General features: G+C 57.6%; 1 protein-coding gene across 1 annotated transcript; it reads right to left on the bottom strand.

The window, feature by feature from the left end:
* Positions 1-33351: 33351 nt before the first annotated feature.
* EPHA2 (EPH receptor A2) lies at positions 33352-60706 on the bottom strand. Its single transcript, XM_060621135.3, has 17 exons — positions 60494-60706; positions 55883-55950; positions 53506-54175; positions 45419-45574; positions 44987-45319; positions 44089-44204; positions 43236-43389; positions 42641-42740; positions 42076-42131; positions 41749-41874; positions 41466-41651; positions 41206-41267; positions 40895-41104; positions 40538-40687; positions 39667-39860; positions 38904-39059; positions 33352-34312 (listed from the first exon to the last, which is right to left on the bottom strand). Exons 1-17 carry the CDS (start codon positions 60576-60578, stop codon positions 34207-34209), a joined length of 2928 nt encoding a protein of 975 aa, XP_060477118.2. The 5' UTR covers positions 60579-60706; the 3' UTR covers positions 33352-34206.
* Between the last annotated feature and the right edge of the window lie 1032 nt (positions 60707-61738).

Raw genomic sequence — 61738 nt, 5'->3', positions numbered from 1 at the left:
CTGTGCACAGTGCCAGGTGTGGGCCTGCCCCGGTGCGGAAAAGGAAAGAAGAGAGGAACCCTTCCTGTGTGGCCTGGGGCTGGGGGGCAAGGTGTCCTTTCTCTTCTTCTTGTCGTGGGGTGACTGGGCTTGGCTTGGAGGGATGGCTCTGACTCACCATGACGCAGGACGCTGGTCACAGCTCCTGATGTTCCCAGCCGGCAGCCTAGCAGCTCTGGGGGCGGGAGGGACGGGGGGGGGGGGGGGACCCCAGCCGAGAACGGGGCAGTTCGCAGGGGAGAGGACGCCTGGGGAGCCCACTGTGCCCCTTCAGCCTAAGACAGGGACAGGTGGATGAGGCTGGACAGTGGCCCCACGCAGAGTCCCCCGCTCACCGTCTCAGAGATATGGCCAGGGTGCGGTGGGGTGGCCCTGGCTATCCCAGCCTCTGGCATTCATGCTGCTCAGCTCCACACTGACTCAATCCTGTCCGTGTGCAGACTGGTGCTCAGAGAGGGGCACGGGCTTGCCCAAGGTCACACAGCAAACTGATAGAGAGTCGAACCGGGGTCGCCTGTCGGCCCAGCTTGGCACTCACTGCAAACAGGGCCTCGCAGGGGTGGGCCGCTCCCCCTTGTGCGCCCACATTCACCTTCCTAGTCCTTGGGATTTTGCTGAAGCTGACGATTCCCAGATTCCCAGACAGCTCTAAGATGTGTGGTTGTCCTTCCCCGGGGGCAAGCTGTCCTTTCCCAGAGCAGCCTACAGTCCATCTGCCCTGTGACCTTCTGTTACCCTCCCCCCAGTCCCCTCCTTGCTTCACCATCTGTGGGAGAGCAGGGAGAGAAAGAGGCCCTCATGAGTGAGGGGACCAGGGGAGAGAGTGCCCAGGCGGTGCCCTGAATCCCATTCTCCCATCAGGACTTTGGGGATCCATCCAGAGCCCCTGCTTCTATGGCCTGCCGCTGCTGTTCTTAGCAACAGACATTCACTAGCCAGCGCTGAGTGCCTGGCCCTGGGCTGGGCGCTGGAGCGTGGAGAGCAGAGGCTGCAGGGGCTGACCAGAGAAAGATCAATCAACCGGAGGCTTACAGCGATGAATCACACTCAGTCTAAGCCCAGGTGCTTCTGGGATCGGGGGTGGCATGGCGGGGGGGGGGGGTGGGGGGGGGCCGGGGGGAGCCATGTGCATAAAGAGCTTGGGTCAGTGTGGACAATGGTGTATCCCCATGCCAGCCGAGTGTTGTAAGAGCAGAACTGCTTCTGCCAAGGATCGTGGGGATGCCTTCAAGGTGTTGGTGACCCTGCCGTGGGAATTTGAAGGTTGAGCGGGACCTCGGCAGGCAAAGATAGGGGAGTGCTCTGTGTGCACAAAGGTATCGAGGCAGGGATACTGTGGGGCGTACAGGGGACTGGCTTTTCTGATGTCTCGGGGGGGGGGGGGCAGTGGGAGCGGACAAGACTTCCGGGTTGCCCATCTCCAGGCCTCGCACATCTCAGTACTGGTTTCTCAGGAAAGCAGTTGGAAGCCCAGCAGATCTGCGTTTGACGGGTATGCCCAGAACAGTGCCTAGTGGGTGCTTGGTAAGTATTCGTTAACTGAATGACAGAAAGTGAGACTTGTCCAAGGTCACACATCTAGAAACTGATTAGGGCCAGGACTGACTCAAGCAACCTTTCCTTCATCCAGCTGATGTTTACTGAGCACCTAGTATGTGCCCAGCCCTGCGTAGCACTGATTAAGCATAAATGAGACAGATGAGGTTCCTCTTCACTGGGGGAGGGAGAAGAGCTGGAGGGAGGGAGGCATTAATCCGGTAATGACCCAGGTAAGTGGAGAATCACAACCCTGAGAAGTGCTAGGAAAGAGCTGTTGACAGCGTGGAAGAGAGGGGCCTTATCCGGCTTTAGGCGCCTCAGGAGGCATCTGGGGGAAGAGATGGTGACCGAGTCCACAGCCGAAGGGGGAGTGGGACTCGGCCTGGCCGCCTGAGTGGCATGGGCAACAGTCTGAAGGGTCGGGAGGTGGGAGGAGGGACAGACTCCCAGGAGGACGAGAGGGCTGTGGTGGTGGCTGGGGCACAGAGCGGGAGGAGCGGGTTAAAGGAGCCGGTTTCCACAGGGTCTCACACGGAAATCTGCCCTTTATGCAAAGGGCAACAGGAAGCCCCATCCTGTTTCCTCCTCTGCACACCTAGCTTCCTTCCAGTCTCCCAGTCTCAGGTGCTGTTGAGACCTGGACCAGCCTCCCCAGTCCTGTTTCGCTGGAGGCCCAGCCCTGCCTGGGGCCTTTCCGGGAAGCCTGAGAAAGAAAGCAGCTCTCAGCTCCAGCCTCGGGCCTGGGGGCTTCTAGCTGGAGTGAGGTGACAGGTCCCAGCCCTCCCCCTGTAACCCTCTAGGCAACAAGCTGAACTGGATGAGATAGGGAGGGAGAGAGAGAGAGAGGACGGTGAGCCCCCCATCTGATTGGGGAGGCAAAGTCCTCAGGGAGCTCTAAGTCTGACGGAGGAGACACGGCCACTGTGCCAGGCACTAGGGACACTGGAGACGCTCCCAGCCTGGTGAGGAAACAGGTGCGCTAAATTTATCTCTAACGTGCCCGTCCCGGGCCTGGTCCGCAGTGGCTGCTTCATGACAGGATCCCTTTCTCAGGGTTCAGAAGTTGAGGTTCTGACTCCCTGGGCATTGGATCTCTGCAGGCAGGGAGGAGGCCCCCCTGTTCGGACCAAGAGAGACAGGCGAGACACCGGAGCTGGCTTTCCTGAGTTGTGAGTGTTATGCAGGAGGTGGCCACCAGGGGGCAGCCCAAGACAGCATCTTTATTGCCTTCATCATCTTCCCTTGGCCAACTGACCCAGAAAGTACCATGCTGGCGACTCAGATCCAGCCACAGTTCAAGGCTGTGCATCGTGCGACCTGCACGAGGGTGCCCAGCTGAGGGGGAGGGCACTAGAACCCTTCCCAATCTCTGGTCAGCAAGCCCTGAGCTCTGGCATGGGCTGTGCCTGCCTCCATATGGGGTGCCTTTTTCTTAACACAAAGGTGTCACCTATTTGTTAAGGAGCGCTGTCTCCACCCAGATCTGCACAAAGGCTCCTATAGGCTAGCAACGCTCCTGAGCTCGGACCTCACCTGGTCCTGACCCCCACTGTGCAGAGTGGCGACTGAGACCCAGGAAAGATGGAACCGAGGCTGGTTAGGAGCAGAGCCAGGACTGGAACCCCACAGCCAGTGGGACTCCAGCCTCCACCTGGAGGGTTCAGGTGCTGGGTGCTACCTCTGGAGACCAGGCTGAGCTCAGACTATGTGCATTCCCAGCACAGGCTTGGGACTGAGGGCTTCTAGCTGGAGTGGGGTGACAGGTCAGAGTCACCCCCCACCCTCCACCCCACTTCCCCCTAGGCAACAAGCTGGACTAGGTGGGATGAGGAGAGAGAAAGGCAAGCCTCCAGTCTGACGGAGGAGACACGGCCACTGTGCTGGGCATGGGGGAGACTGGGGCAAGACCAAACCCTGCCCTGGAGAAGCTTCCGGTCTGTGAGCAAGCAGGTGGTGTGTGTCCTTAGCACTTGGACAGACATCCCCCAGTTGTTCCACGGACAGGCTTTCTCGTGCTCATCACATCCTCCGTGGGGGAGAGTCCCGCTGACCCAAGTGGGGCCACTGGTGAGGACTTGAGGGCAGTTTCGGGTGCTTGGGTTAATAACGGTGACAACATAATCATGTGCCAGCTGCTGTGCCGAGACCCTTTCTGGTCCCGTCCTGTTAATCCTCCCAGTAACCCTAGGGGTGGGTCCAAGTCCTGGCCACACTGCAGCAGCCCTTAGACCCCTCACTTTCCCCTCTACCTTGACCTCTGGGGGGATTCTGAGCCTGGTAACTCCTGGGGACGGACCGCATCCCCTCCAACCCTGCTCCGTGATGTTTGCACAAGCTCTGCTCCCCCCTTGATCAGTCCACATCACACGTGTCCCTCGGTGTCACCACATGGGTCTTCCTGTTTCTCTCCCTCATTCATCCAATATTTATCAAACCTGTGCCTGCCCTGTGTTGTCTGCCCAAACAATGGGATACACTTGGGAGGAATCAGGCAAGTCTCAGCTGTCTTGGGGATTAGAGAAGTTGTCGGCACACTATAATCCTTGGGCCAAATCCAGCCCTTGGCCTGTTTTTGTAAATAAAGTTTTATTGAAACATACCCACGCTCACTTGTTTACCTACTGTCTATGGCTGCTTCACCTTACAACAGCCTGAAATGGGGGGCGCCTGGGTGGCTCAGTCGGTTGAGCATCCAACTTCAGTTCAGGTCATTATCTTGAGGTTCGTGAGTTCGAGCCCCACATTGGGCTCTGTGCTGACGGCTCAGAGCCTGGAGACTGCTTTAGATTCTGTCTCTCTCTGTCTCTGTCTCTCTCTCTCTTTCTGCCCCTCCCCCACTCATACTGTCTCTCTCTCCTTCAAAAATAAATAAACATTTAAAAAAATTAAAAAAAAAAAAAAACAAACCAACAACAGCCTGAAATGGTATGGCCCTCAAAGCAAGAACGATTTCCTATCTGGCCCTTTGCAGAAAAAGCTTGCCAATGTCTGACTTAAGAGTCTGGCAGCGAAGAGATATTAACAAGTCACTAAGATAAATACAGATATTGACGGATTGTGAGAAGAGCCAGGAGGGGTGTAACAGGGGGGCAGGAATTGAGACGTGGGGTTAGACTGGCCACCACTGCTTTTCACCTTCCACCTCTGATACCCCGACCAGGTCATCCAGGGAAGGACGTGCATGGGCATCATACACAACGTGCCAGCCCACCGGAAGGTCAAGTTTTGGAGAGGAGTGGCCTCCTGGATTGTGTTTATGCCAGACAGGGGTGAGGGTCCTGCTGATGTCTGCGGCTTGGATCACGGCCCTCATTCTCCCATTACCCAGCCTCGCCTGGCCTCACGCCTCACAGCTTCTGTGTTCTCCATCCCCCCCGGGGTTGGGGGGCGGACAGAACAGAGCAGGAAGTTCTGTTCCTTTTACAAATGGGACAACAGAGACTCCTCATGTTTAATGACGTGGCCACCCCTTGCTGAGCTGCAGAGATCTCGATGTCGCGGGAGAGCCCCAGACGGTATTTAGGACACCAGGTTCTTTCCCAGGACTCATGTGAGCAAGTCCGTTCCCCTCTGGGCCTCAGTCTGTTCACCTGTAACTGAGAGGGCTGGAGAAACAAACTTACAAGCTCTTTTCTGGATCTGCCAGCAGCACGCCGGGGCTCGCCCTCTCCAGGCCTCGGTTTGCTTCTGTAAAGTGGGGAGAGAAATGCTGCAGCTGGTCCCAAGCCAGGGAGATCACAGATGGGAAAGTGCTTTGAGCTCAGAGGAAGAAAGGAGCTTTTTAAACCCAGGGGGTTATTAGGGTGATGGGGATCAGTTGCGCGCTGATGTTTGGAAGGCCCCAGGGCAGTGTTTGTTCTGACCAGCAGAGAGCACTGTGGGGGAGGCTCTGGCCAGATTCTGAGCTGGAAAGCCTTTGTTCCTTCTAGAACAGGGACTCAGGCCCTACTGTGTGCCAAGCTTGCCGAGGTGAGTGTGGGGACATGGCCGTGACTGAAGGGGACCTGAGATGCTCCCAGTCTAGGTTTAGCGGGAGACCTGGAACAAACAATTCTTGACACCGAGATGGGAGCTATGGTAGGAGCCAGACAGGCTTGGTGACCCCCTTGCTGGCGGCTCAAGAGAAACTGGGAGGAGTGGTCCAGCCTGAAGCCAGGGTGGGAGGTCTGGGCTGGAAGTCAGAGGGGTGACAAGGGGAAGGGAAGTATGGGAGATGCCTGGGTTTGAACCCTGGCTCTGCCCCCTACAGAAAATTACTTCACCTCTCTGGGCCTCGTGTTCCTCGTGTAACAGCATCTACTCACTGCGCTGTGGTGAGGTTCAACCAGCTGGCTGATACCTCCGGAACACCTCTAAGGCAGGGCCTGACCCACGCAAGTTCCTTAAATGTTGCTGTTGTGACCTCAGGTTGATGCTTTGGATCTTGGCAGCTGAAGCCATGAGGGGCTTGTGTCCACTTTGGGGGAGGGTGATGAGGACAGGGCTGAGGATGGGGCCGCCTGGGGAAGAAGGAGGAGAGGACACACAGCCTGAGAGATTGGGGGGAGGGGTGCAGAGTTGGGGGAGGGTACAGTGAAGCAAGGGAGGGAGTTTGGAGGAGGAAAGAGCAGCCAAGCCCCTGTGCAGCCCCAAATTAAACTCCTTTGCTGAGTCCCCTCTCTGGCCCCCTCCTCAGCTGTGTGCCCTTGAGCACACCCCTGGGCCCTGATGAGCCTCAGACCCCTGCTCTGTAAAATGGGGGAATAACTCCTGCATGAAGGGGACTTTAAAGATTTTTCAAGCCCTGGCCGGGCTCTGGGAGGAGCGTAAATGCAGCCCGCACCCCCATCATCTCCTATTGTGCCCCACGAGGGCCCCATGAAGGGCTGCATCAGGCTCTGTCCCCAGTCACCCAGGCATTCTGCTTAGGAACCAGCCGAAGAGGAAAACCCCTAAAAACGAGCACAACGCCGCTGGTCTCCCTTGCCCAGCCCTGCCCAGCCCGGCCCTGCCCACTCCTGCTTTCCCAGCCCTAGAAGCGGGTGGGGAAGAAATCACACTTTGGGAAAGGTTGTTTTTTGTTTTTTTTTTTCCCCCAGTGGGTGGGGGCAGCAACCAGGTCACGATGTTGCTGACAGAGGGGCTCCCAGGACTCCACAAGGTGTCGGATGTTCCTGCTCCAGCAGGTAGGATAGAGGGCATCAGAATCCACTGGGAAGCTGGTTAAACATGTAGATTCTGGAGCTGCCACCCCCCACCCCCTCAGGCCCTGACTCCCTAGTCGGCTGAGGAGCTGGGGTTGGGGGGGCGTCTGAGGAGGCCCAGCGGTCGGGCTTTGAGACCTGCCAGGAGGGCCAAAGCCTGTCTGGGGAGGAGTCCGGGGTGGGCTGGGGAGGAGGTGGGCTTCTGGGCTCTTTGTGACAATGGGGGACACTTCCAGCGGGCTTGGGGGCCTCGAAGGTGGCAAGAAGGAAATAAGGGAGTCAGAAGTGCGGGAGAGGAAAAATAGCGACTGGCTCAGTCGGTGGAGCACGTGACTCTTGATCTCGGGGTTGTGAGTTCAAGCCCCATCTGGAGTGTAGAGACTTAAAAATAAAATCTTTAAAAACAAACAAACAAAAAAAAGAGGTGTGGGAGAGAAGGTGGGGCAAAGACACGCAGTGACGGCAAGCACATCCAGTTAAAAATAAAAATTCTTGGGGCGCCCGGGTGGCCCAGTGAGTTAAGCATTCGACTTTGGCTCAGGTCATGGGCTCACAGTTCATGAATTTGAACCCCGTGTGTTTGGCTCTGGGCTGACAGCTCAGAGCCTGGAGCCTGCTTCGGATTCTGTGTCTCCCTCTCTCTCTCCCCCTCCCCTGCTCATTCTCTCTCTCTCTCTCTCTCTCTCTCAAAAATAAATAAACATTAAAAAAATAATAAAAATTTTAGGATTTCCATCTCCCTGGGTGACGGTCCTTATGCACACTGTTGCTTTTGGTCCTCGACCAGCCTAGGAAGTGGGGATTATTCGAGGACCATTGTGCTGATGAGGAAACAGGCTCAGAGAGGCAAGGCTAGGATTCTACACCCCATGGACCAAAGGGGGGGGGGGTATGTGTCAGCTGGGACTTTGTCTAGGGCTGGTTCCTTTGGGGACCCTGAGCTTCAGAGTAGAGTCACTGTGATGCCTCCGTGGCCTGGGGACTCAGGCAGGATGAAAGTCATGGCTGCACGGGAGCAAAGTCACACCTTCTGATCCTGGAGGTCTGGGGGAGGGGGTCAGTCATCAAGAGTGTTTGCCAGGCCTCGGACACTGAAGTCGGGGCTGGGGGGGGGGGCGGACTGGGAGACAGGGCATCAGTGACAGTAGCCACTTGTTCCCACTAGGGGAACCACAGGGTCTTGCTGCAGGCACCCAGGCCCCGCTGTCTCCCTGATTCTCGCTTGGAAACCCATACGGTGCCCTAACCCATGACGGAGTCAGGCAGGGAGGCTAGGGCTGCTCATCTGTGTGTCCTGAGGAAGTGCCATCATGGGACTGTGGCCACTTCCCCTTTGCCCACCACTCAGAGGATCTCGTTCAGAGTCAGGCCCTGGAATGGAGAGCCCGGTCCAAACTTGGAGATGAAGAAGAGATTATCGAGGCTGGTGGTGGTACTGTGCCAGAGGTGGGGACAGGTGGGGAGGCGGGAGCCAAACTCTGTAGGACCTCAGGCTCCCAGCCTCCGAAACCCTCTGGTGGGCGGCTTGTTGGGTAATTCTTGGTCTCCAACTGGCTAGCTCCTTCCCAGGCCAGCCTGCAGGCCATTTCCAGCCCTCAGCCCTCTCCCCGCTGTCTCTTCTCCTCCTCCCATTGTCAGCCCCCTCCCCATATCTCCCTAAGCCTCCCCCCACTGTCAGCCAGGGCAGCAGGCCTGGAACACTTGGTGCAGGTGACGCTTTCGACCTTCTAACACTTCCTCTCCTTTCTCCGAGGGTGCCTGCTGGGGAGGAGGAGGAGGAGGAAGGAGACACAGGGGTTGGGGGGGTTGGTGCGGGGGGGCAGAGATGGGGAGAGCAGATCTCCGAGCAGGAGAGGGGAAGCAACTCTGGGAGGTTGGACAGAAAAGGAACATTCCACTGTGGACAAGTGAATTAACCCGGCCCTGACCCGGCCGGGCTTACAGGTGGCCGCGAGGATGCGGGGGTGCTGCACCTGGCTTGTACTTAGTGCCCAAGGAAAGTTCGCTGTTATCAGCATTGGAGATGATGGCCTCTCGTGACCTTGTCTCACCCCCTCACTTCTCACCAGGAACACCACGACTCAGAGAGGGTGTGGGTTCTGTCCCGGGTCACACAGCACTCAGAGCCAGCTGGGCTGGCGCCTCCCCAGGGTGGGTCCCTCAGGGGCGGGTTCCATTGTGCTCTCCCCAGCAGGAAACCGCTGTGCTCAGCAGCCTGGGCAGCGGGAGAGGAGGAACAAGTTTGGCTACGTGACTGGCAGGCCCCGGGGGCTGAGCCAGGCCCAGCACCAAGAAAACAACCTGCTGGGGGCCGCCTGGGCAGGGCCAGAGGTGGGGGGGCACTAGGATGGAGACCGCCCTGCCTGGGGAGGGAGGCTGTCCTGGGACGAGGCCTGTGCCCCAAACCCACCAGCAGGGAGGCAGCAGGATGCTGACCAGAGGCTGCCCAGGCGGGGAGCAGGCATGTGGGCAGCAGGTCCAAGGGGTACACAGAGCACGTGGGGGTGATCTGCACAGGCTGATTTGCACCCAGCTTACAGGAAACTGGGTGGCCATGCCGGAGGGGAGGAGGGCTCAGCCCTGGCCATGGGCAGCTGACTCCCAAGGGGCCCATGCCCACGGAAGCAAAGGTCCAGGAGAGAGGAGCTCCCCTCTGCCAGAAAGCCTGGCTGTAGGACTTGGAAAAGGCGGAGTCCTTCTCTGGGCCTCAGTTCCCCCAGGGGACTCATGGAACCATTGTCTCCCTCGATGCTAGAAGAGGCTCACGGCTGGCTGACTCAGGGCCCGAAGCCAGTGGTGAGGAGAAGGCCCCACGGGCCCAGGTGGCCCCTGGCATGGCCGGTCACCACGGGGAGAGCACTGAACGCCAGACCCAGCAGTCAGGATTTGTCCGGAAGCAGAGTGGGGCCGCTGAAGGATTCAGCACAGGGGAGGGGAGTGATCAGCTAAGGCTGCTGGGAGGGACCAGACTGGAGGCCAGGAGGACAGAGAGGAGGCCCCAGCTTGGGCAGCAGCAGGGGCCTGGAAAGGGAGTGGGGAGCCAGGTTTAATGCAGGTCAAGTAGATGAAATTAGGAGTACAGGCACAAGTGGGCCGCCTGGGGTCATTCCCAGCTCCTCCTTCCAGCCTGACGAGCTACCGACATATCCACGGTGTGTTAAACTCCTTGCATCTTCTTTGAACATAAAACAAAGCGAGCTTGGAACTGGCAAGGAAGCAGGTGTCACAGGGTGACCCTGGGAGCTGGGGGTGGCAGGTGGTGGGCGGAACCTCAAGCCAGAGGGGGGAGACCTGGGTCCTGGATGCCAATCAGTGTCATTAGAGCTGCTTCCGCAGCCCTGACCCATTGCTTAAGGGAAGGGAACTGGAAGAGAAGTCCCCTGTGTCTGGGATGAGCCGTGACCTTAAACTTGGCCACAGTCCGTGACTGCCTCACTCTGCTCTCTGAGAGAGGGGGTCCCTGCCCATGGCAGATCCATCCCAGCTTATCACCAGTCTCCTCGGACTCTCATCTGTAAAATGGGACTATACTGGTGCTTGCCTCAGAGGGCTGATGGGAGGGAAAAATTAAACCATGTGCAGGGAGGTGTGGCATGTACAAAGCACCTCACACATCTGGCTGCTGGTGTAGCAGGCTGTGGTCTCACCTGGGTCCTGAGAGGCAGATACAATCTACCCATCATGCAGAAGAGGAACACTGAGGCTCAGAGGGGTGATGGGAATTTGCCCACGATCACCCTGCAATTCTCACTGTACAGCTCCCAAGCCTGGCTTCTCTGTATGGAGATGGCTGGGGGTGTGTGAGGGGATGGGTGGGGGCGGTAGGCTGGGGGTAGGATCCTCATGCCCTTCACGTGGTATGAAGGAGTGAGGACCCGGCCCTCCCATCCCCGCCCCAGCCCTCTTCTCCACCTCCCCTGGCCTGTCTCCCCTCCCCTGCCAAAGGCAGGCCCTGAGACACATCAGTCCAGCAGCCTCATAAGCATCCCTTTCTGACTCCGCTATCCCTCCTTGGGGCTGCAGAGGCTCTCTTGGCTGTAACCGAATCCTTTCTACCTTAGCAACAGCCTCTTTCTTCCCCCACTGCCTTCTGGGCTGGCAAATGGCAGGCATTCTTACTGAGACGCACGGCAGCCCACTGATGTGGAAGAGAAGCCACGAACCCCTTCTCCAGGCATCATCTTTTCTGGCCCAGGGGCGCCCGAAGCTCTACCAGCCTCCCCCTCGAGAGGAGCTGCAACCCAGAGGAGTTGCTGCAGACCCAAGAGAGAAATCAGGCAGAGAGGGCAATCAGACATCTGGTTCTAAGCAAGGGTCCAGGATCATTCTCCCCCAGCTTCCTTTCTTGTGCCCAAATCCAGCAGGACCAGAGCATTGAATGCCGACCGGAGCCAGGCAGGAGCCAGGCGGCTTCTCCTGGCACACCTGGCCAGGTGAGAAGGCAGTGAAGCCAAGAGCCAGCTCATCGCTTGGGTGCAAACAGCAGCCAGTGGGGAGTTGGCAGGCATCTCCTCTGCCCTTTCCCCAGCCCCCTCCCCTTGTGCCCCGCCCAGGGGAAAGAGGGTGTCCTAACTTGTTGGAGGAGTTTCCATCCCACACCTGTGCCCATACCGGGTGGGTGTGTGGGGTTGATTGAAGGGGGCCCACAGAGGATCTTTGTCCTCCGGGCTGCCCCCCCACCAACTTCTCTTTCCTGGTGCTGGGAAGGCGCCAGGGTTCTTGGAATGCCGAGGCCCCCACCTCATCCAACCCATCCCAGATGCCTTTGCCACTCATTCCCAGGGCCCACGCCAGCAGAGCAGAGCAAGGGCAGTCTGGGAGCTGGATCGTGCCCTGAAGGAGGGCCCCCTTGGCTCCTGTTCCCACCAGCTGAGAGCTGTGTCCTTTAGGAGAAGGGTGCAGCTCCAAGGCTTCCAGAAGCCGGAAGAAAACAAATCTCCACCGAGCATGGAGACCCTATGCCCTGAAGTTCACAGATATCGTCTGGGAGGTGGATATTGCTGCCTTCACTTTAAAGATGGGAAAAGTAGGGGCCCCTGGGTGGCTCAGTCAGTTAAGCGTCCGACTCCTGATCTCCGCTAGGGTCATGATCCCAAGGTTCGTGGGTTTGAGCCCCATGTTGGGATCTGCGCTGACAGCACAGAGCCTGCTTGGGATTCTCTCAGTCCTTCTCTCTCTCGGCCCTTCCCCCACTCATGCTCTCTCTCTCTCTCTCTCTCTCTCAAAATAAATAAATACACTTAAGAAAAAGATGGGAAAAGTAAAGGGCACCTGTTGGCTCTGTTCCCGATCTCAGGGATCTAAGTTCAAGCCCCACTTTGGGCATAGAGATTACTTAAACAAATAAAACTTAAAAAAAAAAAAAAAAGTTAAGGATGGGGAAAGTAAGGCTGGTTGCATGAGAGTTTGGGCTCTACCTTATGTGCCCCTGTCTGCCCAATCCCCGTCACACAAGAGCTCAAGGTGTACTTGTGGAGCAGATGAATGGAACTCGCAGCAGGTAAGTGACCTGGTCAAGTTCACACAGCCAGAAAGTCCCTCAAGTGGGGATTAACCCAGGCTAGTCTGAATCCTAAACTTGGGTTGTTTTCAAGACCTTAGGCGCCAACGTGGGGGCATCACCCACGCACACGTGAATGTGCGCCCCATCCTGCTGTCAGATCCTGCTCACGCACATACATGCACCTCCACGCACAGCCCTGGGCCGAGAGCCCCCACCTGCCATACCACTCAGGCCCATGTAATGGGCCCTCCCCCCGACACCGCCAATGGGCACACAAACTTCCTTCTGCGCTGGCCTCTCACACCCTCCTGCCGCCACCCCCTCCTTCACGCCTGGAGAAGGCAGGACGGAGCATGCCTTCTTCCACCCCCACAGCCTTGGCACCCTCGCTGCCTCCCCAGGCCCCAGGAGCCACATTGGCATCGCTGCTCTGGAAAAGGCCGGGCAACTACAGAGCACCCCTGTTGGGAGGGCACCCCCAATAGACCCGCTTGGGGACCAGCTGGAGTCTTGGGCAGGGTGGGCAGGGGACTCGCTCTCCAAAGCAGGCTGTACATGGAACGGGCCCCTCCTGCTTCCCCACTAGTGAAGGCCCCCCAGGCAGGGGTGGCCAGGGAGGCAGGGACCCCGGGAAGTGCAGACGGCTTGTGCCAAACTGTCCTTTAGACTCCACGCAGTTTTTCATCGAACCCGACAGTAACCCTGGGAGATAGGCACTCATTTATCAGGTACCGGTACGATTCCCATTTTCTGGAGGGGTAAACCGAATCCCAGAGAATTAAGTGCACTTGCCCAAGGTCCCCAGTCCCCGGCACGCAACAGGTATTTGCTCAATATTTGTCTAGTGGATGAAGTTGCAAGAGGGGAAGTGACTTGTCCAAGAGCCTGAAAGAAGGTAGGATTTGAACCCGGGTCTGACTCTGGAGCCTCGTGGCTTCCTCTGTAGCTTTGGGACAGATCGACAAGGCGTGGCTGACATTGGCTCCTCACAGGCACCCCATGTGACGTGGCTAGCTCTCCAGGGCCCCATGCTGTTTCCCCTCATGTGGAGAAAGAAAAGCAGCCCCTGACAGCTGAGCCCTCCCTGTCAGGCTATGCTGTGCTCCTGGGAACAAGCGCAGTTTCACGGATCGCCAACATCAGACGAGGCTGCTCAACGACCTTGATGGATCAAGACAAAAGCAAAACCTCCGGGAGCCTGGGTGGCTCAGTTGGTTAAGCTTCTGATTCTTGGTTTCAGCTCAGGTCACCATCTCACCGATCTCACCGTTTGTGAGTTTGAGCCCTGCATCAGGCTCTGTGCTGAGCTCTCAGAGCCTGCTTGGGATTCCCTCTCTCTCTCTCTCTCTCTCTCAAAATAAATAAATAAACATAAAAAAAAAAAAAAAAGACAAAGGCAAGACCACTCCGTAATCATGTCTGAACACAGACAAAAGTAACCATGGCCCAAACCACGAAAATGACCAGATGTCCCTCTATCTGGCTAAATGAATGACAGCTGCCTCTTTGCCAAACACAGCTTTCGCTTCAATTCATTCCTCTTCCTTCTAGATTAAAACGATCAAGATACCCAGTCACAGCATTACCCCTGCTCCCTGCGAGCGGCCAATCCAGAGCGAGGATCCACCCCCCTGGAATCCTCCCCAGGAGCACCCACCTCCAGACCCCACCAGCTCCCTCTCACCAGCGCCTTCTGAGGGGTGTGTTCTCCCTCCTCCCGGAGAGCAGGAAGCCCAGCGTTGTTGGGGGCGTGGTTCTGGCGGTCTCTGGCCGGAAAGCATCCGCAGAGTCTTAGAACAACTGAGCAAGATGTGTTTGCTCAGCCCATTTTGTTGATGCCTCTGGAGCCACGGGCCAGGAAAACGTCAGCCTCTGATGAGGCCTGACCCCGGAGGGAGAGGAGCCTGTAAGCTCCCTCTGTCCCCAGGAGGCCGAGGTTCAGGCTCTCGGGGCTGGGGAATGGTGAACTCCTGCAGCACCTGTTGGCCCCATCCACCACAGCCCAGGTGTGGGCCTTGAAACCCCCTTCCACCACCACAACCACCAGAAATGGGCATCAGGCATCCGTGTGGGAGGAGCAGAGGAGGAAGTGAGCGCTGAGCCAGGAGTCAGAAGACCTGGGTTCAGGCCTTGCCTCCGCTTCTCATTAGTCACATGACCTGAGCCTCAATTTCTACATCTGGATGATAGGGTGCGGTGGGGTGGGGCTCAGTGGATTAAATAATGAGGGGGGAACCCCTCCCCAGCTAGGATCACTCACCCAACTCTGTGTTATAAACTTTTCAGTGGTCAGGACAGAAATCTAGTCTCCCCTCAACTCCTAGCTCCCTTGGGTCAATCAGCCTTCACCTCCCAGGCTTGATGTTGCGGTGACCCGGGGAGCAGGTGAGGGGCTGGGGTCCCATCTGTCCCCCGTCACTAGAATCCTGGCTGTGCAGAGGACAGTATTCGTTGGAACCATTCCTCAAAGCTTGGGGCTCAGGGCTCAGCGCCCCCACACCCTATCCGTCCTCTCTGTCAGGGACCCCGTCCAAGTCAAACAAGATGGTGCCCGAGGCGCCACAGGAAGGGCCCCAGGGCCTGTACAGAGGACGCTCTGGCAGAGGCCGTTGAGGAAGAGAGTCTCTGTGGCTTCGTTCAGCTCCACATCCTGCTTCTCCTGTGACAAGAGGATGTGGCCTCCCTCCATTCGGCCCGGGGCAGGAGGAGAGGAAGGGGGCCAAAGCTGAGGGATTGGAATGAGCCAAGGACTCGGACCTTTCCTGAAAGGAATTGTTCAGCACAGAAGGTCAAGGAAGTTTTGCTTTCCCTCAAGTGTAGCCCCGTCTTTGTCCAGGAAGCCGGATGGGGTGCCAGACCCACCTCCCAGCCTCACCCATTGGCCCCCTCCTCCCTCACGCCCTCTCCTGATTCCCCAGCACCTCTCGGTGAAGACATCTCTTCATCTCTGTGAAGACACATCTTCATTCTGCCTGGAATGCCCTTCCCTCCCCCCTCATTTGCTGGGTAATTGCTCCACATCCTTCAAGCCTCAGTTTAAATATTATTTCCTCCTGGAAGCCTCCCCTGGTTGGATCTCCTTGCAATGCACTCCATGGCTCCCTCTGCTTCCCCTTCCCAACCTTGATGTCCCTCAGTTGCAACCAGCTATCTATCACCCTCCTCAAGGGTAAGGGACAGCTTCTGTGTTGTTAGGGCAGAATCCCCAGTGCCTGGGATGGGCCTGGCATACTATGGGTGCCACATAAATGTTTGATGATGACTAAATGCAGCAACAGAGACGGAATCGCAGGACCAGGGACCTTGAGTTGCGAGAGCTTCTGATGGCAAAGCTCTGTGCAGGGCCTTGAGATTAAGAGAGCCTGAGATGAATAGAGAGAGGGTGTATTCTGGTCACAGCCTGGGCAAAGGGAAGGAGATGCCAGTGGGAAATTATGGCTTTTGTAGGGGCTTCCGTCTCCGGGAATGGGGGGATAGATATTTTGAACGAAACTTCCACTGAAAACAATTGAAGTCTCCAGAGCCAATTCAAAAAGATCATCTTCTTAAAACCATCAACCAATTAACTAGGTGGCAAAAAAATTCCCTAGTGAGAATCTAGGAGAAGGCAAAAATCCAGGGGGGAAAGCCCAGGGTAGAAGACCACATTTGCCTTGGGGGCATTTACCAATCTGGAAGAAATGGCCTTGAAACTGAGTTGTGGTTTTGGCAGCCTTATGGGAGGCCAGGGAGGAGACAGGACAAAAGGTGAGCCCAGCTTTTTGTCCAAGATGGGGAGCCTGATACCTGGCATCTTCTTTAAACTGAGACATCCTCAGAATAAGGGTGAACCAGGAGAAAACCAAGCCTTGGGGTGCCTGGGTATCTTAGTCGGTTGAGCATCAGACTCTTGGTTTCAGCTCAGGTCATGATCTCACGGTTCGTGGGCTAGAGCCCCACACTGGGCTCTGAGCTGACTGCGTGGAGCCTGCTTGGCATTCATTCTCTCTCTCTCTCTCTCTCTCTCTCTCTCTCTCTCTCTCTCTCTCTCCCCGGCTTACTCATGCACATGCATGCACACACACACACTCTCTCTCTCAAAGTAAATAAACTTTAAAAAACAAACAAATAAAAAACATGCCTTGAGTGAGCCCAAGCACCTGGGTGACTCTAATTTTGAACTTGAATTAAAGTGGCCTTGGATTAAAGTGTCTCCGGGTGCTTGGTAGAAGCAAACAAAAAACTCACCTGCAAGGAGGTAGCATCATCTTAGGCCTCAGGTTATTTTCACAAATCATTTTCAAACACTGAGCAGAAGATAGTCAAAGATAACCAGACACACAAGGAAATAAGACACAACGAGCAAAAATCAGCACAATCAAAAGACGACAGAGATAAGAAGCATGTAGCATGGGAGAGGTGTTAGCTATAATGGTAATCATATTGCTATATATAAATGTATCAAATCAACATGTCCTACACCTTAAACTTATACAATATTATCTGTCAATTATATTTCAATTAAAGAAGACAATAGAAATAGACCACAATGACTTTAGTTATTGGAATTATAAAGAAATTATGGCCTTAGAATCACAGGTTCAAAGATCCTGATGGACAAGCTCCTCTTAAAATTCATATGGAAATGAAAGGGACCAGGGTGCCTGGCTGACTCAGTCAGTAGAGCCTGTAACTCTTGATCTCAGGGTTATGAGTTTGAGCCCAAGGTGGGGTGTCGAGATTATTTAAAAAGATAAAATCTTGGGCACCTGGGTGGCTCAGTCATTAAGCATCTGACTTTGGCTCAGGTCATTATCGCACGGTTTTTGAGTTCAAGTTCCACATGGAGGGAGCTCGAGCCCCACCTCAGGTGAGCTCATGTCCCACTTCATATGAGCCCCACTTCCCTCTCTCTTTTTCTCTCTCTCTCCACCCCTCGCTCGCTTACACCCTCTCTCTCTCTATGGGATAGAATTGAGAGTCCAAAAACCCATACGTTATGGTCGATTGACTTTTTTAAGTTTGTTTATTTATTTATTTATTTATTTAGTAATCTCTATGCCCAACATTGGGCTCAAACTCATGACCCTGAGATCAAGAGTCACATCCTCTTCCAACTGAACCAGCAGCCAGGCACCCCTGGTCAATTGATTTTTTTGTTTTAAGTTTCTTTATTTAGAGAAGGAGAGGGTGGGGGAGGGGCAGGGAGATAGGGAGAGTGAGAGAATCCCAAGGAGGCTCTGTGCTACAAGCATAGAACTAGATGCAGGGCTCAATCTCACAAACCATGAGATCATGAGTTGAGCCAAAATCAAGAGTCAGACAGTTAAATGCCTGAGCCACCCAGGTGCCCCATCAATTGAGTTTCGACCAGGGTGCCAAGAAAATCCAATGGGGAAATAGTCTTTTCAAGAAATAATGCTGAGACAACTCGATTTTCACGTGCAAAAGAACGAAGCTGGACCCCTCTACTTCACGCCCTTTATACCACATGCATCATTAGCTCAAAATGGATCAGAGTCCTAACTCTAAGAGCTAAAATGATACAATTGTTAGACAAAAACAGGCATGCCCTTGGATTAGACGACTGTTTCTTAGATATGACATATAAGTAGAAGCCAAGAAAAAGGCAGAAAATTGGACTTCATCAAAAATAAAAACTTTTGTGCTTCCAAGGACCATCAAGAATTGAAAAGACACCCCATAGAACAGGGAAAATATTTGCGCCTCAAGTATCTCATAAGGGCCTAGTGTCTAGAATATATAAAGGATACTTAGAGCTCAATGATAAAGTGACAGATAACCCGATTTAAATACGGACAAAGGAATGGACATTTCGCCCAAGAAGATGTGTGAATGACCAATAAGCACACGTAAAGACACTTGACATCATCAGTTATGGGGAAAACGTAAATCAAAACCACAGTGAGATGCCTCTGCCCACCCACTAAGATGGTTACAATACAAAAGAAGACATTAGCCACTGTTGGCAAGGGTGTGGAGCAGTTGGCACCTCATACATTGCCAGTGGGAGTATAAAATTGTGCAGCAGGGGCACACGCTTGGCTCAGTCGGGAAAGCGTGTGACTCTTTTTCTTTTTAGAGTTTTAAAAAAATGTTTAATGTTTATTTTTGAGAGAGAGAGAGACAGAAACAGAGACAGAGCACCAGCAGGGAAGGGGCAGAGAGAGAGGAAGATACAGCATCCGAAGCAAGCTCCAGGCTCCGAGCCGTCCGCACAGAGCCCGACGCGGGGCTCAAACCCACCAACGGCGAGATTGTGACCTGAGCCAATTACACTGGGGGCACCTCCTGGCTCAGTTGATAGACCACGAGACTCTTAATCTCAGGGTTGTGAGTTCGAGCCCCGCATCGGGTGTACAGATTATAAATAAGTAAACTTAAAAAAAAAACCCCAACAACTCATACTTGAATGTTCACGAACAGCATTGTGCATAATTGCCAAAAAGTGGAAACAACCTAAATGTCCATGAACAAATGTGGTCCATCCACACAATGGAATATTATTCAGCCAGAAAAAAAAAAAAGAATGAAATACGGATAGGTCAGGAACGAACCTTGAAAACGTCGTGCTAAGTGAAAGAAGCCGGACACAACGTTGCATGTCGCGTTTATATGAAATGTCCAGAATGGGCAAAGCCGCAGAGACAGAAAGCAGATCGGAGGTTGCCGGGGGCAGGGTGTGGAGAATGGGGACTTGTAGGTATAGGCTTTCATCTAGGGATGATGAAAAGATTCTGGAATTAGTATTGAGTGTACTAAAAATGACTCGAGCGTATGTTTTCAAAAGGTGATCTCCTGGTATGTAAATTATATCTCAGTTGAAAAAGAAAAAGATCCTTAGAGATAATGTTAGCTGATAATAATGGCTAACACCTGTTGTGCCCTAGCTGCGTATCAGACTTGTTGTAAAGCACTTTGCAGGCATTAATTCACTTATTCCTGGAGGTGGGTACTGTTATTGCCCCACTTGGCAGTGGAAAACCGAGGCAGAGAGAGGTCACTTGCCCGGGGTCACAGTAAGCGGCAGTCAGGATTCAAACCCAGGTGGAATTCTTCACCGTATGGATTCTCCTTTGCTCATCCAAGCCAACCAGTCACTGTTCACACAGGGAGCTCAAGACCCAGAGAGGGATGACGACTCACTCGGATCACACAGCAACCCAATGGTGAAGCCAGGATGAGAATCCAGAGTCCCCGCCTGGGTCCGCTCAGGAGGCCTTCGGGATCAAGCCTTATCCGGGCTGGGGGTTGCTATTAGGGGTCTGTGTGTTCCAGGGGCCTCAGGAAATTCTTCATGGAGAATAAAGAAAAAGAACAGCTCCTATGATGGAACACGTATCACAAGTTGAGTGGCATGCTCAGTACTCTATGCCTCATCCCAGCGAAGCTTCCCAAAGCCCTGTAACCTCCCCGTGTTGTAAAACTGGGTCCAGCTCAGGCACTTGCCCAAGATCACACAGCGGGAAAAATACTGACTCGGCCGTATAGATTAGCATCCGCGTTCTAACCACTGCACTCCAATGGTTAGGAACGAAAGGCTAGTCGAATGAAGAAGAATTAAAGCCTTCCCTGGCAGATCCCAGGTCAAGACTGTCCCTTGATGGGCTCCACAGATGCTGGGAGAGGGGACAGGGCCAGGGAAGGATGTTTTGGGGAGACTGGGTCAGCTGTTGGGTTAATCGACAGGTACCAAGCCTGACAGAGAGAGGGCCCGGGGACATGGCCAGAGGGGCGGGCAGTAAGCTGGGACTGTGAGTGGCGTCCTAGCTGGGAATCCGGGCAGCAAACAGCTCCGGGCAGACTTCCAAGCAGGCATGGGCACCCAGAGCTTCCTGCTGCCCCTACCAACCGCCCCCTCCTGGTTGTCGTTCTTCATTTAGGGGAGGCCAGCTGGGCTGGGGGAGCCCCAGTGCGGGGCTGGGCACAGCCCTCAGATTCACCCCAATGCCGGTCCACCCTGCCCTGCCAGGGAGGCTCGAGGAAGGGGCGTGCCTCCTCCCCAGCACCCAGGAGTGCCTGGGAGAGTCAACAGTGACTCAGGGCAGTGGTTGTGGCCCCAGTGCATTGGCTGCAGCGGGGGATTCCCCATGACGAGGAGCCCCCACGTCTGGGTCCCCAAGTCTCTTCCCTGTCAGAATCTGCCAATGAGGACCTTATCTCCCTGCTGACTTGGAGAGGCTCCTCAGTTCTACAGATCTGGGGCGGGGGCGAGAGGCAAGAAGGCCAGGTTACAGAGTGGCGATCGTCTTTGTCAGGGAGAGGAGGAGATGGGGGTCTGGGTTCCTGACATGGAGTCACATCCACTCAACTCACATTTGCAGAGAGGCTGTAGTGTGGCCCCTTCAAGTCAGGGCATGAACTCTGCAGCCGACCTCCCTGGGTTCAAATCCCAGCTCATGCATTGACCAGCTGTGTCACTTTGGGCAAGTTACTTGACATCTCTGAGTCTCGGTCTCCCCATCTGTGAAATGGGCACAACAGTGGCGCCTACCTCATAGGATAATATATGCCAAGATAATATATAATATTAAGATAATATATGCAAAGTGTTCTAAACAAAGTGCTTAAAATAGCCCCTGGCTGTTCTAAGTGAAATTTTAACACCCAGTACTCAGCGTCTGGGTGCTGCTGAAAAGCCAAAGTTCCCAGCCTTTATGGAGCTCACGGCCAAGTGGAGGGTAGACAAACTATAATAAGGACTTGAATAAATAAACAAGACCGTCGTGATTTGGGGATAAGGGCTGGGAGGGAAATAAACAGAGGCTTCTGATAGAGAGTGTGGAAGGGGGTGGGGGTGTCAGGAAAAACTGCTCTAAGGAGGGGATATTTGAGCAGGTTCTGGAAGAATGAGAAGGCAACCTGTGTGCTGGTCTAGGGATGGGTGTTCTAGTCAAGGCCGAAAGGAACTGCAAAGGTCCTGAGGCAGGAACGCATTTGGCATGCTCAGGGGGAAAAGAGGGAAAATGAGTATGCTGGATGATTCTTTGTTGTAGGGCCTGTCTTGTGTGTTACAGGATGTTTAGCCGCATCTTTGGTCTCTACCCACCAGATACCAGCAGCACGCTCCTCCAACTGTGACGAGCAAAAACGTCTCCGGACATTGCCAGATGTCCTGTGGTGGAGGGCAAAATCCCCACAGTTGAGAATCGCCAGGTTAGGAAGCGCATGGTGGGAGGTGAGGCGAGCCAGGTTGCAGGGCCCATGGGGCCTTGGAAGCCACGTAGGAGAGTCGGGTGATGGGGCTGGGATGTGGCTGAGGAGAAGTGGGACCTGCCCCCCCGCCCCACCCACCCGGCTCCAGCCCTGCCCGGGTGTGGCCCGACCCAGCTCTGCACCAGCCTCCGTGCTGCTACTCCATCTGAAGTCACCGTCCTGGCCTCCCCCAGCCTCCCCTCCTTGCCCCCATGCTCTTGGGGCATACCCCCAGAGACCCCCTGGGCTCTCAAGCCTCTGAACTCCTGCTCCTTCAGGTAGACCCCACCCCTGGGATACATGCGTAAGAGGTCCTCAAAAAATTGCCGGGGCGCCTGGGTGGCTCAGTCGGTTGAGCGGCCGACTTCGGCTCAGGTCATGGTCTCACAGTTTGTGGGTTCGAGCCCCGTGTCGGGCTCTGTGCTGACAGCGCGGAGCCTGCTTCAGATTCGGTGTCTCCCTCGGGCACAAATAAATAAACCTCAAAAATAAGTAAACGTTAAAAAATATTGCTTGAGGGCTGGGTGACCTCAGATGCACTGACCGGGACAAAAAGCAGGCGTAAGGCATCCTCCCTCGGTCCCCCTCCCTCTGTCCTCACCTCAGGGGCAGCCCAGTGGGAAGCCCCTTTGCCTGAGCCCCCTTGCCCTCCAGGGCTGCTCCTCCCTGCCCCGCTCTCGGGCTCCCTCTTTGTCAAACTCAACATCTTCTCTCTGGGCAGCTCTTGGGCCTCTCCTTGTGCCCCCACGACCACCGGGGCGTCCCCCCTCATCCTGTCTGTCTGTCTGTCTGTCTGCCTCCCACCCCACCTCATCCTTCTGTCTCTGTCCTTTGCTGTCTCCTCTCTGCTTTGGTCTCTTTCCCTCCCTCAGACCCCCACCCCCACCCCGGCATGCTGCCTCCCCCCCAAGTCTGTCTCTCTCTCCTCCAGTGGCTCCAGTGGTTTGGACAAGCTCAGCTCCCTTCTGCCCAGATGACCTCACTTCCCCACCACATGCATGCACACATGCACTCCCTGTCACACAGAAGTACCCACAGACGCAAACTGCACACACCCCCAAACGCGTGCACACACACACACACACACACACACACACACACACGAGGCTCTCCCGCTGGATCTCACTCTGAAGGGCCCCAGCCCCGCCCAGCCCTGATCTACCTGGCCAGGCCCCTGGGGAAGGGCCAGGCCCAGCGCAGGCTTACAGAAGGCAGACTCTGCTCAGAACCCAAGCCTACATCCTCCCTGATCTCTGCACACCAGCCCCTCAGCGCCCTCCCGTCAACTGCCTCCCCTCTCCCCCTGGGACTCAGGGGACCGATTCATGGGTCAGCATCCCCTTCCCTTCTCCACCCTTCCCCACCCTTCCCTCTGCCTTCTGCAAAGGCGGCCAGCCCTGGTCTGGGAGCTGGAGACCTGGGTCCAGCTGGCTCAGCCACCGAGACCCTGGGTGACCTTGGGCTCTCGCCTCAGTTTCCTCCTCTGTAAAAGGGGATCTTGACGTCAGTCTTGAAGTGCTGGGAGGATCAAAAGGGCGACTTCAGCCCCGCGCCTGGCACGTAGCAGTTGGTCAGCAGTGACAGGCATGAGGACTCTCTGGATAGCCACCCGCCTGCCTGGCCTCTCAGACCCCCCGAGCCTGGGCCCTGGGCACCTCTGTAGTTAGCCCCCGACTGGCGGCCTGTCTCCAGGAGAACTTCCCGGCAGACTTGGGGGGTCGGAGGGAAGGGGGAGCCAGCCTCCTGCCCTCTAATTTAGATTCCTGGGTTTATGGCAGGAAGCGCAGGGAAGCTGACGCTGTAATTAAGGCGATTCCTGAGGCTGAGCGAGGAGGCAGGGAGAAGAGCCCACCGCAGGGTTGGCCCCCTACTTCTCTCTACCCTCTGCCAGGAGTCCCAACCTCAGGCCTGCAGCAGGCTCCTCTGCCTTACATCCCCTGCTCCTGTACCCCATTTTACAGCCCAGGAAACCAGAGATGGGCAGCAGGATACCCAGGGTCACACAGCACATAGGGACACATGCCTGACCCGCTCTTGGGGGCCTCTGCCTCTGCCGGCTGTGATCCAGCCTGGGGGTGCAGGGAGAGTCCAGACATGTGGCTTCTTTGTTCTGTCCACCTCTGGACCCCAGGCCCCATCTTTCCTGAGTCTCCCCCTCCCCCCACATTCCTGAGGTGTCTGGGCAGAGTCTGGCCAGGGCTGTGGCAGGAGGGGCAGATCCTGCTCAGGGGGTCAAGACCAGGGCAGCAGCCTGGGCCTGAACACCCACCTCCAGGATGGGCCTGCCCTAGCTGAGGCCTGGGGCTAGACTGGGGCTGCAATGGCTGGGAGGGGAGCTGGGGGCTCAGGCCCCTCTAACCATCCCTCCCACCCACGGGGCCTCAGAGCTGGAGCTCAGATCATTCTTCCACTCCTCACTGGGTAATGTTCGGCTCCTCCCCTCCAAGCCTCAGTGTTCTCATCCGTACAAAGGGTGCATCCTTTACCGGGGAGGCCAGTTCTGCTCCCTTGCCCTGGAATGAGATGCCACCAGCTCCCACGTGCGGTCTTCACCAGCCCCTAACTCTCACCCCCCCCAGACCCCCCCCCACACACACACACTAGTCCCAGCCCGATGGGGCTCTGTGGCCTCCACATCCTCCTTGGTAAAAAATGAGGGGTTTGAACAGAGTCAGGGGCTCCGACGCTGGGATTTCACATGCCAGTTCAAAAAATGGGGCAGGTGTGGGTGGGACTGTGACTTTTTGCTTTGCCAAGTTGAGATATTTAAAAAAAAAAAAAACATCATCAAGCACAAAGACACAGGAAGAGCCAAGGTGAGACAGGGCACTCACACTCTGGCCCTTTCTCTAGCCCCAGCCAGCCGTGGACATCCTTGCTCCACACTGCCTCAGATTCTGGACTGAGCTCAGGGCTCCAAACTGAGGGCTGGGCTCTTTGGGGGAGGCACGTGGGCATGGGTGTGTGAGTGTGTGTGCGTGTGCACGTGAGTGTGTGTGTGTGAGGTGGGTGTGGGTGACATTCCTGCCTCGTAAAGGGCCAGGCCTGCCTCACAGGCTCGGGGCAGGGCCAGTGCCCAGCCTGGGCCCCACAGAGTGAACCCTGGGGTCTGGTCTCCATATAGATGGAGGCGGGGGTGAGAGGGGTGCCGGGCATTCCTCAAGCTGGGGAGAAAGGGGGCTTTGTTGCCTGAAGCTGAGCCACCCCCAGCCTCCTCACGTGCCTGGGTACTCTGCCAAAGATGGAGAACCCACTCGGGTGGCAGTGGGGTGTGCTGAGCCCTCCTGAAGCCATTGCCTGTCCCCGCCTAGGCATCCCCTGTTGGCTGCACCCTACTCTCAGCCTAGGACCAGACAGGCCCTTCAAAGGGGATGGACGCCAGCCTGGAAGGAGACTTGGCTGAGGGCTGACACCCAAGGAGAGATGGGGTTGGGGGGGGGGGTTGTGTGCCAGCACTGCGATGCCCTGCCCCCACCCTCAGCTGGGCACTCACGCCATCACATCCGGTCCTCACCACAACTCTGTGAGAAGGGTCTGATTGGTCCCATTTTACAGAGGAGTAAACAGAGGCTCAGTGAGGGGAAGGCATGCGAGTTCATTGCAGAAGAGGAACTGCAAAGCAAGCCCTCTGACCTCTGAGCTGGAGCCTCAGGGAGTCCTCCTCCTTCTTCTCTCAGAGACACCTGGGACAAGGAAGCGGCCACCTAGCTGTCCCCACGCTGAGCCTCCCTCTCTGAGTGCCTGTCCGGAGTGGTCAGCTCTGTGGGGCCGGTCCCGGCCACCACCTTCCAGAGTTTCAGGGATCACATGACCTACAGCACAGGCCAGTGCGGCTCTCAGTAGGAATTTACTAAGCGCTCGCTGATAAGTGCTCAGTGATGCCACCGGGTGACCAGTCCTGTCCCTCTCTAGGCCTTGGCCCCCCCATCTATGCCCTGAAGCTATCTTTCAGGGACTCTTGCCTGTTCTGGCTCCAGCTGCCTCTGGCTCCTTCTCCCAGCCCAGGGCTCTAGGGGACCCCCACCTCGCAGGCTGACATCGGGGATGTAGGAGGATGTCCTGCCCCCAGCCTCCACATCACAGGCTCTGGTCCTACACCTGAGGGGGACACGGATAAGAGGCGCAGGGCCTGGCATGGGGACAATGACTGGTGGTGACAGCAGGGCCTCCAGCCTGACCTGCAGGCCCGGCTGGGGGAGGTGGCAGGCTCTGGAATGTACAGGCTCTTGCTATGCCCTCCCTTTGCAGCCTGTGACTCACTTCAGACCCGTTAAAACACAAAGCGCCTTCCTTTGTCCCCAGCCCATGCTTAATAGGATTGGGCGAGGGCGGGAGGGGGTATCTGGGGGGGGGGCACCTCGCCTTCCACGGCCACAATGGGGCCCCCCGTGACATCACGCTGCCCCCTGTGGTGATGTCAGAGGCCACCACAATGGACCTTCCCAGACAGATGGCTGGGGATGGGGTGGGGGTGGGGGGATGGGGCTGCGACACCTGCAAGTTCCGTGGCTCAGTCCCCGGAGCTGTTCTGAAGAACAGCCCTGAGGGCCAGGCAGGCAGGGGCTCTGGGCCCACAATGGCACACAAATAAATCCACTTTTCTTTTTATACGTCAACACTTAGATATTTTTTTTTTCCAAGGGGACAGCACGATTTTTTAAAAAAACACGACAGTTGAGGTTTTTCTTGCCCACCTCGCCTCCCCCAGTTCAAAACCATTGAGCTGCTCCCTGATGCCCACGCTTAGGATAAAAATAAAATCCTCAGCTGTGCCGCAAGGCCCTCTGCGTCCAGGCTCCTGCCGACCCCTGCAGCCTCGACCCTCCCTGTGGCCCAGGGCCCTGCCCTCAAAGCTGCGGCCACACTGGTCTGCCCTCAGCCTCTGAGCCGAACAACCCTTCATTCTCCCGGCTATCACCTCACCCTTCAAGCCAGCTCAGACAGTATCTCCTCCCGGAGACCTTCCCTGACCTGCCCTACACTGAGCAAGTTGCTCTTTCCTCTGGATCCCACAGTCCCCGTGCTTGTCAAACCGCAGAATTTATCTTCTGCGTTTTCTTGATGTTTCCCTGGGTCTTTCTCCCCAGCAGCCTGAGGAGTCTGTGAGAGCACCCCCTGGGCTCTCCTACTCCCCACCCTCTCCCTGGCACGCGCCAAGGACCACTCGTTGGTTCCTTCGTCAAATATGTGGGGGCATCCCACTGGGGATCCAGGGGCCACCAAACAGGCTCGTGAGACTGGCCGCTGGGCAGGAGGCGGGCGTCAATGACAGATATTTATCACATCACATGAGCCCACAGATGCAGAGTCAAAAGTGCAGGAAAGAAATGTGTAGGGGGTCCAGGGCACTTTTAAGAAGGGTGGGGGGGGGGTATCTTCTCTGAGGCCGGACGCATGAGCCGAAAGGCAAGAGAAAGCCAGCTTGTCAGGTCAAGGGTGTGGGGAGGAGCTCCGGTCAACAGACGGCACACTGCAGGCCCTGGAGAATGCCCAAGGTAGGCTCGTTCATGCCAAAACCCATCAGTGTAGGGCGGGCCTCTGGGGCAAGGTGCTGGGTTCAAATCCTGACTCTGCTACTTGCCAGTTTTGGGGCTTTGGGAAAGCCCTCCCTTCTCCACGTCTCATGGTAGGGCGACCAAATAAATTATCATCCAAATAGGGACAGAGCATGAAAAGGAATACTATTGCTAATTATATGGGACAACCGACCTAAATCGTCCTGGCCAAAGAGGGGGACACAATATCCCCCGCCCATGGGGTACTTAGTAGCAGACTTGATGGAGTTCTTTTTTTTTTTTTTTTTAATGTTTATTGATTTATTTTGAGAGAGAGAGAGAGAGAGCTAAAGCATGAGCAGGGGAGGGGCAGAGAGAGGGAGACAGAGGATCCAAAGCAGGCTCTGCACTGACAGCAGAGAGCCCCATGTAGGGCTCGAACTCATGAACCGCGAGGTCATGACCTGGGTTGATGTTGGATGCTTAACCGACTGAGCCACCCAGGCGCCCCTTGGTACGGAGGTCTTGAGGAAAGGAAGCTGAGCTGCCTAGAAGAGTCAGGGGTGGACAGACAGCTGGGGCGGACTTTCCCCAAATCAGTTAGCAGCAGGGGAGGAGGTTCTGGAAGTCTCTTAGAGGATGGGGAATCCCAGCTGGGTCTGGAAGAGTGAGTACAGGCAGAAATAGGGAAGGGGTGCGGGGGTGGGGAGAGCCGGGAAGGAGAAGCCAGGGCGGGTTTGAGGCGTCTGGCTGGCACAAGGGTGCCCTGTGAGGGCGCAGGGTCTGGGGGTGCTGGGCACGGGAGATGTGTCCTGGGGCTGCAGGGGTGTGGCTGTCTGTGCCCAGATGCTGAGGTTGGTCTAACTGGCCCCCGAGGCCTGGTCCTTGGAGGGGGGAAGGACCCCTCTGCCCAGCAGGAGACCTGGTCACGCAGCTCCCGGGTTCTGCCACACCAGTGTGGAAACTGCGTCCGTCCATCCGGCAGTGGAGGCCACTGGGGAATGTGATGAGGCTGCTGAAATGGGGCCAAGGCCCAGGGGGAGAGAGGGGGGCCCCCATCCCGGGCAGGGCGGGATGCGACCACAGCTTCCCAGAAACCGGGGTCTGGTTCTGCCGACAGGGACTGGCTGACAAGGCTTGGATTGAGACGCCAGACCCCGGGGGCTGGAGTGGGGCCTGAGGCCTGGGACTGCCTGGAAGAGGGCTGGGGTGGAGGCAGGAACCCCTCATCCCAGCCGGGACGGACTTCCGGCCTCCACGTTGCCCAATGAGCACACTGAGACCCAGAGACGCCACGGGACGTGCCCGGGGGCCCACGGCAAAACCAACAGTCGTCCAATAGTGTCCCTGACTCTGTTCTTCCTGTCCAAAGGTCTTCCGGCTGCCCTGCTTCCCAGGAACGCCTAAGACCCCCAAATGTCGATCAGCAGCAGGCAGTGGGACGAGAGGGCCCTGGTCTCATAACCCTGCTCTGTCACTCCTGCTGAGGGACCTCGGTCTGACACCATCACCGTGCCGAGCCTCTGTGTCCCCGTCTGTAAAGTGGGGATAAACCCGTGCCTTGCAGAGTTATCGTGAGCCTTCAATAAGACAGTGTGGGTCTCAGACTTGGCACGCTGAGTGGCACAGAGTAGGTGTTCAGAAACGCTGGTTCCAGCCGGCCAGTGGGAACTGTGGCTGTCTGTGCAACGCGTACCCCTCACCAACACAACCCTCCTCTTGGGATGTTGACAATCTGGCCCCAAATGGCTCCCCACTGGGTCCTAAGGCCCCCCATTCCCCTCGTTGATTTGTTGATGGGGCAAATATTTATTGAGGGCCTACTAGGTGCCCAACGCCGCTCTGGGGAGCAGGCGATCCAGGCATAAAGCACGGCGTGAGCGCACAGAGGGCCCGAGCTGAGAACGCAAGCACGTCAGACACACATCCTCAACCTCTTTTCCAGCAGCATCTGCCCTGCAGTGGGCCCTATTCTCGGCCCTGGGCCACAGCTGGAGGTGGGGGTGGGAAGGAAGGCGGAGAGCTTGCCCATTCCTCTAGGATTCGCTAATTAATTAGGAGATCTGAGGTGGGTGCCCGGTGATACTGTTTTAACTTGCCACCTGGACCGGTTACAGCTGAGAAAGAGGGCAACCCCCACCCAGCACCCTCGTAATTGCTGCCTTCGCCTTCTTCTGGGCTTGGTTGGGTGTATCAAAGGGCTACCAAGGCCCCTGCAGCTCAGAACCCGAGGAGCGCAGCGGCCTGAGGGCCCATTTCCCAGCTGAGACAACTGAGGTCGGACGTGAAGGTTCTGCTTGGGGTAGAAACGAGAGCAGGGCTGGCATCATAGGGCTGCTCGTGACATGACAGCCAGGGCCTAGGGGGGCGTTGGAGCCAGAACATGGTTGGTCCCGGTCAAATGGGGGAGACTCAGGCCCTACCCACAGAGTTCTGGAGTATGGAGGGCAGGGACGGGCTCTTCTGGGGACATTTTGCTCTACCTTGCCTGGTGCTCTCCCGCTTGACCTTTGTTTCAGCTTGGATGGCTCCTCCTCCTCCTCCAGGGAGCCTGCCTGAACCTTCCAGGATGGGTCGGGTGCCTCTTTCTTGCTCCTATTCACCCACCTCCTCCCCCTCTTAGCCCGGGTCCTGCTGTATGGCCGCCCCTGCCCGCATCTAACTGAGAACTCTCTTCTTTCTGAGGAAAGAGTGGGGCCTGATTCACCTCTGTGGCCCCATGCCCAGCCTCGCACAGAACAGGAACATATGGCACTGACATATTTGGAAACATGGGAAGGTTATGTGGCCTCAGTTTCTCCAGAACCAATGCTTCTCAGATCGTATCTAGGGAGGTGCCCAACGTGGCAGAGAGAGGGAGAATGTCCTGTCTTGGCAGTTGAGGGTGGCAAATGGAAATGCATGTTTTAAAGTTTATTTATTTTATTTTGAGACAGAGAGAGCATGAGCAGGAGAGGGGCAGAGAGAGAGAGAGAATCCCAAGCAGGCTCCACGCTGTCAGTGCAGAGCCCAACACAGGGCTAGAACTCACAAACTGGGAGATCATGACCTGAGCCAAAACCAAGAGTCAGATGCTTAACCAACTGAGCCACCCAGGTGCCCCAAACATCTTTTTAAAAGTAATCTCTAAAACCCAACGTGGGGCTTGAACTCACAACCCTGAGTTCAAGAGTGGCATGGTCTAGGGGTGCCTGGGGGGCTCAATCGGTTGAGCGTCCGACTTCGGCTCAGGTCATGATCTCACGGTTCATGAGTTCGAGCCCCACATTGGGCTCTGGACTGACAGCTCAGAGCCTGGAGCCTGCTTCAGATTCTGTGTCTCCCTCTCTCTCTGCTCCTTCCCTGTTCATGCTGTGTCTCTCTCTCTTTCTCTTAAAAATATATAAATATATTTTTAAAAAATAAAAAAAAAAAAAAAAGACTGGCATGCCTTACCAACTGAGCCATCCAAGCGGCCCCAGGAAAGCATTTTATTAGGGGCTCCGTTTCATGGGACCAATGCTGCCTGGGCTTGATTCCTTCCCCTGTCTTGCATGAGCCAGATGGCTCTGGCAGGTCATTTAATCTCCCTGTGCCTCGGTGTTCAAATCTGTAAAATGGGATAGCAGTGGTACCCACCTCAAGGGGTTGTTATAACTGTTAAACAATTAAACATGAGCAAAGCACTGAGAGCAGTGGCTGGTACCCACTGAATCCCTATACAAGTGTTTGCTGATACCTGACCTTAAATTCCAGCAACAAGTTCCTACTGCCCTGGGTCTGTGTTTTCACTGATGATGTCAACGTGGTTACAGTAGTGTTTGCTGGGTTTCTCCACTGTAAAATTCCTGTTTCTTCTTCTTCTTTTTTTAACCTTTTCTATGCTTCCTTTCTTTGGAACGGTTGCCCCTGGATTTGGAATTAACCACCTGCTGGCGGTGAGAACCAGCGTGAATTACGCGGAACTCTTCTATAAGGAAGATTTGTCTAGTCTTATTTATTTATTTAGTCAGTCATTCAATCATTATTTATACCAGCTTAGACCCATAGATATTTATTTTATTGGGTTTCAATTTAATTCTATGTTATTTGTTCTTTTTCGTTTTTTTTTTTTTTCCTTTTAACGTTTAGTCATTCTTGAGAGACGGAGAGACAGAGCATGAGTGGGGGAGGGGCAGAGAGACAGAGGGAGACACAGAATCCGAAGCCGGCTCCAGGCTCTGAGCTGTCAGCACAGAGCCCGACGCGGGGCTCGAACCCACGAACCGCGAGATCATGACCTGAGCCGAAGTCGGACGCTCAACGGACTGAGCCACCCAGGCGCCCCGTTTTTTGTTCTGTGCAACTTGGTCTAGGTTTGGCCATTGGGATCTCTTTCAGCCTGGCTCCTGGGTCTGACATCCCCTCATCTGTTTATTTTTTGAGCATTTCCTTACTCTCCCTCCCTCCAGAATGCTCCAGACTAATTCTTGTATTTTCCCTGTCTTAGCCCTGGAAGCAGCCATTTCTCTAAGGAGCTCTGGGTTCTTTTATTAGAGGGTGGTGTTTAGGAGCCAAGATCTGGGGGCTGGATGTGCTTATTGCTGTGGGGGTGTCACTGCTTCTAGGCCTTCTAGAGGGCAGAGCTGGGTTTATTTTAACTTTTTAAAAAATTAAATTTCCCCTCTGGCCAACCATGAGATCCATTAGAGGCTCCAGACAGCTGCCCACGGGCCTTTGAGCACAGATCCCAGTCTGCAGCTCAGAGGCCTGTGCCCTTGGAGGGCTTCATATCCATCGGGGCCCTGAGGGAGACAGCCCATGAGGCCATCTCTCTCCTGTGCTCAGCCACTTCCTGTGTCCACTTCTGCTCACCAGTGGGGCCACCGGGTGGCTGAGTTGCTTTGGGAATGGGACTCAGGCCTGGCCTCAGGCGCCATTGAGACCCAGCTCACTGTGGGATTGCAGGCTTGCTCCCTGCTGGACCCACAGTTCTCTCATTGGCAATGGCAGTAACCATAGCCCAATAACAGAGCCACAGTGGCCACCTGGTCAAGCCAGGTAAGGGTCAGGGCCCGGGAAAGGCTGACTCAGCCACCAAGCTGCCACACCCAGCGGCCTAGTGCTAACGGGAGGAAGGCCTGGTGAGACGAACCAGTGCCTTCTTTCCTTTCCCAACCCCAGCCCCACCCAATGCTGCATGGCTCCCTGATGCTTAGTGGGTCAGACCCGGACCCGGCTCCCCATGGAGGCCACTTTCCTGCAGTGGCAGGGGGTCAGGACAGAGCAGGCCAGTCTTGAGACCCCAAGGCAAGCCGAGCATCCTCAGAATTTTGCTGTCCCCCAGCTCCAAGCTGAGTCAGGAGGCTGGGGTTCTGGGCCTGCCTCTACGAGTGACTTCTGCTTAGGGCACAGTATTCATGCCTCACCCTGCTTAAAATCTTCAGTGGCTCCCCACTGCCCATACCTTAAAATCCCCACTCCTGGACCTGCCTTACAAGGCCCTGCTTCATACCCTAATAACATCGAAGTACTTGTGATTCCCCCTTGCACAACCACACGGTTTCACACCTCCAGTTTACTCTGCCTGCATTGTCCTCTCCTACTGCTCCACTGGCTGATTGCCACTTGTCCCAACAATCCCTACATGTCTCAGTGCGGGAGCCACCCTCCACCAGGAAACCTTCCTCCTCTGTCCCAGATCGTCTCTGCTCACCTGGTCATGTCCCTGGTCACCTATATACGACACCTTCCTGAGGCTCACTGTGAACGACCTCGGGCATGCAGGGCGGCAGCGTGATATCATGGAGAAGGCTCAGGGTTTGAAATCAGGACTCTGGCTTCCCCCGAGGCCCTCTGCTCCTTGCTGCTGTGTGACTTAGGGCAAGCCACTGCACATCTCTGAGCCTCAGTCTCCTCATCTCTGAGAAAAGCATCTAATTGGGATTCCTGGCCCTGCTTCCAATTCTGGCCTCTGCCTCTGACTTGCCGTGTGGCCTTGGACAAGCCCTGTCCCCAGGCCCAAGCTCAGTTCTCCTCTTCTGTAAAACGGGGCTGCCACAAAATCTGAGTGCTGAGGTGCTAACAAGCCAAAACTCGTGGAAAGCCTCTGTAAACCTCAGAGCCCTACGTGGATGGTCGAAGAATCTATTGCAACGAGGTCTCCAGAGACGTGTGGGAGGGAGCCGGTGGCTGCTCTCATGGTTCTCCTGCCTCCCAGCCCTCCAGAAGTCTAGAGATCAAAGGTGACAGAGGCCTGCTGGCGTGGAGGCCAGGCTCGGCAGGGCCAGCTCCCTGCTCCCTGGCCCCCTGCCCACCTCCCACCCACCCCCACTCCCACACTTTCACTGCGTGTGCCTTGGACGAGAAGCTCTGTTTAAGCGCTCGGAGTGAACTCTCCGCCCCCACGGCTCCCCCAAAGACTCAAAACTGAGATCAGTTTGAACCATCTGCAACTTTATTCCAGAGCAGAAATAAGTCGTTTCCTAACAATAAATATAAAAAAAATAATAATAAATTAAGGTTCGAAAAAAAATACCCAACAAAACAAAATCGTTAACACTGACAGAGTAGCGAATGCTGTCTAAAGGGGAGGGAGACCGGATGGACCGGCCCCCAGCCTGGGAATGTCTGACACAGGCCATCGTCTGTCCCCAGCCCCGGCCAGGCCCCCTGCCACACACACATACTCTCCACAAAATATAAAATATATATTTAAAAAAACCTCAACACAACCAAGCATCCTGCGAGGGCCCCGGGGAAGCAAGATTTGGCCCGCTGGGGCTGAGGACAGGGCCTGGGGGGCTGAGGAAGGCACCAGAGGGACAGGGGAACCACCGTGGGTCTTGCCCAGCTGAGTTTGCTGGCTGTCCGATTCTCGTTCGTGGGTGGGACTTGAGGTACCCTGTTCACATGGCCACAGGCTAACCCCTCCCCTCCACCTCCCAAGACAGCAAAGGGGAGGTCAGTCTGGAAATGTCCTGTGTGTCTGTCTGAATGCCTTGGCGGGGCTCCTGCCCCAGGGGGTGCTGGGGCCATGGGGGTGCCTGCTAAGTGCTTGGCAGTCTGTCCTTCGTAGATGAACAGGCCCCCAGCTCGGGGTCCCTGAGCGTGTCCTCAGTTTAGGTCAAGGTGTCGTCCAAGACCACCCCCCCCAGCAGAGGCCTCAGGGTGGCATCCATATGGAATAACTAAAAATAAATAAGGTCCCTGGTGGCCCAGTGCAGAGCAGGCCGAGAGGCCACTCCATTTCTTCAAGTATTCTTGGCCGAGGGGGTTCGAGGCCGGCTGGGGCTCAGATGGGGATCCCCACTGTGTTCACCTGGTCCTTGAGTCCCAGCAGGCTGTAGGCGATGCGTTTCTGGTGGCCGGGCAGCCGCACCCCAATCCTCTTGATGTCGCTGTGGGTGAGGAAGAGAGGGAGTTAGGGGCTGGCTGGGGAGAGGTAGGGGAGAAGAGGGGAGCACGGAGGGGGGCAGAGGCCTGACGGGAGGTTTTACATCCCGAAAGCTCACTAACATCGACAAAGTTAAGAAAGCGAGAGAAGCCCTGATTCTGGGGGCACCTGCGGGGCTCTGCCAGTTAAGCGTCCGACTCTTGATTTCGGCTCAGGTCTTGATCTCACGGCTCGTGAGTTCGAGCCCCACGTCAGGCTCTGTGCGGACAGCCCAGAGCCTGCTTGGGATTCTCTCTCTCCCTCTCTCTCTGCCCCTGCCCCCCAAAATAAATAAATAAATAAATAAATAAATAAATAAACAAACAAACTTAAGTACCCATAAAGAACAGAAGCACCAACTCTAGAAGCTCCCCCCCCCCAATCAAATCTGCACAATGATCTGTACAGCAGGTGCTCTTTACATCTCCATTTTGCAGATTAGAAAACTGAGACTCGGAGAGGTGAAGTCACACAGCTGGGAGGCGGAAAGAGCTGGAAATTGACCAAGCCGCGAACCAGACTCTGGGTCTGTCCTCTTCCCCAGGCAGCGCTGACACCATCATCAGTTGCAGGGGAGGGGGGGCAGGGGGCAGGGGGCAGGGACCCTCTAGGGGTGTTACTCAAAGCTCTCCCCCCAAGGTGTCTTCCCAGCCACCGCTTCATTTCACCCCTACTCCCTCCGGGTGCCCACTGCTAACAACTGAGGAAGAACTCAGGAACCGCTCCCAGCGGGACCTCGAAGGTTAAAGTTCTGTCGGCTTCCAATGGGAGGGGCTTGCGGGTCACCAGTCAGGTGACCAGGTTGCACTGAGGCAGGTGTTTTCCCTTTAGGAACCTCAATTTCCTCACCTGTAAAATGGGATGAGTACCTAGCCGAAGGCTGGCAGACCCCAGAAACTGGTGGCAGAGAGGGGGGAAAAGCGGCATGGGTGCCAGATGGAAAGACGTGCCCAGGAGCCCACAGCCCCCTCCCGCCCCCCTTTCCATGCCTCTCCATCCTCTTATAAAACCACTTATGCTCCCAGGAGCCCTGGAGCAGGATGTTTATTGCTCACTCTGGGACTTTTCCCCTCCACCACCCGCACCCACCAGCCCAAACCCATGAAAACACCCAGGTTTTTATGGGCCGTCTCCTGGCTGTAAATGAAACTAATTATATGGTGCGAGCTCCTGTTTGCAATTCCGGAGACATGACTTTCCCACAGGCTCTGGGAGACCTCGGAGAAGAGCTGAGCGGGGAAGGGCAGACCCAGGGGCGCGGGGAGGGTGGCTCACGGACCTCCAACAGGGGCTGGCTGCTCCCACCATGGCAGGAAGGCCAGAAGTCCGACACCTGGGAGAACGTCCTGACCAAGCACCGCGGGCCATTCTGACCGAAACAGCCAGGGGTGCTGAAAACGCAGCGCTGCTTGCCCCACACCTATAGGTCTCAGAGTGCGCTCCCAGGGAACTCGGAGGGTTACGACAGAGACCTAGTCCTCTGGGCTCCAGGACAGGCCTGGTACACAGTAGGTCCTCAAGGAGTACCTACTGAATGAATGAATGGCTGCTTTGGGGGACACGGAAGCCAGTTCCCCGGGCCGCCCTGGGCCCCTCTCCCAAATCGGTGTAGTTAATCTGACAGGGTGGGAGCGGAGGTTGTTCCCGGGACCCACCTGGGAACAAAAACCCTGGGCTGGGAGGCAAGAGGCCAAATTCTAGTCCCAGACTTCATCAAAGCCTTGAGCGGGTCCTGTCCTGTCTTTGGGTCTCAGTTTCTTTATATGTAAAATGGGAAGCTTTGGTGAGACGCTCCTGAGCCACCCACCCCAGCTCCGTCCTCTTTCAACACAAAAGAGACCCCGATACCTTCCCTGCCTCATTTGCTAACCAGAGACCCAAAAGACGAGAATCACAGACCCACTGATGCCTGTGGGAGGCATGTGACCAAAACAGGCCTTTGTAGACCGTCCCAAGCCTGTTCCTGCCTCAGCCTCAGTCTCCCTCTTGCCATTCCCATCGGCTCTCATCATGGGGGTAGGGAGACACGTGACGGGGGCTACCTTTCCTCTGAGGTCTCTCAAGGCCAACCCCGGTCCTGGGAAATTCAAAGGCCACACCTCCCCTGCCTACTGCGTGCTGGCCTGGCCACAAAGAGTGAGAGAGGGCTCCTGGAGCCTCGCGTGTGAATGATCCGTGGCCTCGGCAAACAGTCCGTCGGCACAAGCCCACGCTGAGGGCACGAAGAGACCATAAGCCCCATCAGCCTGTGCCTCCGTCACAGAAAGCTGTATTGTGTCACCCCAGACACGGGACAGGGCGTTTTCCTGGGGCACAACGTCCCCTACTTCCTTAGTTCCTCAAAAGACAGGTAGAACCACTAGTCTAGCTAGACCCTCGAGCAACTCCAAAATAGTGTGGTGGATGCTCGACCTGAGGAAAGGTGGCCGCCGTGGGACCGCAGAACAAGCAGCCAGCTCCTTGGGAGGGACCAGAGTGGGGTAGGGAAGGGACACTGGAGCCTAAACCCCGACCCCATCGGGGAAAGTGCTGAGTTCTGAGACCAGCTCACTGCCTCCCACCGGGACTCATGGCATGTGTAGACACAACCCTCAGGGTAAAAAAGTGCTCTAAGATCCCCATTCATTTCATTTATTTGAAATCAAGAAGGAGGCAGTGGTGGTGAGTCACACAGGCCTGAGCTCTGAGCACCACCGAGCTGGTGGGAGGAGGAGGGAGCATGGAATGACTTCCTGCCTTTATTCAGGCCTTTCAAAACACAGCACACATGCACACACACACATATACACAGCCTCCCTCCATCCAAGATAGCCCTGTCCCTGCTCGTGGGAAAGGAATTGGCCAAGGAGCACCCCGGGCTATTTCGGGAAGCTTCCAAGAACATGTGTTTCCTGTAAGCACTTCACCTTGCCCTCAGCTCTGCTCACCCACAAGAGAATCTGTGCTGTCCCTGGTGGGAGCCCCTGGAGGGGCAAAGGGGCTGTTCCAGGAGGGGGCCCAGGAACCCTGGCATTTGCCCACAGGCTTCAGGCGGAAAGCGAGGGGGTGGAGGAGAGAGGAGAGTGATGTGGATTAAGCCCCTACGGGGTGCCATGTGCTGTCACCTGAACTGTACCCATGCAATCTGTACAGCAGGGAAATGCAAACCAAGGCCCAAAGATGGACCCTAATTTGACCAAGGTCCCCTGCGAGGAAGCGGCAGATGTGGGGCCTGAAGCCAAAGTGTGACTGCACAGCCCGAGCTTGGGACCCTGCCGCTGGCCGGCAACAAAAATATCCTGGGACCCGTCTCCTCTCTCCTCGTCTCCAGGCCTCCCCCCGGCCAGCTCTGTCCCTGTCTGATTCCCCGTCCCCTGGGATGGGCCGTGGCCTGGTTGAAGAAGCTTTGACCAGCCGTCAGAAGCCCAGCTGAGCGGTCTTCAAAGCCCCTGGAGAATATTCCTGCTCAGGCCCAGATCCCAGAACTTCTGTGACCCCGAACTGTGGGAGGCCCAGATTGACCCCTCCGTGTGATTCCCGAAACCTCCCAGCCCCAGGGCCCATTCCGGCCCTGACCTTGGACCCTCTACGAGCTGGGCTATTGGGACCTAATGCTATTTTTGGAGGCACAAAAGGCTAAGAGGATAATATCTTCTCCCCGCCGGGGCAGGAAGAGGTGTCCGAGCCAAGGCCATGCCGGGAAAGTTCCCCGATGTTGGAGGGGAAAGCAGAGCTCCCACAGGGCGGCCTGACACAGGGCTGTGCCCTGAGCCAGGGCCGGGGCAACTGGCACTTCTTGTCAGGCTGGACTGCAGGCCCAGAGTCAACCACCTGGGGAGACGTGAAGTCCAAGGGCTCTGCCCGTTTCTTTTCGGCATCCTGGGCAGGAATGCTGCCCCTACCTGGCTGTGTGACCTTAGGCAAGCTACATAACCTGGCAGCCTCGGTTTCCGCACCTGCTAAATGGGGGAAGTAGTAACATCTACTCATCACAAGGCAATCAGGAAATTCAAGGAGACACCAGCTGTGAAGACAAGCCTTTCTTTCCCCCAGATTCCCAGCTACAGACCGTGTGCCCTGAGGTGGGCCACGTAACCTCTCTGAACCTCAGTTTCTCCACGAATGACCTCCGTGGTCCCTGCGCTCTGGGCCCTCACTGGCCAGGGCTGGAATCCTGCTGCTCCCCTAGTGGCCATGGGACCCTGGGCAAGTCACTGCCGTTCTCTGCACCCCCTTTTCTCACGCGTCTGGCGGGAACATTGACAAGACCACCTGTCGAGCTAGCATGCACACGGATTCAAAGTGCTCAGGCTCACAGCTGGCGCATAGTCGGCCCTCGATAAACACTGCTCTTATTACAATTACTATTATTTTCCCATTCTGGAAAAAAAAGATGCAGGAAGACGGAGGGGGGGGGCGGGGGGGGGGGTAGCCAGGAACGAGTGCCCAGAACTGCTGGCTGCCGGCCTGGTTCTGCCCTTCCTGTGAAGCCTCTCTCCCCCGAGAGAGAAAGAGAGAGTAAGGGGGAGCGGCGGGGAGGTGGGGAGAAGGGTGGGGGGTGGGGGGGCCAGACTCACTCATTGGTCATCTGCACCACCTTCTCGATGGCGGTGTAGCCGGCCGCCAGGAAGTGCTCTGTGTACTGCTGCATCTTGATGGACTCGAGCCACTCGGACACCGTGCGAAAGGGCACGCCCTCTGAGCCACTGGTGCTGGGCAGCCGGATAGACACGCTGTAACAGGAAGCCCCCACCGGCCAGTGAGGGACTGTAGCATCCAGGCTCCAAGCCTGCTGCTCCCTAAACCTGGGCAATTCGCCCAGCTGCCCCGTGCCTCAGTTTCCTTACCTGGGCAACAGGGAAGCCAGATCAGGCAGGGTTCAGGGAGACAGGCTGGCACGTCGCGAGCCCTCAGCGTTTACAGCTCCTGCTGCCCCCTCTACCCCCGCTGGCAACGCCACCACCAATAACCACAAAATAATGAAATGTTAAGATTCAGGTTCCTGGGGGCACAGCCCCAGCCTGGCCACCTGCCAGCACATAAAACACTTAATCGCCCTGTCTCAGCTTCCTCATCAACAAAAGGCGGATAATTACAGGACCCATCTCATCGGTTGTTTGAATGAGTTAAAACATGTTAGGCACGGCGCACACACTGCCCAACACATTTCCCATATATGTCGATGGCGTCCATTGGCATGACCTGAGCCCCTGTCCAGTGTAAGTAAAGCCCCCGTGTAAGTGCCGAGCCCCCTGTCCGCTAGCCCTGGCCGGTCGCTGCACTGAAGCGGCTCAGGAGTCAAAAGTAGGGGCCGCCATGCACAGAGGATATGGAACTAACCGGGGGTCAAAGTCAGCCAGGGTCTTGAGGGAGTCGGGAGCTCGGATGAGCTTGTCGAGGATGCTGACGATGTCGGCGAACTTGGGGCGGCGGGCGCGTTCCTGCTGCCAGCACTGCATCATGAGCTGGTAGATGGCGGAGGGGCAGTCCATGGGGGTGGGGAGCCGGAAGCCTTCGTTGATGGCCTTCATCACCTGGGAAGGCAGGACGGTCAGGCGTGCCTTCACAGGTGCCAGATCTGGGCAGGGTCCCCGAGAAGGCCCCGTACATGCAGGTGGGCAGAGTAGGGAAGGGGAGCCCCAGAAACAGAGGGGATGGGCCTCCTTTCTTGACTCAGACCACAACTTTCAGAGGTACAGACGGCGAGTGCTAAGGGTCTGTCTCCAGAGCTCCACGGAGGAAGGGGCTCCTGACCCTGCACCCTCCAGGGCGCCCCAGGCTGAAGCCAGCCTCCCTCCAGTCTCGGGACATCTATAGGAGACACTCCTTCAGCTAGGAGCTAGACACGCCTCCTTCCCCTTCCGTGTCTCAGCCTCTAGGCTGCGTGAGGCACCAGGCATGTGCACGCACACACACACAAACGCATATATCACATGCACACGCGGGTGCACACACGCAGGAACACAGACACCCTCCCCCCCACCCCCCTCCATCGGCTTGTTTCCTTGTCCTTCCACTGACTATAATCAGGGACTGGGCCTGGAGCCCAGCACAAGGCCTGGCACATACTAGGCGCTCAATAAACATTTACTGAATGCACCAGAAGAAGGTTAGCCCCCAAAATTCTTCTCTGCCCAGCCGCTGGGGTTCAGAAACAGGCAAAGGGTTTCAGTTCGGCTCAGGAGACGGCGGGCAGGGCGAGGGGGCCTACCTCATGGTTTGACAGCTCCCAGTAGGGCCGCTCGCCGTAGGTCATCACCTCCCACATGACGATGCCATAGCTCCACACGTCGCTGGCCGAGGTGAACTTGCGGTACGAAATGGCCTCCGGGGCCGTCCAGCGGATGGGAATCTTGCCACCCTGTGGGGGACCCAGGCCCGGTCACTACTGCCCCTCTGGCCAGCCCCAGGACTCTGGCAGCCAGGCCAGATTTAGTCAGGGCCCCTCCTCCACGCTCCCTAGAGTGTTCTCGCCTCCTGAGGGCTGTGCCCAGGTGCCCAGAGTGAAGGCTGCTTCGCCCTCGAGCCCTTCATCCCCGGGGACGACGACAGCGGCCCCAGCACTTACGCTGGTGGTGTAGGTGGCCTCGGGGTCATCTTCCAGCACACGGGACAGGCCAAAGTCGGACACCTTGCACACCAGGTTGCTGTTGACGAGGATGTTGCGGGCGGCCAGGTCGCGGTGGACGTAGTTCATGTTGGCGAGGTACTTCATGCCGGCCGCGATGCCCCGCAGCATACCCACCAGCTGCAGCACGCTGAACTCGCCATCCTTCTCCTGCCAGAGGACAGGCCCTCAGCCACCAGCCCCCGAGCCCCCCGGGGCACCCCGGGCACACCAGCCCTGGACCCCCCACCTACCCCAACCCACATCCTCACCCGAAGGAACTTGTCCAGGGCCCCGTTCTCCATGTATTCAGTGATGATCATCATGGGCTTATCTGCAGAGGGTGGACACAGGTTTGAGGGGGTGGCCAGAGTCGTGGACAGGGGGCACCGCTGGGGGTGGGGGTGGGCACAGCTACGGACGGAGCCCCTGTTTGGTAGCAGCCCCTTTTCACCCCCGCCATGGGTGGTCCGGCCCCGGGGCGGGGTGGGGGGGGGGGGTCTCCCGTCTCCAGCCTGGTGCCAGCCCTCACATTTGGAGACGACACCCTCCAGGCGGATGATGTTGTGGTGGCTGAACTGGCCCATGATGCTGGCCTCGCTCAGGAAGTCCACCCGCTGCTTCTCTGTGTAGCCGGCTTTCAGCGTCTTGATGGCCACGGGCACCTCCTTCTTCCCCGACGCCTTCAGTGTCCCCTTGTACACCTCCCCAAACTCCCCTGAAGGAAGACAAGGCGGGAGGAGCACCCCGTCAGCCCGGGGAATCGGGCGCTCCCAGCTGGGTCCCAGGCCCCTCTGCTGGGGCGCCGCACTCACCTGCTCCGATCACCTTCTGCCGCGTGACACAGGATGGATGGATCTCAGTGGTGAACTTGAGCACAGCCTGGTTGGGGTCCTCGTACGTGTGGGGGTCCACGTATGTCTTTAGGGGCTTTAGTTGCTCTGGAAGGGAGCAGGAGGGCCGGGGTCACAGTTTGGGGAGGGGTCACCCAAGTGGAAGGGGAGGAGGCCACGCGACCGCCAAGCTCCTGGCCCCGCCCCTTTGAGCTGCCCACTGCAGAGCCCTGGTTGCAAGGCCGTCCCCATCTCCACCACCGAGCTCGGGGATGGCGGGGCGGGGCGTGGAGGGGTGCTGCCTCTCACCTGACTTGGAGAAGTAAACATCCTCGGAGGACTGGCGGGTCCGCAGGCTCTTCCTCCTGAGAGAACCCCCCCAGGAGAACCAAACGCACAGGGAGGTCAGCGACCTGCTCTGGCCAGGAGCCTCCTGCTCCCCTCTGGGCGCTTGGTGAGCTCAGCACTCTGCTCAGCAGGCAGAGGGTGCAGTGAAGGCAGCGGGAGAGGCGGGGAGGAAATGAGCAAGCAAGCAGGGCTCGCTCCTTGGGATCTACGCCCCATAATGGCCCCTTAAGTGGCCATAATGAGGGCTTTCCTCATTAGAGCTCCCAGAGCTTCCTGCCTGCGTGTCCAGAGGAAGTGTGGACACACCGTTACTACCAAGAGCAAAGATAATGACCGCCACGTCCTGAGCTCCTGCGGCGTGCCAGGCGCTGTGCTGGGCACTTTACGGCTGGCTGCCTCTTCACAGCCCCCAGGAGGCAGGGATTAGATTACCATCAGCCCCATTTTCCAGACAGGAAACTGAGGTTCCCGCCCCCTCTGCGTCCCACCTCAGCCCTTGGGAAGCCCGGGCGGGGCTCCAACTGACCTGCGATGGATGAAGACGCCGATTCCTGCTAGCACCAGAAGCAAGATAACGCCAACAACCACACCACCAATCACCGCCATGTTGCCAGATCCTTCCGTGGCTGTCAGGGAAAACCAGCTGATGTCAAGGGAGTCCCCCACGCTCCAAATCACGGCAATGCCGTGGATTTGGATTTGCACCCAAAGGCCACTTGAGGGACCCGAGACATGTGCTGGATGCTTTTACTTGTGACGGTGCATGAGAATATTTATTCCCATTTCATAGATGGCAAATGAGAGGTCCTCCCCAGGGAAAACAGTTAAGTTTTCCAGGTGTGTGGGACTCTCTCGGTGCCACGGGATTTGAACCGAGTCTGCCAATGCCGGACCCCACGTCCCTCCTTCTCACAATACTGCCCTGAATGCACGTCCTTGGTCCCCCGCCCCCAGCCCTCAATTCCGCCCCTTCCCCAGACTTGGGGCTGACCCCCACACAGGGCGATCCCAGGCCCAGGCTGACCAGGAGGGGGGCATCGCTAAGTTCTCCGATCCGTTTCCTCCTCCCAGATGTCCCACCTGTTCTGTTTCAGGGCCCACGTTCCCGGTACCCAACTCACACAACGTCTGGAACTCGTGAATCTTGCTGCCGGCCCCCTGGCCTTCCTGCGTCAGCGCCTGCACCTGGACCAGGTAGGCGGTATCCGGAGCCAGGTCGTCCAGGGTCACGGAGAAGCCCTCGGTGCGTCGCACGTTGTAGCTGTTGGAGTCCCCCTGGGGGTGGCCACGGAGAGAGGGGCCGACGATGAGGGCAGGGCAGGGGTATCAGCCCGCCAGAGACCACTCCCAGCCCAGCCTAGCAAGGAGGCTCACTTTCTCTAGCACACTCGACACTCTTCTTACAGATGAGGAAACCGAGGCTCAGAGAAACGAAGTGAGTCACACAAGGTTATAGCCAGCAGGTGCACGACCCAAAACTCACACCTAGGTCTGTCTGACCAGGTTGGGCCAGGCTTTTTTAAAGACCAGCCTTTAAAAAAAAATTATTTTAATGTTCATTTATTTATGAGAGAGAGAGAGAGAGAGAGGGAGGGAGAGAATGAGCAGGGAGGAGCAGAGAGAGGGAGACACAGAATCCGAAGCGGGCTCCAGGCTCCGAGCTGTCAGCACAGAGGCCGACACGGGGCTCGAACCCACGAGCCGTGAGATCATGACCTGAGCCGAAGTCGGACGCTCAACCGACTGAGCCTCCCAGGCGCCCCCAAGACCAGGTTTTTGCCTGCATCCCGACTCTCTCTCCTGAAAATTCCAGCGCACTGTGTCTTCTCTCCCACAGCACTCTGCTGTGCTGGCCTGGGAGAGGTGACTGCTGGGAAAACCCCCGGCCGCAGTGTCCCCATCTGCAGGATGTGATAAGCACCTCTGACCAGCCAGTCCCCCTGCCTGCAGCCCAGCCCCGACCCTTTGAGTTACCTTCTTGCGGTAGGTGACCTCATATTTCCACACACGGCTCTGTTGTGGTGGGGGGATGCTCCAGGAAACACTGAGCGAGGTGGTGCTGCGACCCTCCAGCTTCACCTTGGGGGGCTCTGGGCAGGACGGTGGCGGGGGGGAAGGGTGTGAGGAGCTGGTGGGGGGCAGGGGGGTGAGTGCACCCAGACCCAGTCTCACCCACAGCCCTGGTTCTTCACATCCCAAGCGGGGTTTCTTTTCTTTTCTTTTTTTTTTTTTTAATTTTTTAAATGTGTATTTATTTTTGAGACAGAGAGAGATACAGCATGAACGGGGGAGGGTCAGAGAGAGGGAGACACAGAATCCGAAGCCGGCTCCAGGCTCTGAGCCGTCAGCACAGAGCCCCACATGGGGCTCGAACCCACAAGCCGTGAGATCATGACCTTGAGCTGAAGTTGGACGCTTAACGGACTGAGCCACCCAGGCGCCACCCCCCCCCCGCCCCCCCCAGTTGGGATTCTTAACTTCCAGCCCCAGAGCACAGAGCCGCAGGCGTTGGATCCCGCGGGCTGGCACATTCGGGGTGCCCTACGAATATTTACGAGTGCATAAATACTAAAAGTAAAGCAACAGGGGACTCTTGGTATAACCTGTCTGTGGACTGGGCACTGTTCTAAGAGCCTCGTATATAATAGTTTATTGAATCCTCTCAATAACTCTATTCTTACTACTCCCATTTTACAGGTGAGGAAACTGAGGCCCAGAGAGGTCACAGAGCTCGGAAGCAACCCCACAGACTATGACTTTAACCACCTGCCGCTGCCTGTCTCCAGACACAGCTGCACCCTGGGCGGCCACCCTCCGGAAGCCCCGCCCGCATCCCGGATGGCCTCGGAGGCACAGCCGGGCCAGCCCTCACCTGTCTGGTTGATGCTGACACTGGCAGTGCGGAAGCTGCGGCTGGCCACCAGGCCCGAGACACCGTTGCGGGCCTCTACCGCGAAGGTGTAGTTCATGTGCGGCTCGAGGTCACTGACGATCACGCTGGTGCGGGTCAGCGCGTGCGGCGGCTCGGAGTAGCGCACGCTGGCCTCGCAGGGCCCGCACTCGCCGGACTCGGGCCAGCACTGTTCACAGGTGACGCTGTAGATGATGTCCTCACGGCCCCCGCTGTCCTGGGGGGGCGTCCAGCGCAGCTCCACTTTGGCGCCCATGCCCACAGCCGTGAGGTAGTGCGGGGCGGAGGGCGGGCCTGCACGGAGGGCAGAGTTCAGGCCCCGGGAGCCTGGACGTGTCAACCGGCACGCCACGCGCACCCCGGCCAACCTCCCCGACCCACTGCAAGACTCACGAGTGCAGGGCATCGACGGCAGGTCCTGCGGTGCCCGGAAGTAGCCTTCCTCGCACTCACAGAAGGTGGCCCCCTCGGGGGACAGCAGGGTGTGCACGGGGCACTTCAAACAGGGGCTCTCGGACACCTCGGACTTGAAGAATCCAGGGGAGCAGGCTGGCAGACACAGGGAGAGACAGTTCACCCCCTCAGCGGCTTCTCTAGTGGGACCTTGCCAGGGGACCCCGTGCAAGTTGCTAAACACACCCCTGTGGGCCTGTTTTCTCTCCGGTGAAACATCTTGTGATTGTTAGTTACACTGCGTGTTAACCAACTTGGATTTAGATTTTAAAACAATTAAATTAAAATTACAACGAGTGCCTCGCCCCTGTGCTCGGAACCTCTGCGCCCTCCCCACCTGCTCTCGAAACAAGGGCCACACCTGAGCCTGGCATTCAAGGCTTCCGTCTCCCCTTTCGGCTTCCCGAGAATCCGACCTCACACCTGGCTCGGCCCCGGACAGAGCGCGCTGCCCGCCTGCCTCCTCTCCTTTGATCCGTGCAGACCAGCCTGATGGGTCCCCACCTAAGGTTCAAGCTGCCCAGGGCAGTAACTACATCCACACCGTTGGTGCTTGTGGACGGACTCTCACCACCATCTCGGCTGATCAGCCAGGCACACCCGCTCAGGATGCCACCCCTGCAGGTGTTCCCCCACCCCAGGACCCGACTGCCTTCCTGTTCCGGGGCTGGCCCACCAGGAAGCAGGAAAGGCCGGTCCCCTCCTTCCCCCCCTCCCCCCGGCATCTTCCGTGGAGCTGCCTCCAGGATCGAGTCATTTCCGCCACTCACAAGGGCCGCCAGGAAGCAGCTTTTCCTCCCCCGGGGGGGAAGGTCCTGTCCTGGCCAGGCCAGCTAGGGGCTCAGGCACCTGACTCCAGAGGCTTCTTCCTCCCACCAGCCTGTCCTGCTGCTGCCCCAAGCCCCCTCCTGGCTTCCTAGGCAGGAAGCTGCCCAGACACAAGGCCCACTCGCCAGGGCAGCCCAGGGCTTAGGCAGCTGCGCAAGTGGCCAGGGTGGGGTGGGATCACCCTCTCCTACAACCTCTTCTACAGCCCTACCATGACTGTACCTCCCTCCGGCTTATTCTGCGGACAATGTCCTGAGACACCTCCAACCTTAGTGCCACGTTCTTTGTTCTGTGGCACGCACCCTGAGATGAGACAAAGCCCCTGAACTCAGGGGACAGGAACACATGATAATGTCTGCCATTGGGGTGGGCAAGAGCTAAGGTCTGAGGAGTCAGAGTGGGGACAGTTCAGCTGGGGCTTAGAGGCTGAGTAGGAGTTCGGTGGGGCAGGAGTGTTGGAGGAAGGTCAGGCCGAGAAAGAGCAGGACTAACACAGAAAACACGGAAAGTACGAGTGGGGGCAGGAGGCAATGAGGCTGACAGGTTTCCAGGGGCCAGATTGAGAAAGGCCTTTAATGCCAGGCCAAGGAGCCAGGACTTTATCCTAGGGACAATGAGTGCCACTGAAGGACTGAAGGTTTGATGTAGAGCAAAACGGCACGGTCAGATCCGCACTGTCAAGAAAATTCTTGGGCAGAGTCTCCCTCCTTGTCCCGTTCCCTGTGTGAGAGGAGGAGGGGAGCAGGACTGGGAGTCAGGGGACAGGACTCCAAGGGCACGCTGGCAGCCCACTCCTCCACGTGCTGTCACGTCAGAACCCCAGCCCAGGCCCTGAAAGGGCGCAGGCCGCAGGGCAGGGGGCTCGTCAAGGACAGAGGGGGCCTGGGACCCAACTCCCGCTCTTGCAGAGCCTGGAGCCCCAGTCACTAGCAGGGACCGCTGATTGAGCACCTACTGTGTGCCGCTCCTGGGCCCAGCAAGCATCTGACACTCCTAGTCCCCACCACCAGCCTGTTAAACTGGAGCCCCGTATCATTCACGCCACTTTCGGGGAGAGGAGTCTGATGCCCAGAGAGGCAAGACCACGTGTCCAAGGTCAACAAGCTCCTAAGACACGAAACCAAAACCTAAACCCAGGACGCTCGACTTTGAGCCCCTCTCCTCCCACAAACATCTTGATTTAGCACAAAGAGAAATCAACATTTCTAAAAGGAGCCCGAAGAGACAGGAGATGAGTCCTGACCCGCTTCAACAGCCAGAAAATCCCAAGACTAATTTCAGAGCAGCTGAGGGTAGCGGATTGGGGGGCGACGGGGGCAGCGGGGGGGGGGGGCACCTCCCTGACAAAGCTCTTTTCTCAGCCTGGGCACAATAATGGCCAATGCAAAGGAAAGGTAGAATCGAGCCCGGAGTGTTGGCTGGGGAACCAAGCCTCCTACTGTACTTCAGAAATCCACGTGCGTTTTGCATTCCTCCTTATGTATCTGTTACATCACAAAAATAGCTCTCTCCTCCCCCAAATGTTCAAGTAAAACTGAAATTCCAGAGAGCTGGGCCATTTTATGCTGGGGTTTCACTCCCCCAAGTGCCCTGACTTGTCCCTGGAGGGGCCTGTGCGCTGGGTAAGTACCGGCTCCAGGTGTCTGGGCCCAATGGAGTGGGGATGTTCAGGGGCCCCTAGAACCACCATCACGCCTTCCGGCCCAGGCCCTCAGGCTGGGGAGGGGCCCACAAACCCCCTCCACAGCTCAGGCCTGGTTCTACCCAGAAGGGGTTAGCCACCTGCAACCCCCCACCCCCCCCACCCCGTGCCCCCACTCCCCACCGGGCGGTTGCTCCCCAGCGCCCCCAGCCCTGTGCCAAGAGGAGGAAGGCGGAGGGTGGGGGGAAGAGCCACCTTCCATTCTTTGGCCCCAGAGCCCGGGGGTGGCCTGACTGCTGCCGGCAGGAAAGAGGGAATTTGGAGAGATTTCCGCTGTGGATATGCTAGATAATACAGTGGAGAGGCAGCATCAACAGGGCAAGTACTTGCCTGACGGGAATGTGCTGCCCCCTCCTCCAGCCGCACAACTACGAGGGGCTGTCCTCGGGGGCCCTGGAGGGTGTGCCCGTGCTTGGGGGCGCCCCAGAATCTGCATGGAGGACACCAACCAACAAGCCCCCGCGTCTTTCTGACTTGGTTAGATTTCCTGGCATTCTGGACACGCAAGTGGGGACGGGGTCACGCACTGGGTGTTCGCACATACACAAACAGCCATGGTCCCTTAGCCAACCGGGGAACTCCTATGCATCCCTCCATACCCAGCTTGAGCGCCTCTCCACAGCCGTCCCAGACTGCCCAACTTCTGGCCCTCTTCTGCCCCATTAGGGCATCTATTACTCAATCTTCTGTTTACCAAATAGAAGTTGGGCACTTCCTACGTGTCTGGCACAATCTGGGATACGATAGTGAGAGAGATAAACACTGTTTCTGCTTCAGGGGAATGCACAGCCTGGCTTTCGTGCTCCATTTGAAATGATTTCTGCTCACATGAGGATCTTCTCTGAGACCGGCAGCTCCTGGAGACCAGGTACAGAGTCCCATTTCTAGGCGTCCCATGGCCCGGCCCCGGGTCTGGCACGCAGTAGGTGTTCGGCTAACGTCTGTTGACTGGATGGATATAGGCGAATGAGCAAATGAACGCGCGAAGATGGCAAAGCCTAGGACGTGTACGTTAAACACTTGCCACGGAAGTGAGTAGGGTTGCAGTGCCCTCGGAGGCCCTGCAGGGATGGTGCACCAGGATGCCCACCTGCCCGGCGCCAGAGCCCGGCCTTGGCACGCACACCTATGGAGAGCTTCTCTGGTGCAGGTTGCCTGGCAGGCCCGGGCCCCACCGAGCAGGGGAACTGGGGCACGGTGGCTGCGCCCAGAGCGGCACCCCGGTTTTTCCAGTTCCCAGTGCCCGCCTCTCAGATGGCAGCGTGGAGTGACTTAGGGACACACACCCTCTGGAGTGACGCAAATCTAGCCCCTGGCAGAGCCCCTCCCCCCCAGGCCCAACCACCTCCCAAACTGGTAGTGGCGAGGTCACGGGGTCAAGAGGTCATAGTGGCAATTCACCTGGGGCCAGTCACCTCCCCGAGGCTCAGGGGGAAAGCGCGTGGACTTTGTCTCCTGCCCTGACGGGCAGCAAATGGTGACCCAGAAGTCATCGACCCTGCCGACGAGGGGAAATGTCCGGGGGAAATGTCGGCCCCAGGCCCCAGGCCCCAGACCCCGGTGGCTTCTCACTCCCCAGCAGGCTCTGGCAGCCCCATGTGGGGATGTCCCCGTGGCGAGCACCTTGCCCCTTTCACACACACCCTGGAGAATTATCTTCAGGCACATTCCTCCACCGTGCCAGAGATAAGCCTGGCTTCCCCCCACCGCCAGCCTCCGCCTCCTGCTGTCTCCCCACCACCAGCCTTTTATCTTCTGTTTGCTTTCCCTGCCTCCTTCCTTCCGTTCAGGGGACCCACTTACCTCCGGAGAGGGAGGGAGGGGCCACCCCACTGAGCTGCCGGGGTGTGAATTTGCCCCCTGTGTGAGCTGAGGGCGGGGCAGGCAGGGCACAGAGGTGGGGAGCGGCCATCCCATCCCATCCGTGGCTCCCACCCAGCAGGCCAGAGGAAACCACAGAAATCAGGCCCGGTGGCACTCCCCAGGAAGGGGACGTGCCCAAGAGTCAACAGCTCACAGAGCCGCCAGCCTGAGGATCAGTCATGTCCTGACTAAGCAGGGCTTCTGCCAACAGCCCCTGACACAGCCTGGGGCCACCCTACCCAAAGACCACCGTAACTAGAGCCATCCCCTGCCCAGAGGATGCCTTCCCTTCCACTTTGGGCCCCCCACCCCCACCCCCACTAGGCCTGGGCCACTCAGGACGCCAGCACTAGGACCCTGATCCTTGCTGCACGAGGCGAGGTCACCCAGTCAACAGCTTGCCCGAGCAATCCAGGTTCTTAGGCTTCCAGTAGAAAGTCACAGGAGGTGGACTCTGATCACTAGATCGGCAGGGGTCCAACCCACCCGTTTTACAGATGGGGAGAATGAGGCCCAGAGGGGACTTGCCAAGTTCATATCGTTTATGGGTAGGATACATGCCAGGGGCAGCGAGCTGGGCACAGTACACTGCCCTCCTCATGCCAGCTGCCAGCTCTTTTGGTCACTAGTCACTGTCTCCTTTCTCTGGGCCTCAGTTTCCTCATCTATAAAATGGAGCTAAAGTCCTCAGCCTTTCTGGGCTTGTGAAGACTGAAGGAAACCACGTGAAATGCTCAGCCTGGTGCCCGGACTCGGGTGTCCCTACGAACCGGGTGACAGGGAAACTAGACAGGAGACATCCCCAGGGGGCCGGGCCCCTTGAAGGAGCAGGAGCCTCCAAAGAAGGAATTCCTCACGGTGCCCACCTCCAGTTCTGGCCTCCCAGCTGCTAGGCTGAGCCTTTGGCCAAGGCCGCTGGCCACCTGCTCACCTGGCCGGCAGTGCCCACGGCCAAGGCGCCAGGCAGGGCCCCAGCAGCTCAGCTGCCGATGCCAGCACAGGAAGGAGAGACAAAGCCGCCCCGGGGGAGATGATGGTCAGCCTGAGCGACTCCGCTGTCCCCCCCCACCCCCACCCCGGGCAGGGCTGGGGACCGGAGTGAAGCTGGCTCATTCCTGACATAGCTCAGAAAGCTCTCCGGGCAGTGTGCCCACCTGTCCGATCACAGCACCTGGGAGGTGCCTCCCTGCCGTTGTCCATTTAACTCTTTCCTGAGTGCCAAGCTTCCTGGGGAAGGAACCCTGAAAAGAAGCGAGCTCTGAAGATGACCTGGGCCAGGTGCTCAGTGACCTCAGGGAACCCACACCCCTCTCTGGACTCCATCTGTCATCAGTAAAAGCCCCAGTGGGAGAATCTGGGTCCACGGCGCTGTGGAGGGCCAGGCAGGGAGGCGGGCCCTGCACCTGCCTCTGTTTCTCCTTCAGTGTGCTTAGTAACAGCCCCCGATCACCCTCCCTCCTGCGCCAGGACCCGCCATCCAGGGACTACCCAGAGAGCTTACGACCACACGCCTTAGCCGTGTGACTCCAGACAAGTCTCTTTGCCTCTCCGAGCCTCAGCCTCCCCAAGGTGGGCCGGACCGAGCAAGCGTTCGGATAAAGTGCTCGCCTAGCTCACACCCGCCGGGGAAGATCACTTGTCTACAGGAGTTACTGTTCTTCTCTCCACTGGCATCATGGTCAGGGGCTGCTGAGAACATCTGCAGGGATAAAGAGCAGCCAGGCTGGGGGTTCCCAGCCACACGGTGGCCCCTGGACCACACCGAAGGGAATTTTAATTGTGGGAGAGGGATCTCAAGGAAGAAAATCCAGGACTCCGGGCGGCTCACGGTTGAGAAGGATCCACCAGGAAAGTCAAAGATTTGCTCGTGGAAACCAGTCCTCCCTACCCGGGGGCCCATCCAGCTCTTCACAAACAAAGCCTGCCAGAACCCTGACCCCCCGCCTCTAGGGGAAGGAAGGCTGCCCCCCGCCTTGCTGGAAAGAACACCCCCAACCCCAATGTCCACTTATCTCTGCAGGGCCTGAATCACCAGCCTGTGGAAAGTTTTCAGCTGCCCCTCACCGCCCCCCCCCACCCCCGCATTCTTGTGTGAGGATGTCATGTGGGAGGAGCCTGCTCGACCCACTGGGCTGCCTCGGGGCCCCCCCCACCCCGCAGTCATTGTCTGAAACTGGGAGTGTGCACTCGAGGTCACCTAAAGCAGGGGCCGCCTAAGGAAGAGAGACTCAGACAGCAGAGGGGAGCTGGGAGGACACTGGGGTGGTAGGAAGGGCCAGAGCAGAGACTACACCACGGGCTTATGGCCAGAAAGGGAACTTCTTATCCAGGGGCTTACAGAGCATGTTAAGCAAGGTTCTGAGGCTTTAAGAGGCAAATGGAGCCGATCAGAAAAGGTTTCAGTCTCCTCTGACATTTCAACCTACTTCGTGTGTTGCAGGATCTGTAGCTAAAAAAACAAGTAAAAAGCCTTCCTATTTTAGGCCAGAGATGAAGAGAGATTTACCCAAGATCACCCAGTGGGTACGTATAACTACAGGCACTAAACCCCAATTTCTCAACACCCCGCTTATCTCAGCAAAGAAATTCCCAGAGAGAGAGGATGAGCTGGCCTTCCAAAGGTTGGCCTGCATTCCACAAATGCCCTGCCCCACAGCCATTTCTAGAAAAAGTCACCCATTGAAAAAAATTCCACGTTGCTGTAGAGATTTCCGCTGTCACAGGCCCTGGCCATGCCAAGCCACGGCCTCCTGATGTGAGCTCACAAATGCCCAGGCCCCGTTCCCAGACAGAGTCCAGTATAATTGGCCCCTTTCTGGGTTCCGTTTGTCAGCAGTAGAAGATTCATCAGGAGAACCTGGGACCGTGGCCCTGGGGAACGTCAGATCTCACACTTCCCTTCCACTCTTACCTCAAGGCACACATTTTCCCAAAACTCCCCAGGTGGTTCAGGTGCAGCCAGGGGACGGAATCCTGGGTCCAGTTCCCTCACCCCGTGTACAAGAGAGCGGCCTGAGACCCAGACAGGTTAAGTGACTTGCCTAAGGTCATGCGGTGAGTTAACAGGGATGGAACGAGCTCCAGAGACTGTATCATGGGTCCACAGCGCTGGTATATAGTAGATATTTAAATTATACTTGTGGGATGAATCAAAAATAACAACCACACTTAAAAGCACTTATGTGTCAGGCACTGACCTAAGCGCTTTATGAGCATTAAGTCATTTGATTATCATAAGCACCCTCCAAGGTGGGCACTATGTTTGTCTCTGCTTTACAGATGAGGAAACCAGGCACAGAGAGGTTAAGAAGCTGACTTAAAGTCACACAGCTAAACGTAGAGCTGGGATTTGAACCCAGGCATTCTTGTCCTCGAATCCTTGCTCCTAACCTTCCATAGTCTCCTGTTTTTCAGTGTGTCCCTTCTCAGTGAATGAGTGAACCCAACCATAAATAAGGAAACTGAAGACCGGGAAGGCTCTTGTGATTTCCACTAACAGACCCCTCCGCGGGTCAGAGTCCGAGCGGGGATGACCTTACCAGGATCTCACAGTTCCAGAGCCGACACTAGAAGCCAGGACCACAGCCCGCACCCCAGCAGCCCCTTTTCCTGCCACCCCTGTACCGTCACTCACCCTGGCAGGCGTCCTCCACCTTCTCGTAGCCCTCCCGGCACAGGCACTGACCGATGGGCACCAGCCACTCGCCGTCCACGGTGCAGTGCATGCGGGGCTCTTCGCCCCCCGGTGGCACCACGGCATGGTCCACGCAGGTGCCAGCCACGGTGGCCAGGGAGGGTGCGTCGGAGCCCGCGATGGTCTCGGGGAAGCGGGCCAGGCCCTGCAGCAGCTCGGGGCACTTCTTGTAGTAGACGCGGACGGAGAGCAGCGCCACGCAGGCGCCAATGTCCTGGAAGGCCAGGTAGAAGCCCTTGCGGCTGAGCGGGCCCACGGAGCGTTCCTCCACATTCAGCTTCACGTGGCGGGCCTCGAAGTCGCTGCTGACCGTGATCTCGTCGGGCGCAATGGTGTCAATCTTGGTGAACTGGCGCTTCTGGAAGTTGGTGCCATAGTCCACATCCGACTCGGCGTAGTAGAGGTTGAAAGTCTCCTTGCAGGAGCTGGCGCCCCCCGGGAAGCTGTTGCAGTCTCGCACGGTGAACTTGAGCTCGATGAAGATGCGCTCGGCCTCGCCGCGGTACACCCAGTTGGTGCGGAGCCAGTTGTCCTGGTCGCCGGCCACCACGTTGCACACAGAGTACATGTAGATGGGCATGTCGTCCATGATGTTCTGCATCAGGTCCCACTGCGCAGGGGGGCGGGGGGTGGGGGCGACAGGTGAGTGTGGGCAGGCGCCCGAGGAGAGACTGAGGCCCAGAGGCAATGCCCAGGAGGCAGAGCGGGGCATCGGGATGCTGTTTTATAGTTCTCGCTATAGGGGTGGGAAACTGCAGCCCAGAGAGGTGCTTCAAGTTCGTCCTCACAGGCTGCAAAGTGGCTGAGCTGCGGCCTGTCCCTCTACATGGACTGGGAGCCGGGGGTGGGGTCTGGGGGATCCCATGTGACCTCAGGTGGATCACTTAAGCTCTCTGAGCCTCCAAGTCTGCATCCGTAGGAGGGAGACAAGGTCTGCCTCGCAGAATTGCTATGAGGATAGATGACAGAGTGTCTACGAAATGCCAAGCACGTTGTCTGGTGTGGGTAAGAAGTGCACTGTCACACTGGCAGCCAGTGTCACCATCATCATCATCATCATCATCTACTGCGTGTGTGTGTACAGGTGTGAGTGGCCGGGGAAAGGGTTAAGTCAAAAACAAAGGATGATGCCCCACTGTTCAGGTTGAGCCATGTGCCCCCTCTGCCTCTCAGTCTCCATACCCCCTTAATCACAGCGTTTGGAACCTACGTGCTGATACCTACATCTGGCTCCCAGACTAGACCCTGGAGTTCGTTGGGGCAAGGACTGCATCTAATTCTTTTATGTAACCCCAGGGCCTACCTGGAACAGAGTAGGTGCTCAGGAAAATATCTGTTGAACGAACAAGTGAATGAATGAATAAAAGCAGAGGGGCTGGGGAAAGAGGCCTGGACTACACTATATGACGCTGCCCAAGGCCCCTCTCGAATGCCCTCGGGCCTCAGGTTCCCACGCTGTATCATGACTGGGTTGGATTAGTTGATCTGTATTTCCCCCCAGCTAGACATTCTAGGATCCTGGAAATCTACACAGCTACATCTCAGGCCTGCACAGGGCTAAGGTGGCCAGGGATAGGCACCTGACTCACGCAGAGCTGGCCAGCAGTGGGAACTGCACCCCCCCCCCCCCACAAGAAACATACTTCTCCCTGGCTCAGGGCCCCCGGACAAACTCAGCAAGTGCCCATTACACAGAGGGGAAACTGAGGCCCAGCGAGCAGCAGTATCTTCCCCAAAATCACACAAGGCTGGGAAAAGGATCCCAGTGTCTTGTCCACCAATCCTGGTCACAGTAGGGCAGGACAGAGGGGAGGAAACTTGGGTGGGGATGAGGCAAAACAAATCAGCCCCTAGCAGGAAGGGGAAGTAACAGCCGGTGGAGAAGGGAGAGAGGCCCAGCAGGAAGGAATAGATCCAGTTTCCTGGGCTATGGGACCTGGGAGCCACTGTTCCCTCTCTCTCCCTTACCTCTCACCTTCTGGGCTGGGACCTTGAAGATAGGGAACCTTCAACCCTTACCCTCCCAAGAGGTAGGTAGAGGAAACTAGGTGGGGGTCCTCTGAGCTTTGGCCCACTGGGTCATCCGAGGGCCCCTGCTCTGGGAGGGCCTTCAGCTGTCTCCCCAGTTCTTTCTGCCTCTCAGGTCCCTCCCCTACCTTCCAACCCCCAGCCTACCCAGCCTGGATGGCAGAGCCTGGTGTGGGAAGCGGGACCCTGAGTTTGATCTCTGGCTGAGCTATTTAATCTAGGCTGACCCCATCCTCACTGGGTCTCAGTTTCCCCATCCCCGTGCCCCTACTTGACTTTGAAGGCTTACCCCTTTGCCATATGGGTGCGTGAGCCAGCCAAGTTCCCCTTTAGCGGCGGCAAAGTCCAATAGTACAACTGGAAGAGATGGGAAGGAGGGCCAGTTAGCTCGGGGGCATCTCCAGGGCTCAGGCCATGGTGGGAAAGCTGAGAGCCCCCCAGGAGCCTTGACAGCTTCCTCGGCTCTCAGAAAGAGACCCCACTATACAAGGTCACTATATCCCAAAGACCTGTCCCTCGACAGACAGGGAAGTAGGGACCTGGGAAAGGGACGGGACCCGGTCAAAGTTACGCAACAGGCTGGGTGAGTACTAGGCCCCCTGTCTCCCAGGCCACAGCTCCAACCACACCACCCCCCTCCGGTCTGCCCCCAGCTGGGCAGAGCAAGACAGAGCTCAGCCCAGCAGGGGGACAGCAGCTGGGCAGAGAGCTGGGGCGGGCAGGACCGTTAAGTGACGCCATGCCGCCCCGTCTGCTTCCTGAAACAAGGCCCCTCAGCAGGCATGTGGGCCTGGGGAGCGCCCATGTCTGCTCCTGCCACATCTCCCCCCCACCCCCAGCACAAAACATCCCCAACCCCACCCAGGCCACGTCGCACACATACGCAGCACACATATGTACACACACGTCTCCTGGCACTCCAAGAAGGGAGGGCTGTTAACAGGTGGGAACAGCTCCAGGGAGGAGAGGGGGGACTGATGGCGGGGGTGTCTGGAAACTGATCTCCCCACCACAAAAGCCACAGAGCAGGCAGGATAAAGCTCTGAACCCATAGGGGCCTCTAGGAGAGGCCCAAGATACACACAGCTGGCAAGGTCCCCTCCCTGGGAAAGTGGTCCGCCTGCCATGTCTTTCTGACCCCTGGCTACTGCCCTACCAAGGGTGCTTGGTGGGACAGAGATGGAAACCTTTAGAGGGGACTTCCAGACCCAAGAGGGATCAGGTGCCAGGACCATGCTGTCCCCAGAGAGCCATCTGGAGCCCGGGGGAGGGACACACTGCCAGGGGCTTCCCTAGATCTGGCCCTGCCCTTGGGCAGCACCTGTCAGTCCACCTCTGGCTCTCTGCCAGGCTCAGTGGCTGCAGCCATGACCCAAGACCCCAGCACGGTCCCACCTTCATTTCCAAGTAAAGTCCAGGTAGCTTCCAGGCGGTGCCACCCTCCCTAGAGGGCAGGGACGCTGGGGAAACTCAGGCATGGAGCCCTATGCAAAGTCCCCGGATTCGGAGGGTAAGAATCCTCAGGTGGAAGGGGGAAGGGACTGAGCACACTTCCTCTGGACCCTGGAGCATGAAGAATATGGCCTCAAGAGGCAGCATTCCTCAAGACTAGGACTTGGAAGAATCACTCTAAGGGTGGAGCCCGGGCAGGCGGGGGACAGACATGGCCTGATTCACGGATGGGTACAGAGTGAGGGGGACAGAGAGGGTCTTGGAAATCCTCTCCTGGGGTCTGAATGCCTTGCTCCCCTGGTGGGAGGCACCACCACCCGCCGCTGACCCGAGCCAAATCTCTCTAGGAAGGGCCCGGCAGCCCAGACCGGCAAGAGGAAATCCGATGTGGCACCTGTCCCAAGGCTATGGGGATAGAGGAGGGTGGCTGGAGGGGGTGGGGTAGGGGCACGGATTTGTTCGGACATGCCCAGGGCCCAGGCTTGGAAAACTCACTAACCCCACTGGCAGATGGAATGTTCTGGCTACAAAGGAAGGGATCTGGGGGTTCCTGGCTCCAGCTGGGTGGGTAGGAGGACCCCAGTGAGTGCCCCCCGCCTAGTTCTGCAGATCCCCTCCTCCTCAGACAGGTAGGAAGCTGCAGTCCATGCCCCCGAGGGAGGGGGCTCATAGCTCTCAGGCTCTGAAGGGTTAACCTGGCACAGAGGGAACCCCACCACCCCTCCCAGAGTGCACTCCCCTTCCAGCCCCAGGCCTGGCTCTAGAAGTATCACGGGGCTCAATCTGAGAAGAAAAGAAGCCTTCACACAGGAAGGAGGCCTCCCCTGGGGGCTTCCAGCCATAGCCCCCTCCCAGGAAATTCCCTAGAACCGATCACCAGGAACAGGAACAGGAGCCAGGGTGCGGCTCTCTCTCTCTCCCTAAGCTCTTCCAGGGACTGAGGGCTCTGGTTCCCTGGAAGGGGTGGGGGCCTGGGAGCCTTTTGGCCGCCCCTGGAGCCTTCACTGAGAGGCCCTGGTTAGGCAGGGCCCATCCATGAGCCCTCGGTCCCTCACCCCACCCCTTCTCTGTCTCCAGTTCCATGACGGACGTCATCCTTAGGGATCCATATTGCTTTCTTTACTCAAACACAGCACTACCTGGAGGCACCCCCCTGCTCCCTGCATCCCTCGTTCACCAAAACTAGCTAATTCCTAAAGAAAAGGGGGAGGGCAGGGCCTCTGTGGGGAAAAAAAGAAAAAAGGGCAGAGGACAGAGGGCAAGCTGGGCTATCACAGAAGCAAGCCAAGGACTTTCCAGGGCCCCTGGGCACTCTCCAGCCCCCTTCCCATCAGCCACCTCATCGGCACCACTGCATCTGTGCCCAGAGACTCTGCTTCCTCGGAAAATCGGCCATGAAACCACAACACAAGGGGCCCTGGGCTCTAGCAGCTCAAAAAGCCAGATGCTCAGATGTGACCCTCTCTGTGCAGAGGGCCCTGGCTGGCAAGGGCTCAGCTTGGGCCTCCCTCAGTTTCCCCATTTGCAAAAGGAGGACAGATTCAGTGGCTGCTGAGAATCTAACAGGTTCCATCTGGGACTCCAAATACATCCCGGCTCCTCTGCCCACAAGGAGGGGGCGAGAAAGGAGAAGGGATGTGAGCAGCGGTCTTCTAGATTAAGGGTGGAAGGGGCATGTGGTCTTTCTCTCTGCCCACCCCACTCCCATCTGCCCCAGGCAGATCCACCGCATTCAGCCTGAAAACCAAAGAACAAAACCCACTAGCAACTGCCAGCTGGGCCATCACCACCGCCCCCCCTCCACCACCACCACTGTGGGCACACCTAGGGAGTCGTCCACAGGGGCTGTTGGAGCCTAAGCAAAAATGCTCCCCCATCCCAGGACCCTCCAGCCCACACCCTTTTCCTCCTCAATCCCATGGAGGGGGTGGCTAGTCATCTAGGCTGGGGAGGGGGCAATATGGGGCCCAAGCACCAGATGACTCCAGGCACAGCTTGGCAGCTCGGGGTAGTGTCGGTTCTGCCTAATCCCCTCACCCCCAGGACAGCCTTCCAGAAAAGCCTATAGGGATTCCAGCTGTCTCTCCCCTTCTCTCCAAGCACAGTTCCCCAAGAAGGGGGAGGACCAAAAGCTGGAGGGTGATGGTGGGGTGGTGAGTATTGGGGATCACAGAAATCCCTGCCACCCACTCCTGCAAGTTGGGACCAGGAGCCCGGGACCCATCCAAGAACTGGGACAGGATGCACCCCCTGCCCCACTCCACCTCCACCAGCTCCAGCTCTGGCCTCTTTTCCTCCCAACTTGGAAAAGCAAAGCCTCCAACCCCAGTCTGGGAGACAGAAAAAGAAAGCAAGGCTCAAGGAACCTTCTCAGAGGCCTGGGGTTTCCTCTACACTTCCCCCTGCTGGAGCCTGCGGAAGCCTCGCTCTGCCCAGGCCGACGGGGGAAAAACGTGTTCTCACTGTTGAAAACCGAAGCCGGCCTCGGCTGGGTGGACAGGAAGGTCCTGGGCCAAGGACGGGAGTCCCCATCCTCTCTGCGACCCTAGCTGAGGGGCAACGCCCCCATCCACACACCTGCCCCGCCCAGGGCAAAGTCTGCGGGCCCCTCACCCGGCGCCGCTCAGGGAGCGCTGGGGCGGGGGTGGGTGATTCAGTCCCCCACCCCCGGATGCCCGGACTCCCCGGTGGCCCTGGGGTGACGGCTCCACACCTCGAGAGACCGCGCCCCCACCTGCCGCATTTCCTCGTTCTGAGTCACCCCTAGCTCAGAACGCTTGACTTTGGGACTTCCTGTCCGCACTCGTGGCCCCGAACCTGACCCCCGAGCCTGGGAATGCCGGTTGGGAAGACAGGGTGGTTCTGCGTGGGCAGGTTGGCCCGAAACTCCCCCTGCACTCTCCTGCCCGCCTGGAGGCAAAAGGGGGCGTGGAGAAGCCCTCAGGGAGCAGGGGCTTCCGCAGGGGGCTCCTAGCCGGCCAAAGAGCCCCCTCCCCAAAACGAGGGGCCTCCACAGGAATGCTTCTCGGCAAAATCGGACCCAGCGGGTGAGTGAGGACAGGTCACCAAGAGACTGAGCCCGCGGAAACCCTCTCAGACACCCCATTCTCCAAGGGGACCCTCGCGCCCCCGTCGGGACGCGTTCCTGAAGGCGCCGCCCGGGCTGCGACCGCGTGGCCCGCACCGCGGCCCCTTCTCGGCGGCCTCGGAGCCCCGCGCGCCCGGCCGCAACCCCACAGTCCCCGGAAGCCCGGTAACCCGGGCTGGGGTCCCAGATTCGTCGCGAAGGCAGCGCGCGCCCTCCCGACCCCGGCACCCGGGGCCGGGAGGCGCCAGGTCGGTTTCCAAAGTTGCGCGCGTCGCCCCGCGGGGCTCCGGGAGGCTCGGGCTCCCGGGGTCGGGCCGCCCGGGCAGCTGCGGACCCGGGCGGCCCCGCGCGCACACTCACCTTCTTTGCCCTGCGCCGCGGCGGCCGCGGCCAGCACACAAGCCCACAGCAGGGCCAGGCAGGCACGGGGCGCCAGACGCTCCATGCCGCCTCCTCGCCCCCGGCCCGGTCCTCCGCGCCCGGCTCCCGCACGCCCGCACGCCCGCCTCGCCGTCTGCTCGCTCCCGCGGCCCGCGCGCAACTTCTCGCCTCCAGCCCCAGTCCTTAATGGAAGTTGGGTGAGAACCGGCTCCTGTTCATTCATGCCCCGCGTGACGTCACCGAAGCCACGCCCTCAGGAATGTCTTTAAAGGGGCCGGGCTGGCACCGGGGAAGAAGGGGGGGGGAGACCCAAGGGGTTTGGGGAGGACCTTGGGGCCCTCTGGCCTCCCTGAAGCCCTCCTCCCCCCACCCCCCTCCTCCCGCCCAGGCCCTCCCAAGTTGCAGATCCGGGCCGGGATCCTCGGCCCAGACCCCAGACGTGGGGACGGCTGGCCCTAAAGCACGCGCATTCTCACTCTTTGCCCTTCCGATGGGGCACAAATGGGCTAGCGGGGCCAAGAAGCAGTTGTCTCCTCAGCAGCATGCCTCTGAGGGGAGCTCGGAAGTCGACCTGGATGCCCCTCTTCCTGGGACCTCTCGAAGGAGGTCGAGGAGAGCATCTCTGCTCAGGGGCCTTTAAGAATACCCTAATGTAAGAGCAACCACCTCTAGGCACGAGTCAGACATGCATTATCTCGTGTAACTCTCATCTGGGAGGTAGGTATCATTAACCCCATTTTACAGAAGAGGACACTGAGGCTCCAAGAGCTTTACACACACGCCCAAAGGTCTCACAGCTCCAAGGTGGTAGAGCCAGGATTTGAATCTCCGTAGTCCCTCCCCATGCAGGGGACAGGCAGGCAAGAGGCTGCTCTGTGGAGCGCCCCATCCCCCAACCCTGGCGTGGCTGAATCAGTTGGTCTGTTTCAACACTTTGGAGGGCACCTGCCTCCCACCTGCCCCTTCAGGGAACCCAGAGGCTCCTCAGATGTGAGCTCATCTCCGCTTCTGACTAAAGCGGCTGGCCTTAGTGAAACAAACGGGAAATGTCCTCTGACCCGCCTGCCGGGCCACCCACGGCTGCCTCTTGCCCAATCGCCATTTGGCCAGTTGGGGAGGAGCACCGGTAGCGGGCATGATTCCCTGAGGGGCTCCAGACCCCTCTGCCCACCTCCTTCTCTTTGACCCCACTCTGGACTCTCTTTGACTCCCCTGGGCCTGTCT

This window comes from Panthera onca, chromosome C1 (genome assembly GCF_046562875.1).
Source record: "Panthera onca isolate mPanOnc1 chromosome C1, mPanOnc1 haplotype 2, whole genome shotgun sequence".
Lineage (NCBI taxonomy): Eukaryota > Metazoa > Chordata > Mammalia > Carnivora > Felidae > Panthera > Panthera onca.
Note: the sequence above shows the minus strand (reverse complement) of the source record. Positions and strands in the feature narration are given on the sequence as shown.

What these genes read in the sequence shown, in the direction of transcription:
- EPHA2 (XM_060621135.3), bottom strand. Translation starts at nt 60,578, where the DNA reads ATGGAGCGTCTGGCGCCCCGTGCCTGCCTGGCCCTGCTGTGGGCTTGT. An exon ending in TGTTTACTTCTCCAAGTCAG is followed by an intron (nt 41,875 to 42,075) that starts GTGAGAGGCAGC and finishes GCTCCCTTCCAG; the next exon opens with AGCAACTAAAGCCCCTAAAG. An exon ending in GGGAGCTGTCAAACCATGAG is followed by an intron (nt 39,861 to 40,537) that starts GTAGGCCCCCTC and finishes CTGCCTTCCCAG; the next exon opens with GTGATGAAGGCCATCAACGA.